This window comes from Rhinolophus sinicus, chromosome 3 (genome assembly GCF_057876585.1).
Source record: "Rhinolophus sinicus isolate RSI-liver-muscle chromosome 3, RSI-T2T, whole genome shotgun sequence".
Classification (NCBI taxonomy): Eukaryota; Metazoa; Chordata; class Mammalia; order Chiroptera; family Rhinolophidae; genus Rhinolophus; species Rhinolophus sinicus.
Genome location: NC_142503.1, coordinates 114,466,449 through 114,538,537, shown reverse-complemented (window position 1 = coordinate 114,538,537; position 72,089 = coordinate 114,466,449).

The window sequence follows — 72,089 nt, the reverse complement described above, 5'->3', positions numbered from 1 at the left end:
GATATTTGAAGTCTTGAAAGACCAAAATATAAAATCTTTATGAAAGCATATGGTGCTGGGTCAAAAGGATGAGAGTATTTCAGCAAATCCTAACACAGTGATGTTTATTAAAGAGAAGGAACAATCACACAAAATACATAGGTATTTCTTTATAAATGCACTAAGAACTGTTGAAAGCTTTGACTATGTTGTTTCAACAGGATTGGCTACTTTAAAATCTCAATTGCTCCTTTCAACATCATTTACACAGCCCCTCCCTGGATTCTAGCTATATTAGCTATTTGATATGGCTTTTCTCCACAAATCCTCACCCTATATATCTGTTAAAACTCCCATCCAATTTTTTGAGACCTCCTGGAAGCCTTAGCTGCTATATTCCTCTCATTACTCGTGGTAGAACTCCATATTTGTTACTTGTATATGCCCCTATTTTAGCAGTGATAATAGCTACTAGTGTATTGCAGACTTACTGTGTGCCAGGTATTGCATTCAGGATTTAATATATTTTCTCATTGTTTCTTGAGATCCCTTTAAGAAAAGCTTGAAGTCAAGGCTAGATCTATCCATTCTGGACAGCTTTAATTTTACAAAGAGCACTGACCTTTTCTTCAGGGTATATAAAGAATACTTGAGCCAAACCTATATATATATAATACTTCTTCAGGTGTAGGAAAACCATTATGGGCATGTAACTTATGTAAATAGTAATAAGGTAGAGTTCTTAAGCATGAAGAATTCACATTCTAGGAAGAGATACAAATAAACAATTGTTAGGTTGAAGCATGAAAATTACCATTTTTGTAGATCAAGACTGATCAAGTACAAAAAATTTCATAAAACTTGACTTTGCATTATATAATGTAATAATTGAAGATGCAAAAACATCTTAATGTTTGCTTTAGGAGTTTAATGAAAATAAGAATAAGAAAAATGCTTCTATAGTTCATAATGCAATAGTCTATTTTACAACTGTATGTGAATTTAGAACGAGCAAAAATTTTATTTTGTATTATGAGAAATACTATTTATTTTAAGGGAGGAATATAAAGCTCTGAAACCACAGTGTTTAGATTATATAAAGGTGGAAAATAAACTGATAGAAGTACTGATTTATATCAAATGTTTGTTACAAAAGACATAGAAGTGGAAATTATCATTTGCTTTCACATTTGTTCCTAATATGCTACCTATTAAATTTTAGTGAATTCCAGAGGAGCAGTCACTTTCAAAGACTATTATTTTACAAACCACACACGTATATATAAATTTTTTTAAAATTTAGGGGAGCAATAACCATAAAGTTGGTTAAACATTCAAAGTAAAATGTTGTGACTAATGTGTTTATAGGCATATTATTTCACTTATCAATTGTAACAGGAGGGAATAAAAAAAGGAACAGGAGTGTCAGATTACATATTTAATTTTATTCATTCCCATGCACATTAATGAATATGATCAGGTTCATGTTAAAGACTGTACATTTTATTAGATGATTAAAAAGTTGGTAAACAGGTCTTTAATCTCTTGTATTTTATGGAATATGCTAAGTAAATAACATTTGCGGGAAAAACAGGCAACATTTTAGGTTTTAATATAGCAGACTAAACAGACTTTTAGGGAGAGGAAGCGATAGAGGTTCTGAAATGAGTGTGGAAAGAATTTGGCTTCACATCATCTTTCTTTTGATTAACTTTGTGACCATCAGCCAGTGGCTTAAAACCTAAACTCTCAACTGCTTACTTACCTTAATCCAAATATTGCAAAGATAAATGTAACATAATTTTATATATTAAATTTACTGTAAGAAGAGTAATTCTTTACCAAATTAGGTGCATGTAAAAGAGTAAAACTCAAAGTTGGTTAAGAATGTACCCAAGCCGTGGTAAATTTACAAGTGTGCATTGTACCAAATTTGTAATAGTCTCCTAGACCAGAAGGTCTCAGTCACAGTGCACTCTGGGAACTCAGTAGCAGGCCTACTGAGAGAAGATAAACAGCAAGAAGGGGAAAGGATTTATCATAATCCAGCTCTGGGGTAGCCCTTCCAGGATTTACTATCAATTAGAACCTCACGGTTAAGGTTGCCGAATTGTACAGGAGCCTTGGTTTTCAACCAGGCTGTTTTCAGTGTCAAAAGCATTAGGCCACAGGACTCCTGACCTAGTGCAGAACTCTGTACCATAATCCCAGAGATTTCCAGCTATTTGTCAAAGCTACAGAAATCATGGAGAGTAAGAGGAGCTGGCAAAATCCAGGTGTAGGGGGTCAGGGACCCAGCTAAATGTGGAGTAAATATTTTTACCTGCCCCACTGATATTGGGTTTGGTCATGTGACCCATGTTGGCCAGTGAAATGTTAGCAGACGTGATGTAGGCAGAGGCTTTAAACGTTCTTGCCCTATTTTGAACTTTACTGATCCTGCATAGGCTCCCCTACAGTATTAGATCATCATCCTGGACCTCAAACTGAACATAGGCAGCACAGATCTGAGCCAGCCCAAAGCCTGGTGCTGAGGCTAGCTGACCAACAGCATGAGCAGAGCTGCCCAGCCCAGGTCGTTGGAACCACAGGTGATCCTCAGACCTACGTGTGTGGAATACATCCCTGTCCCACACTAAGTACTGAATTGCCTTTCTTTGCAGCGTATGATTGCAATACCAAAGTGTGTGTGTATGTAATTTCTCTCAAAATAGTTCACATTATCCTTGAGTATGAATACTTATTAATATGAATTTTTCCAGTAATAGTTTTTCATCATCACTTATTCAGTCTGTGGCTTTATTCATAAGGATTCTCAATCCCAGTTTATCTGGTAGGAACACCAGGGACAAAGGTTTTCATTTAATTCCCCTTTAGCTAGTCCTCTTGCTGTTTCTAAAAGATTTCATCAAAACGTAGATGCAGTATTCACTTATAAATCCCACTTGTGATCCGCTCATGTGCTTGCTTTTTGGAGAAAAGGACCAATTGGCCCACTTGTGTTGGTAAAAGCACCTGAGAAATTTGTTTTCTTCAAGAACATCTGCCAAACAATCTTTCTTCCAAATAATTTATACCCAGAAGATATTTTCACATTTTTATACCACTCTATGAAACCAATTATATTCTATAGGAAAGAGTGGTAACCAAAACTGTTCAGTATGATCTCTAAGGCTTATCTAATATGTGGATCTTTGGTACATAGCTGAACTTAAAAACACTATTTAATATGCTGATGTGTTCTGTTTGTTTGTTTGTTTGTTTGTTTGTTTGTTTTAGCAGTACTGATTCTGAAACAGAAAACTGTAAAACATTAATAATTTCTTCGTGAGGGTGAGGAAAGGTGAATTTTAAATTGAATTGGTGAGTCTGTTTCTGTAAATTAAATGTCTACCCACAGTAGAATTTTAAACTCTAAACTTTAAGGTAGTTAACTGAGCTAGCTTTTTTTATAGTAATGCAATGACCTTTTTTCTAATTCCTAGTATATATTATGACTAAGGTCCATTGTAATTTATGTATTTAATCTTCGCTGTATCTGAAGTTTGTATTTTTCTAAAGAAAATTTTTTTCATTTTAAACTAATATTTGTAATCAAATTCCTCTTTTTCTTTACTACAAAGAAAATACAATTTAATCAGTAAGGTAAAACATTAAATATTCCACAGAAAAAAATGATAAATAATAAAACATTTACTGAGAGCCAATTATGTATTATGTATTCTTGAAGGAGTTTTATATATAGTAACTCAGTTATTTCTCAGAGTACTAGATAGGTACTATTATTATCCCTAACTTATAAATAAGAAAAATAAGGTACAGAACATTTAATTAACTTTCCAATGTTACACACAGAGTAAGTAATAAAAGCAGGATTCCAATCCAGGCAATCAGGCTTTAGAGCCTGGATTCTTAACCATTTTTATTGGTCAATTAATAATGTTATAACTCTAAAGACTGAGCTAATTATGATGCTCTTTGGTCATAATTTCCCTTTTAAGCCACTGTAGCTACTAAAATTCATCTTTAGTAACTGGCAAAAATCATTTTATTGGCATAGTAAAAGGGTAGTATTGGCAGATAATAAACTATTTTACTGAGAGGCAGGGAACCCAAATCTTAAGATGCCTCAGACTTTGAACCTAATTACTTTTTCCAGTACCCTTTGGGAGAGAGTGATCAGAAAAATGGCAAATATTCAATTTTGAATATTTTGGATGAAGTACTTTAAGATGGGGCCCTTTTCTATATTTTAATGATTTTATATCAAGCTACCAAAAGCTTTTCAATTTGATGAATGGTATTTGAAGGAACTGGATGATTAGGTTACAACATCAAAATTAGAAAAATAAATTCTACGAGCAGTGACCATATGTTCTATGTAATTCTGTAACAACATGGAAATAAATATTGCTTGCATACATGGTTGACCAAACATTTGTTTTGGCCTCATGCTGTCAGGATGACATCCAACATAAACCCCTCCATTTCCATGACTGGCTTTGGAAATAGATCTATTTTATCAAATGTGATAGTTAATGACATTTGGAAGTGAATACCTCAATGTGTCAAGTCCTTTATCAGAAAGTCACATTCTCGAAGCATATGCTGTTATAAAAGACTTAAATTCAAGTTGAAATAATGATGGAACTTATTACTTTGTTTCTACTTCAGGACTTCAAAATACAGCAGAGGAAAATAATGGGATCAGAGAAGTCTATTTACAATCAGGGCTTGATTTGAAATAAAATTGGATTTTTGAACAAGGCAGAATTCCATCAGGGGTTAAGCAGAAATACAGTTATCCTTTCTCAGAATATTAGATGCTTTATATTAATTTACAGAAACACACACCGCCAGATGCTTAAGGATAATCAAGAACCTATTAAAAAAGATAAGTGAGCAAGTGAATAGAGTGTTTAATAATAATATGTCTCACTATAGATGACCAACTATCTCAATTTGCTTGGCTTAGAAGGGCTTTCCTGGGATGTGAGACATTCACTGTGTGTTATAATGCATAGCAACCATGAGAATCAGTGAAAAGTTACGTGTATTGTATCACCCCCTGCCCCCAGCCCCCAGCCTTTTTGTTCTTTTTTTTTTTTCCTTCTCTGCTTACTGTATGAAGTTAAGGGAAGAAGTATTATTTTTAATGTGCTTTTTTTATTTGGTGCAGGGCCAAGAGCTAAGGATAAATAACTCCTCACCTTCATGATGTTTATAACCTATATGGTTGAAATTTTAAAAAATAATTCTGAAATAAACCAAATGAAAATGCATAATCCATAAAACTTAGTTAACACTGAATATTAAATTGCACAATTCTGGCTATTGATGTATTTAAATGATATAATTCCCCTTGGCATTTTCTATTGACAACTGTTGAGTAACCAAGTAGATTAATCATTTTTTATTTTGTCTTTACACTTAGTTACCTTATTGTCTCAGTGAATTCATTTCATTGACTTGTAGTGTTTCCAGATCCAGTTTAAGTTTAATGATTTTCTAGCTATTTTGTTTTAATGAATTTTTATTCTGCAAAAAATATTCTGGCAGGCTTTTTACTAACTTATTTTTAGAGTTTTATCCTCTTGAGCATGATGAATGATGTTATGATGAAGGAAATAGTTATATTTTGATAAGATTACCAATACAATGTTAAGTTTGGAGAAAAGCACCCACATACAAGCACAGTAGCAGCTACATGCATGACCTTCAGGATGGGTCATGTGAAAAGCTTTCCGCTGGGAGTGATGGCGTGGTTGACAATGGAGCCTGAACAAAACCCACTGCTCTGAGGCTGGTGTTTTTGTTCGCTTGCTTATTCGCGGAACTCCCACTGCTCTAAGTGCTGCTGGTATAGTTCCACGATTTAATTTTCATGTACAGATTGTATCTTAGAATATAAATCGAAGTGCAGGGTATACTCATCATCGGTTTAAATATACTTGTCTCTTTGCTTTATAAGTGGAGGTAAATTTATTTGTGTTCTTGACCCCAGAAAGGGAGTCATATGTTTTCCTCCCCCATATGTGTTTTCTTGTAATAAACACTTTTAACCAACTGAAACAGGTTGTTTTCCTCCTTTCCTCTTGTCATGAATAAAGTTTGCAATGTTTTGAGAAAATATTTTGGAACTTCCTAAAGATTCCTGGGGCTTTTAAAAGGCAATTAAATGGCTTCATTCTTACTACATGTTAAGTATTGTCCACTGGGGAATTCACAGATATGTAAAAATATTAAAACTATATCTTTTAAAAGCAATTAAAGATCAGGTGGTAATTATGGTGACCAAGATGATGTGGATCATGACAATAATAGCGGTAGTTTATTGAATACTTACTAAATGTCATCCATTGTTTAACGTACTTCATATACATTATCTTATTTCATTGTAACAGCAATTTAAGAGATTACTACCATTATCATTTCCACTTGGCAAATGATGAAACTGAGACTTGCTAAGATTAAATGCTGCTCTCAGGGTTACACATCCAGTGTGGGTCGGCTTAGAAGCCCAGGCGGAGATAAAGGAGCCTCTGCAACCATGTCCTCAAAACAGGGACATGGGTATGAGAGGAACCCTCAGGTGGCGTATCAGTCCAGAGGGTGGAAACAGCATTCACTATAATGTAAGTATTGAGCATGGAACGGACCCTCCAAAGGGCATACAGGAAAGTTTTGAGAGGAGGATCAATGGGAAGTTGAGTCAACAGGGTGGGGAGAGAGCCCAGAGTACTTCATGGATGTGAATATTTGAAGGGATTGCTTGTGTGATGAGTAAGGGTATTAGGAGTCTGAAGCAAGACGTGTTTAGCTGGTCATGAGTTTTCCAAGAGAAATGTGTAGTGGAAATCAATAGGGAACACTCAGAACCTTCCAGGGTTAACTTTAGCCTGATGTCTGCTGCTGGGTCATAAATTCTAAAGTAGTAGTCAGAGGCCTGGGGGGAGGAGGCCCTGATTATGAGGATCCCGGACTCCAGAAGCAGAGTCTTGTAAACCGTCCTTGCAGCATAGGTCTCTGTGTAGTGGTGGGTTCTCATGAGGTCGCGTGGTCCTTGTTGTGTGTTAGGGCTTGTACATTCTAGAGACAGAGTTATCTTCTGTGTAAGGTGAGTCAGTGAAAGCAAGGGAAAGGAAAATCTCACCATTTGAGTAAGGGAAGAGAGGGATGGTTGGGAAAGAAAAGAGCAATCATTTTGATTTGCCACACCTAGTTCCAGCAACTCCACATACATAATTTATTTTAATTTTGGAACAATGTACTAGTTTGATAATATTATTTCCACTGTGTAGCTAACAACAAAACTTGGGGCTTGAATAGATTCAAACATAATAGTCCAAGGTCATATAAGTAGTAGGTAGGTCTGGGATTAAAATCCAGTTTATCTGACATCACATGTTTTACTTTTTACCTAGTAGTATATTGCAAGACATTTTCAGCAGTCGGCTGTCTATTGCCTATGTCTGTTAAGATGAAATATAAATGTATGTTCATTTTTGAATCTTGTCTATTGGTCCAGGCCTTTTTGCCAAGACATTAAGGTAACATCTGTGACCTATGCTGTTTTCCTTTTCCCTAAAGTTTGTCTCAGCATTTTATGAAATCAGAAATTGTACATTTAGAGCCAACTTTCATTCAAGATTTTCCATTATCATTAGTAATAGGTAGATGATAGGAGGGGGCTCAGATAGTGCGATTGAAATGGAAGTTCAGTTACTTTGGGGGAAGATCTTCACTTTTCACAGAGATAGGAAACATTTGCTCGCATGTCATCTTCTCTGATAAAAAGCATTCCTCAGTCCTACCACCCAAGTCATTAACACAGCCTGACCAAACTAAGGCCAAAAGCCAAGCCCCTCAAATTAGAAACAATAAACAAGGAAGATGAAGAAAAAGAAGAAAAAGAGTCTCAAATATTACCCCAGTATACTGAGAGGAATGTTTAAGTTTGTTGTTGCTGCTGCACTGCTATAAAATTTATATACCATGTTTCCCTGAAAATAAGATCGGGTCTTATATTCATTTTTGTTCCAAAGGACACATTAGGATTTATGTTCAGGGGATGTCAACCATGAAAAATCATGCTAGGGCTTATTTTCTGGTTAGGTCTTATTTTCGGGGAAACACGGTATGGATCTAGTATAGCACTTGCCCCACCACATTGTAAATCTGTTTCATCCCCAGTAGAAAACAGGTACCCAAAGCGGGAGAACTGTTTTCATCCTTGTGCGTTCCTGTTATTTTGATGTATATCCAATAAGTCTTTGTTGAACACTCAGAGCTCAAAATGTGAGTAGTTTGCTAGGAAAATTTGAAAGGTCTGCCTGAAGGCTCTTTCATTTGCAGGCACTTGACTCTGATGAGAGATGATAAGTTCCCTAATAGAGGTGCTGAAGCATGGACAGGAAGAGAAGTGGGCCAAGGATATTTTAGGTAACATTGTAGGGCTCCTTTCCCAATCTAGGTTGCTGATTCCAGGTCCAGTTACTCGTCCCACCTCTCTCATTCTCTGTACATTTTCATAAAACTCTTGACCTGACTCTTCGGTTTATTGTTTACTGCATAACCAGGGAACACGTCATAATTTATATTTTGAGAATTCTTTGACTTTTATGAAGTACCACATGAACAATGGATATATTTCTTGAAATAAGTCCAGTCTCTTTAGAAAGGAGTATAGGACTTCAAAACCAAACCTAAATAACTTAAATCATGATGAACAAATTGGAAACAATAGGGACGTTGGAAATCCATTTACTTCAATTTTAATGTCTGATAATATTTTAAAAAATTTTTCATTTCAGTGGTATAACCTTGCTTTGAAATGCTATTAAAAATCTTCACACCCTATAATCACTTGTGCCTCCTGAATTCTAATGAAAATAAACACTGATGTTTCTTTTGAAACATTCATCCCTAAATAAAAGTCCTTAGCTATAAACTAATCATTCAGTTGAATAATAAGATGTCTGTCTTTCTGTGTCCTTGCAGACAATGAACTAGAGAAGAAGAAGAATACAGAGGGGAGGGGAAATGAGGAATGAATGGCATATTCTTCAGTATGATTTTTATTTTTTTATTCCGGTCTCTGCCTGAAATAGCCTCCTTCACTCTGGTCCTGAGCTGAGCTATAGCTCAGACTCTAGATTTAGACCACTTTGGATCCTAAATTGACTTTAATTCCAAGAGTAATCCAAGTGATTTACCTCTCTCTGTGTTAGTACTGTTGGCATAAAGTGGGCATAATAATAGACCTACCTCATAGGGTTGTTGTGAGGATTCTATGAGAAAATACATGTAAGGTGCTTAGAAGAGTGCTGGGCACATCATAGGACATTAATAAAAGTTAGCTATTGTAATTACTATTATTGTTATTAATTTGCAGTTTGGGCTAGAGTTAGTGTAGTAGGACCGCACAACCCATCTGCTACTCATATGTTTTCAGAAATAAAATGGCTCAGAGTTATCATTACTCTTGTTCTGAATGAAAACTCCAAGTCCTGCTAATTCCATTTAAATTGTCTGCCACATGCACTCTGAACTTTTCATCTCCACTGCTCGTGTGCTTAGTTCAGGCCTCCATTGTCACTGAATTAGTCTCTTAATGGGACCTGAAAGTCCTTATTTCTCAAATTCATTTCCCACATTGACATCAAGTCTATGTTTGTGGTTGCAGAACTGACACCTGCTTGAAATCTACTCTGCCACATAGTAAGTATTCAACAAAAATGGTGTTTCCTTCCTATTTCTATTTCCTTTCTAGTGGTGCTGTAAGCTGCATGTGGGTGAGCAGCTCTCCAACACTGATGACATTTAGGCAGCTGCTGAATTAAATGTGTCAGAGATTCCACAGCAGGGGTTTTCATAGTGTTGGAGATGGAACTGGAACGACTAAGTTGCTTTCCAGCTCTGGGGATTTAGTAATTATATGGCACAGACATTGGCTGAGTCTAAGAGAATCATCTATCATTTTGAAAGAGTCACAAAATTTAGACACGTTTGTTAGGTTCTATGTAGATGCCCCTCTTACCCCCCGCCAGTTCTAAAAAATCCATATTAATCCTTCCATTAGTGTAGGAGATTTTCACAAACACACTTTAATGCTTATAGATATTTGCTTATTATATTACATTTATAGTTTTATTATTGATGCTTTAGGAGAATCTTTCATATAATTTAAAAATAGCCTTTTTTCTTCTTTCTGTTTTTGAATGTGCTGAGGAGAAAAGAAAATGAAAAGGGATCATTGCTTAATATTGGTGTTTTTATTATTTTGATGTTGTAAAGAAATAGCACAACTAAAAGCAGATGGTACTTTCAAATCTTAGGTTTTACATTTTCTACATGTGATATGAAGAAATATCATTTGAGAAAGGTGGAACAAATATATTATTATTGAATAATTACTATGCTAATCAAACTGCTGCCTTGCTTGTATCTGTATGTGTATAGTTCCTTTGATATGCATATGTTATTGCATGATTAAGGGATTTTTGCTACATTTTCCAGCCTGGGATTGCAATCAGACCCATCCCTATAGAGTGTAGGCTGAGCCCTACCCTGAGGTCTTCATAAACAGTTGTTCAATTAAGAGAGTCTTGTGTCTCAGACGGAAACTAGAAGGGAATGGGAGAGGGCAGTGCCTGGGTACTAAAGTTAGAATCTCTCTTGAATGGGGGCGGGGTGTTCAGTGATGGAAAGGCTGCTGGGTCCTAGAAGAACCCTCTGTATGAGGCAGCCTGGGATCTTGGAAGAAAGAAATATGGTATGGAGCTTGTGGCTCTGAACTCGCCCTTTGAGGCTGAGATTTGGATTTTCTCTTTTCTCTGGGTCAGGAGGATGGAATGGGTCAGGTTTTAAGAGCAAGCTAGCTAAAGCAGAATTCAACAACAAGAACTTACATTTTTCTAAGCTGAACTGTTTTGTTTCTTTGACTTACTTTTTCTTATTTCCCCCCATTCTTCTCAGCATCAGTTAGGGGTTGAACTGTGCTCCCTCTACCCTCTAAATTCCAATATTGAAGCCCTAACCCCCAGTACTTTGAGTGTGACTGTATTAAAACAAGGCCGTTAGAGTGGGGCCTAATTAATCAAACTGATGTCCTTATAAGAGGAAATTTGGACACACAGAGGGCCACCAGGAACCCAGGGATATGTATGCACAGAGAAAAAGACCATGTGAGGACACAGATTGAAGGCATCCATCTTGCGAGCCAAGGAGTGAGACCTGAGAAGAAACTCAGCCTGCTGACACCTTGATCTTGCACTTCAAACCTCTAGACTATGTTTCAGCTACCTAGTCTGTGGTACTTTGTTATGGCAGTCCTAGGAACTAATAGAGCACCTGGTAGAATATCTCTTAGAAGCATCAACTGGGTTCATCAGTGCTGAAGGGAATCCCATAGAAGGGATCTCTCACCCCCTCTCAGGAAAGGCTTCAGTGTTCTCACAATAATCGATGGGAAAGAATACCAAGGGGCAGGTAAAATGTGTGAACTCTTTGTCTTGTTGCTTTGCTCACTGGGCATGGGGGTTCTGTTTTATTTTTTAATAAAAATGGCAATTCCCCTTAAGTTAGCAATTATAAACCGAACTGTGAAAGGTGGAGGAGTAAAGTGAATTGTATTGACCAAATAATTCTCCCCTTGGGTAGTTTTAAATATAGTTGTTTAAAAATCCATGTGTGATTTTAATAAAAAGCAAAACTGCTTTTGAATTTTGGGAAAATGGTTTCTTACCAACTGTTATAATTCTGAGAAGTCAGCTCTTCCTTTAGCAGATATTTTTAGAAACCAGGAGCTGAAACAAAACAATGGTTCTTACAACAGTGGAGACTCACATAGTTGCTCATATAATCTATAAATCTATGCCCCCTGGCTGAACCTGTAAGGTAAATTAATTAGACTAAGTATTAATAGCCTGAGGATTAGGGGAATTTTAAAAAAGAAACTGTGTTTTTATTTTCTGTTCAGAAAGGTATTACATGAGATGACTCTATATAACTTACAGTTAATAGAAGATAGTTTTACAATCTCTTTATTTTATTGTAGTTTCTACAATATAATTATTTATGGCTTCTCAGTATTCTAATATAATTCTCTTTGACCCTCTGAATTATTAGATCTCTGAATTACTGTAGGCTGAATTATTAAACAATTAAAAAGTTCAAAACATTTGTTTTCATGCTAACCTGGTGTTTCAAATTTTCCAATAGTTTTTTTTGTTTGTGCCAAACAAAGAAAAGAAATACATAATGAAGAAAAATCACATATCTTTTGTGATGTATCACCACCCCCTACCCCCCCAACCCCCACCCCCCGCCTTCAAATCAGGAAATGGACCTGTAGGTTCTTAGAGGGAAATATTTTGCTATGCTTTAAGGAAAAAGTCTGTTATTGGCTTAGTCTGGATAAATATCGGTGGTTAATGTTGGCATTTCTATCCTAACTGTCTTTCCGACTATATTAATTTCCTATTGCTGCTGTAACAAATTACCACAAACTTAGTGGCTTAAAAACAACAAATTTATTCTCTTGAAGTTCTGGAGCTCAGAAGTCTGAAATTGGTACTACTGAGTGAACATGAAGATGTCTCCTGGTCTGCATTCTTTCTAGAGGATCCAGTAGACAGTCTGTTTCCTTGCCTTTTCCAGCTTTCAGAGGTCACCTGCGTTCCTTGATTTGTGGGGCCTTCCTGCAGCTTTAAAGCCAGCAGTGTCACATTTTCAAATCTTTCTTTTTCTCTGATCTCGGCTTCTGTCATCACATTCTCTGACTGACTCTCTTTGATTCCTTTTATAAGGATCATTTTTTATTGCATTGGGTCCATTGGACAATGTAGGAAAACCTTCCATCTCAAGATCTTTTATTAATCACATATGCAAAGTCCCTTTACCATTTAACATAACATAATTACAGGTCCTGGGTATTAGGACATGGACGTTTTTGGGGAGCTATTGTTGTGCCTACCACATCCATGCCATCTGAAGTCCTTCTGATTCTGGAATGGATATTTCAGGGCCCATAAAGGGTGGAATAACTATGTATTGCTGGAATTTAAGGTCAGGGTTATAGAGTATGTACATGCAATTGTAGTCAGATTTACTAAGTATCTCTAATTTAGTGGAGAACTGCTGTTGTGAAAACTGGGCCTGATGAGTAAGGGTTGTCAGGAAATACAGTTCCACAACCTATTACCTAGAACTCTTAAGACCAGCTGTGTTTCAGAGGTTTTGAAAGGTAATGTGGTGTATAACTATATATTACATAATGTTCCCATTGGTTCTGTAACTAGATTAATTGCTATTTCTGCAGTGAAACATGAATACTCATACGACGTGAGATAAAGGCCATAAAAATCCTTCCATCAATTATGTCAGGTTTTTGCCACCTCTTGATTTGCAAAGCATGTTCAGTTTCTAGAGTGTTTTTGATTTGGGAATTGTGTACAGTATCATTGTGTAGGGAAGACCAAAAGCCAGAAAACACACACACACACACACACACACATGCACACACACGTGCACACACACACAGAGACACAAAAGACTTTAATATCATTTGCTGTCAAGAGAAGATTCAGTTGAAAATCATGCATAGAAATAAGCCAGAAAACAGGTAAGGTCAAATATAATCAAAAGTTCAGTAGGTATTCTATGATAGACTCAACTTCTTTTCCTTCTTGAACAAAAGAAGCTGTTTTTATATAGATAGAGAAGACAAATAAAGATGATTAAGCTATGAGAACTTTCCCTTGAAGCAGATCTCTCTTAGTTATACCAACATATATCAGTTAGGACGCTGTCCTGGGAGAAGAGACTTTTTCCAGACTGGAAACCAGCACTTCCGCATATTCCTCGAGCTCTTGGAGGGGATGAGGGACATCCATCAGTATGTTTTAGAGAGGCTCTGAACAAGTCTCAGTATAGGGGAGCACAGTAGAGTCCCTGATGAGGTGACCACAAGCAGAAACAAAGATTGGATCTAGTCCCAACTGGGCTGGTGGGCTAGTCCTGACTCAGTCCAGAATTAGGATGAGGGAGAGCGCTAGGATGAGAGTACTCATAAGTGTGTGAGGTGATGGGTGCTCAAAACCTAGCCTGACTCAGTCCTCTAATTGTTGCCTTGAGCCTAGGAAGAGGCTGAATGTGTGAATGAAAAGAACTGATCTCTTGGGGCACAGGTATCCTAAGGTATGAAATACCCTCAACAGAGATTAATACAGATGAATTGCCCTCTGTATCAGTTAGGGAAGCTAAGCCATTCAGCACTAACAAATAGCCCCCAAGTCTCAAAGCAATAAAATCATTTCCCTCCTTATTCTCGCTATGTGTCTGTCTGCTCCCTGGCATTACTGGTCATCTTGGCAGAGAGCGAGAGAGAAAGATCTGAGGGTGTCACACTGGCAATCAAATACTATTCCCTAAAACTGGTACATATCACTTCTGTTCCCAACCCACTGACCAAAATTAGTCTTGTGGCACCTCCAAACTAGGGAGCAAGAAAACGCAATGCCACCATGTACTCAGAAGGCAGCAGAACCAGAAATGTTTGGCAAACGATGCTATCACTTTCTTCTTTGGAGGACTGATGCATATAGAAATGTTCTCTTATTGGCAAGAAGAGAAGACGTGCGCTCAATCTTTAGGTCACAGAGATTTCAGAGTTCGTTTTACCAGCAAGCGTGGTGCCATCTCTCCATAACCTCTGTGTCTCCGGGAGAAAGATCAGCTCCGGATACTTCTCCCTGGCGTTTACCCCACAGTGGTTCACTTTCACGGTACCACTTCTTCACCAAGCCAGTGGTCTGGAAACAGAAACTTATTCTGATCCCTGACTCAGGGCAACTTTACACAGGGTGGTATAACCCAGAAATCAAGAGTTTTTACTCCAAGGGTCAAATTTTTGAAGACTCTTTTCTGTTGACCAGGGGAGTAGACTGATTGCTCTCCTTTCTGGAGTAGATTGCTTTGCTAAGCAGACGCGCTTCAGAGGTAACCCAAAACACAAGCTTTTGCATTGCCCTGAATTGCATAGAGTACACGAGAATGTTTCCTTTCCCTGTGGCATGCCCATCCCTTCCCTGCCCCCTCCCTCCCCCCTCCCCCCCCCCCCCACATATTGGTACACTCTAGTAAGTTTACAGTACTCAGGGAATCCAGGATGTACTAAGGGGAAGGAGTTGGGGCTGATAGTTACATGGGTGCTGGAGCCTTGCACCCAAGGTTGTGTATGGGGCCTAGGTTTTGTACCTCTGTAAACTTGCACCTCTGTAAACTGTAAAATTACAAAATCAGCAGTTCAGACAAATCTCCCCTCTTCTCAATTACAAATAAGCATTCACATTTGCTTGACTCTCTTGAGTGGTATTAGAATTGCCCATATTTTGTTCTCTCTTTTAACTGCTGAATATTTTAGCCATGGAATTGGCTTGTAACAAGCAATAACAAAATGTAAAGGATTGTAGCTTGCAAATGTATTAACTTAAAACAGTCTATTGCACATGCAAGGGAATATTGTATTTATGAGCTGTGCAGTGCTCCTAGTTTATTTAACAGTAAGAACGTATGTGGTTGGAGTCAAATGTTAAGTGGTTAAATAAAGTATGCATTACTGGCTCACCGTATCCAATTGGTATTGATTAATGCACTGCTACTGAATATTTTCTTCTTACAGATGTTCACGAAATAGCTTCTTTTCTGTTATCACTGTCCTTGTATTATCATCTGCAGGTGAGACATTTTTCTCTTTCCGTAGTACAGTTGTGTAAAATGCTTCATCTCACTCTGGTAAGACGAATGAGGACTTTTTAGAGATGATTGCTATAAATGCCACATTATACTATCTGCCATTTCCATGATTTTGGCATTAAGCAGGATGAATAAATAACTTATTTTTCAGTCACTCATTTCTCTTGCAACTAGTTATCTGGCATGCCACATTTTCAATTTGCTGAATTTTATTCTACAAGTATATTTGTGTTCCAATAATTATTTACTATCAAAGCAGGGATACGAATGGCCCAGGTGGTCAGGAGACTGAGAGTTGAGTTCTTGTTATGTTATTAAGTATTTGCAATACTTGGTGTCACTGAGCCTCTGTGAGCCCTGTTTTTACCTGTAAAATCAATATCTTAAATAATTTTAAGATTCACTTTAGTTTGAAAATGATATGACAATGTATTTATCATCAATTAAAGGTACTGGGTTAGAGGTTATTGTAATTATTTGGAATCTGACTTGTAGTCACTTAAGATTTTTATAATTTTATCATTTATGTCAATGTAATTGAGATTAACATTTCATTTATACAATTTATATACATTTTATGATTATAGATTCTTATATACAACATAATAAAGCATAGTATAAATATATATATATATTTAGTAATATGTAATGTTTATGTGTATATATGTATATAACTTTATTTTTGTTTATATTTTACATATAAACATATACTTTTTACTTCTCCACTATATATACTGATATATAAAAATAGGCTTTAATAGTTTATTGATTTAGTAAAAAGGACAAATTGAAGAGAAGCGTAATTATTCACTGTAGAAAAAAATAATCTAAACATATTTCTTGAAGGGTTATAACCAAAATTAATTTTAGACTCTAATAAAAAATAAAAACATTTATTTGAGTAAAGGGAGCTACAGCCCATGAAATGCATGTTCAAGTAGCAACTTAAATTGTGTTCCACCAAAACAAAGGGGAGGCCATCTTTTATAGAGAAAGTTCCCACCTAAGTTCCTCATTTTATGCAAATTAGGTATCTAAATTGTGCAGTCTCAGTCCATTGCTAAAAAGACAAAACCAAGGTTTCCCTGCAGTGGTTGACTTAGACGGCGTAACAAGCAGGTCATCTTTTGGGAGGTCAAGAGTTCAGTCTAAGATTCTTCCAGTATAGAGTATGTGAGGAGCCCATCAGCAAATGGCCACTAGACTCTTATTATTCATTAAATTTGGGCTCTCAGTTGATCATGGGGAGTGCAACATGATCTGTTTATCTGTTTGCAACAGATAAATTCCTTCTTTGGGTTTATATCAAATGAATCTTTCTACTTGGGGTCCACAGGGTACTGAATTATTTGCCCACAAATCAGTAGCTCTTTAAGGTAGAAGCTTAGAGGGAGGAGAGCCCCACAAAAATTTTACTTTGAAGTGTTGGGAGTCATTCCTCATGAATGACAGATTTGAAGGACAGAGTGAAGATTTATAGCTCCCTCTTCAATTATTGAAAGGATTATTTTATAGAAGTTTATTCTGTATGTCTCTAGAGGAGAGAAAGGGACTAATTGCTGTTTATTTGTTCCTTTTTTCAAAAAGTATGCATTGAGTGTCTTCTCCGTGCAAGGTGCTGTGGTTGTAAGACAACACTCTGCTTTCTAGAGTACTCACTGTACCAGAAAGTTAGGGTAAGGTGATTCTTGTTACAATATGAAGAAGAGTAAGTTTTGCATCCTGGTAGGGCCCTGAGTTCCCTATCACCAGTAGTAGTTTAGAAGAGGATAGATGAACATTCGTTAGGGTATTATAGGAAAGAATTCTTGTCTCATGAAGGAGGGACTAGTTAATCACTGAGTCATCAGATCTGATTTTGTGAAGCTCCTAGGGGAGTATAAGTGGCTTGATTTGATTTACAATTGAAAGAATGCTTTTTCACTGAATACTTCAGGTAGACATCATTTGAGATAAGATGAGATAAATTAAAATACCTTCCTTTTTCTATAAATGTACCCTAAAAGAAAATCATAATGGACCTGTGAAAAAAGGTAAAAACAATCTCAATTGTGGAAACACCACAGGCTTGTTTGGCTTGTAGTAAGTTTTCTGATTACAGTGCCAGTTAAGAATATGAGAATAATGAGACTAGAAATAACAATAACTCTGGGTTTTCTAAGTAGATTAAATGTTTTTTATGCTTTCATGAAATGTCCAAACGTCCTTTTGCTGTTTTACATCACTTTTTTGAAATATTAGAGAAGCATGCTCTATGGGAGAGGATGCACCCTTGATACATTTTTCCGTTAATAACATGAAAGCATTTTGTTATTTACATATTTAATACTTATATTAATTGCAGCTATTATAAAATTCTGCTCAAATATAGTACTAATATAAAGGCTTCATTTATTTTTTCTGATCCTCATCCTATCCCCAGATAGCCATACAAACTGGATAATAATATCCACCCTATTACATTGTCATAAGGAGTAAATTATATGATCATTTATTAATGCACACTGTTACACAGAATGATTTTTTAAAATGGTAATTTATAAATTATTTTGTAAATAGTATTTTAATATTACATTAACCCAAGGTGCCAATTAGCCTACCATTTATAAAAAATTCTTGGAAACACGTTTACATTTATATTTAGAGTTTAGTTATGCCTGTTGGATTGTAGCTTCCTAGCAGAATATTCTATTTTCCAGACACAAATCCACTAATAACATTCATGGTACTTCTGTAACTGCAGAACAAGCTCAAGATGATCCTATCATGTTTAACAAGATACTGAGTTGCTTTTCAGAGATTACAAATCAAAACTGCCAGTCATACAGCCAAAGTATAAGTAGAGGACAGAACTTTGACTTCCAGCTGCACCCAGTACCAAATTCTCATGCTTCCTCCCCACCCCCATCACCCACAGAACCAAAGGATTGGGACATAACTGGAACTTGAACACCAGAAGCCTTTCAGAAGTGAAGGGTCCATTGTCCAGGAAGATCCAGTGCTGATGCCCTTTACAACAATTGGTTAAGTTCAAAGGTCTTCCAATTAAAACTTGCTACACCAGCACTTCTGCACACGTGTTCCTCCTAACTCCTTAAAAACCCTTAACCTTGTCCAGTGAGCAAGATGGATTTGAGGCACCACTAAGTCTCCCATCTTCTCAGTTGGCACCTTCTCGATTAACAAACCGTTCCTTACTCCAAACTCTGATGTTTTGAGTTTTTGGCCTTTGAAATTGTCAAGCACACGAACTTGGGTTCAGTAATACTTCCATAAAAATACTTCCATAAAAAAGGAGGCTACTTATTATAGATGAGAAACAAATAATGTATATATCTGGGTGAACAATAGAGAAATCTTCCATTTTCATTAATAACTGATAATGGAGTGTGAGGTAGGTTAGGGTGGTGGTGAAGAGCTTAGATTATGGAGTAAAGCAGACAGGTTTAAATCCAAACTCTGCCATTTATAAATAATGATGGATATGTTACTTAATTTCTTGAGTTCAGTTCCTCATTGGCAAAATAACAGACAATTTCTTCATGATTTTCTCTAGGAATCAAATGAGGTAATGCTTCTAACTTGCTTGACACACAGTGTCATTGCAAATAACTATAAAATAGTTATAACCACATAACCATAACCACAACTATAAATACTATAGGGCGGGATTCAGAGGTACGGGAAATATAATTTCATTTTTCAAAAACTTACTGAAATCTAGGATTCCCAATCAACTACCTTGAGACTTGTAGGAGGGGCAGAGACTCTGAAAAGCCTGGTCCTAACTTGTGTGTGACAAATTAGGAAGGATATTTTGGCTGTGGAGGTCCCCCAAAGAGCAAAGTGTCCCAGCCCCACACCAGGTTCCCTAGAACAGGGTTCTAGTGCTGGAGAGAGAAGTCCCCATAACTTCTGGCTGTGAAAACTGGCAGAGATTGTGGCTGAGTGAGAAGAGGGTGGCTGTAGTCCCCAGCATCCCTCTTAAAGGGCCCATGCATGGACTTACTCACTGATGGACTCACTCACTCTGAGCTCCATCACTGGGACAATAGCTTAAAAGGTGCCAGGGACATATGGGGAGAAACTGAGTTGTCTGGCTACAAAGTAAAGACTAGAGGGGCAGCTTTCTCCCAGATGGAGGAGCTGGTGGAAGCTATTGTTTCTTTCTTGAGCCCTCCCCTTTTCCATCATGCAGGCACAGGTGGCCACCATATCTGAGTCTCCATCAACCTGGTTGATACCATGCATTCACCCTGCCCTGGTGATTCCCTGAGACCCTGCTCCACCCAGCTTGCAGGTCCATTCAACTGTCTTTCCATGACTATTCCCTACAAATGGCCTGTCTTGGCAATGCTGCACATTTTCCTTAAGTCTCTCAAAGGTTCACAAAACCCAAAGCAGCATCTGGCTTTGGCATGTCCTATATCACTTGCCCAGCAGCTCCAAGCCCAGCACTAGCAGCAACCATCCTTGGCTCATGGCTTGGCTTCTCGAGGACCTCCAAGCCCAGCGTAGGTAGCAGCTATCTGCATTTTGCTTTGTGGCTCATGCCAGGTGGCCTTGGGCAGGGCACAGGCTGTGGGTGAACTTGGTCTGTGGCAGGACCTCTCCCTGGAGACCCCAGGGCTTGCACTCCAGGTGGCCAGCTTTGAAATGAGCAGGAGCCTCACCAGGCTGCCTCCAAGGATGACACACTAAAAGGGCAGACTGGGCAAGCACCAGAGCCCCACTAAAGTGAACCTTATTCTGTAAGGTCAGCCTCTGCACAATAGCTCCTCCACTGTAGTTATCACCCATCCTCAGAACAAATCAGCCGTTGGGTTAAGTCCCTCCCACTAACATGCAAACAGCAACCAAGGCTCAACTACAACCCACACAATGGACTTACTTGGAGCACCCTGCTCATGTGACAAGGGAGACATTGCCACTGGGCCCCACAGTGCACCTACTAGATAAGGCCACTCTAGTAAGACAGGGAGACATAGCAGTCCTACCTAATAGAAACAAACTGAGGGAGGCAGCCAAAATGGGAATGCAGAGAAACATGTCCCAAATGCAAGAATTGAACTCCAAAAAAAGAAATAAACAAAATGGAGACAAGCAATCTACCGGATGCAGACTTCAAAATACTGGTCATAAGGATGCTCAGTGATCTCAGGGAGAACTTCAACAAAGAGACAGAAAACATAAGAAAGAACAAGTCAGAAATAAAGAATTCAGTAACTGAAATGAAGAATACATTAGAACGGATCAACAGTAGATTAGATGAAGCAGAAGATTGAATCAGCGATTTAGAAGATAAGGCTGCAAAAAACACCCAATCAGAACAGCAAAAAGAAAAAAGAATTTAAAAAAATGAGGATAGTTTAAGGGACCTCTGGGACAACATTGAGCATATCAACATTCACATGATGGGGATAGCAGAAGGAGAAGAGAGAGAGCAAGGAATTGAAAACCTATTTGAAGAAATAATAATGAAAAGCTTTCTTAACCTGATGTAGCAAACAGATATACAAGCAAGCCCAGGAAGTGCAGAGAGTCCTAAACAAGATAAACCCAAAGAGGCCAACACCAAGACACAGCATAATTAAAATGCCAAAGGTTAAAGACAAACAAAGAATCTTAAAAGCAGCAAGAGAAAAGCAGTTAGTTACCTACAGGGGAGCTCCCATAAGATTGTCAGATGATTTCTCAACAGAAACTTTGCAGGCCAGAAGTGATGGGCACGAAATATTCAATGTGATGAAAAGTTAGGACCTGCAGCCAAGATTACTCTACCCAGCAAGCCTATCATTTAGACTTGAAGGACAGATAAAGAGCTTCCCAGACAAGAAAAAGCTAAAGGAGTTCATCAACACCAAACTGATTATCACAAGGAATCCTAGAGGAAATTCTTTAAGATGAAGAAAAAAGAAAAAGATAAAAAATATGAATATCAATAATAAAATGGCAATAACTACATATCTATCAGTTACTTTAAATGTAAATAGGTTAAATGCTCCAATCAAAACATAGTGTGGCTGAATGGATAAGGAAACAAGACCCTTCCATATGCTGCCTCCAAGACACTCACTCTGGATCAAAAGACTGAAAATAAAGGGATAGATAAAGATATTTCGTGAAAAAAAAAAAAAAAGTTTAGTAGCAATGCTTATGCCAGACAAAGTAGACTTTATAAAAAGGTTATAACAAGAAACAAACAAGGACCCAGTAATCCCACTTCTGGGTATTTATCCGAAGAAACCCAAAATGCTACTTCGAGGGGATGTGTGTATCCATATGTTTATTGCAACATTGTTTACAGTGGCCAAGATGTGGAGGCAGCCTGGGTGTCTGTGAATGGATGAGTGGATAAAGAAGAGGTGGTACATATACACAGTGGAATATTGCTCAGCCATGGAAGGGAATGGGTTCTTGCCATCAGTGGTGGCATGGATGGACCTGGAGGGTACTGTGCTGAGTGGAGTTTCAGATAGAAAAAGACAGATACAGTGTGACTTTGCTTATATGTGTAACCTAAAGAAAAAAAATAAATAAACAAAATAGAAACAAACTTCTAGATGCAGAGAACATTTAATGGTTGCCAGATGGTAGGAGGCTTGAGGGAGTGGGTGAAACCAGAGGAAGGGATTAAGAAGTATACATTGATAGTAATCGTGGAGATGTAAAGTATAGTGTAAGAAATGTATCCAATAATATTGTAATAACTATGTATGGTGTCAGATGGTACTAGATTTGTTGGGGTGATAGATGGGAGGAGGTTTGGGGCAGGGTGAAAAAGGTGACGGGATTAAGAAGTACAAACTTGTAGTTACAAAATGGTCATGGAGATATAAAGTAAAGCATAGGGAATATAATCAATAACATAGTAAAAAATATACATAGTTGTACAAGGTGGGTACTAGACTAGTCAGGGAGATCACTTCTTAAATTATATAAATGTCTAACCACTATGCTATACATCTGAAATTAATATAAAATAATATTGGATGTCAACTGTAATTGAAAAATTTAAAAATGGAGGAAAAGGTAAGGGGGAATAAGAGGTTCAAATTTCCAGGTTTAAAAGAAATAAGTCATGGGGAATATAGTCAATAATATTGTGATAACATGGTGCCTTGTCAGATAGTTGCTGGACTTATCATGGTGATCACTTCTTTAGGTCTGTAAATGTTGAATAACTACATTGTATCCCTGAGACTAGCGTAATATTGTATGTTAGATATATTTTAGTAAAAATGTTAAAACAAAACAAAACACCAAAATTTAACTTCAGCCCCCTTTCCACTATGGTGGATCTCCCACCCTCGGTTTTCATCCCTTGCTCACTGGTTTCTGCAGGACAACAGCACTGCCAGGTCTGTGGAAAGATGTTTCTTAATCGTAAATTCCCATATCCACCCAGGTTACCCTTACTCTGCTGAGTTTGGTCCTTTGGGTTCAATCATTATCTCTGCAACTTCTGTGTGGATCCTGGGACATAGGACACCATGAGTGTGTCAGTGATTCCATCTGCTTATAATTCATACAGCCATTACTTCTCTTGGTTTGCCCTTGAAGCACCCCTTGGCTGTCTCAGCAAAAGGTGCCTTTTGTGGACCCAGCCTTTCCTGTTCTTATCTCCTTTCCTCCTCCTTTCTCTCTTTGAGAGCTAGGGATGTTACTTCTTTGAGCAGGTAAGGGTTGGGAATGTCTCTCCAATGTTTGTTTTGTACAAACAAAATTTCTGCATACCAGATATATCTGTATTCCAAATTCTTGAAACATTCAATTCCCTGTTTAATGTTTTACGCAAATAAAATCTAGAAAAACTGTCAAGTGGTTTTTCATTTCTTCCTACTTCTTTTAAAGTTAGGAGTGAGGAATTGGGGGCAGGAATATACTGGGGGAAATACCATTAATTGATTATCAAAATTTTTAATTTACACTTGCTCATTTGATATTTATTGGCATTTAACATGCATGTCATTTAGAATTCCATTTTTGGTACAATCTCAACAAATTCCAGTCCTTTATTTACTTAGGCCTCTGCTAATTGTTGTGGGAGGAGTTGTAAAAGCAGATGGTTCTGTTACTGAAGAACTCACAGACTTTGGGGAGAGATAAAATGAACACACACAGGGTAAAAAATCAACATGGAGAGATACGAGGTCTGACAGTTAAGTTGGAGAACTTGCCACCATGCGCTTACATTGGCAGCACTGTACAAACAGCTCAGTAAGGTTTCATAACCTTTGCATATCAGTGTCTCACAGCTGTGTTCATGTCTACATGTGAAGGTGTCTTGCTGAGTGGCATTCATTGTTGTTGCGTGTTTTTGTGTGCCGTCACAAGAATGTCTGAGCTTGAATTAGAGCAACAAACAAACATTACATTTCTTGTTAAACTTGGCAAGAATGGATATGAATGGATATGGAATATTGGTTAAAGAATGGATATGAAGTCAGGGACATGTTAGTCCAAGTTTATGGAGATAATGCCATGAAGAAAACGGCAGTGTACTAATGGATATAATGTGCTTCTGAGGGGAAAGAACATGTCACTGATGAGAAAGGTCAGGGCGACCAGTAAAGAGCAGAACTGATGAAAACATTGCAAAAAGTCATTGAATTGTGCGTCAAAATCATCAGCTGACTGTGAGAAGCATAGCAGATCAAGTAAACATTAATAGAAAAACAGTTAGGAAAATCTTAACTAAAAATCTTGGCATGAGAAAGGTGTGTGCAAAAATGGTCCCAAAGGAGTTCATTGATGAACAAAAGCAAAGGAGAGTTGAAGTTTGCCAGGATTCTTTGGAGAGGCAAGATGATGTTTTGGGCCATGTTATCAATGGTGATGAAACATGGGTGTACCAACACGGCCCTGAAACAAAGTGTCAAAGTGCACAATGGAAGTCAGCCAGTTTTCCACAACCAAAAATTTTCCATCTGTCCAAATCAAGAGTCCAAACGATGTTGCTAACCTTTTTTGATGTCAGAGGGATTATTCATTATGAATTTGTGCCAACTGGACAGTTAACCAAGTTTACTATTTGGAAGTGCTGAAAGGGCTGCATGAAAAAGTTAGATGACGGAACTTTTTGCCAACAATTCATTGCTCTTCCATCACAATGCACCAGCTCACACGGCACTGTCTGTGAGGGAGTTTTTAGCCAGTAAACAAATCACTGTATTGGAACACCCTCCCTACTCACGTGATCTGGCCCCCAATGACTTCTTTCTTTATCCAAAGATAAAGGAAATATCGAAAGGAAGACATTTTGATGACATTCAGGATATAAAGGGTAATACAATGACAGCTCTGATGGCCATTCCAGAAAAAGAGTTCCAAAATTGCTTTGAAGTGTGGACTAGGCACTGATGTAGGTGCATAGCTTCCCAAGGGGAGTACTTCGAAGGTGACAGTAGTGATATTCAGCAATGAGCTATGTAGCACTTTTTCTAGGATTAGTTTGTGAACATGATTGTCAGACCTCTTATGGATTAAAATTCATAAAGTAAACAAGGGGTGCTGTCCCTGGATTTTCCTAATAGGAGGAGAGGAGTGGTCAATATAATTTGAAAAATGTTTCATGGAGATTCTGTTTTGACCTTCTTCATTTTAGAATTAATGCATAAAAAGCTTAGTTGGATTTCACTAAGTACTAATAAAATGATTGATAGTTTGTAAAAATAAGGACTATTTGGAGATATCATTGAGAGCTTCAAACAAAATAATAAAAAAACCCTGATAATTTAGCTAGAGTCACTTGGCAGTAGGGTTCACTTAGGATCTAATGCAAGAGGAAGATACTGGGCTTGGGGAGGAACAAATTACAGACAATTATAAATATGAGGTGATGAAAGATGGACTTGGGAGGTGGGTTGTGACCAAGACTAAAGAGAAGAAACCTAAATGATACTCATCAGAGCCAATGATTCTATACATCTTCTTGTGTGGTAGACACTGTTCTGAGCACTTCCATCATATTCACTCATTGAGTCCTCACAACTCTATGAAGTCAGTACTTTTATCCTCTTTTTATAGACGAAGAAACTGAAATACACAGTAAATCACCGCAGTTACATGGGTAAAAGCAGTGGGGATAGAATTTAAACCTGGATAGTGTAGCTCCATAACTTATGATCTTACCAACTACTTCTTAAACAGTGCCAGGGTAAATAAAGAACCCTGGCAGATACCAAGGGTGGCTCACTGGTTTTAATCCTGCATAACTGAAAGAACTGCAATAATGATACAAAAAAAAAAATGACATGGAAGCAATATTGTTTTAATAGATTATCTCATAGATTTTGCAAAGGTAAATTTTTTTTGTTTTGTATAATTAATTTGCATATAGATTTGGTAAAGCCCCACTTGTTTAGGGATTTCTTCTTTCTCTCACATCCTTTCCCAGCCTCCTGAAATACGTATTTCCTAGTGTCCTTAATCAGGAAGAGAAGTTTTCCTGTAATTTGAGGGAGCGGGAGGTTAATCTTACAAAATGAAATGTAAGTTTCATGTCCTAATATCTTTGTGTTTATTTGTAGCAGTTAGTCTTTGTCCTGCAATGATTTTTTTTTTTTGGGGGGGCTCCTCCTCTAATCATTTTGTTGATGGGGTATTAATTTGAAATGAATAATCTTTAGAAAGTTTTTTTCAAGAATTAATTTTTAAGGGGTACTCCACCCATGTGTCTCAAGGTTGTGAATTTTAAGGTGAATGTGTTTTAGCTCTATTCTCTGTTTCCCTTTTGTTGCTACCATTTTGCTGCACTTTGGATGATTGACGGTGGTATTTAGAGTTTCCGATAGTGGCACTCTAATAATAGCAGAGTTTTGAAATACGTTAATGAAAAAGATTTGAGTGCCTGAAATTGGTTATTTTGATATGTAGGAGAATAGGTGCATGTTCAGTGAGATCCACTTACGGCAGAATTTCCTTTGCTAAAATGACCAATTTTTGCTACTCTCCTGAAATCGATACCACTTTGAAATGTCATTAGGTGGCAACAGACCATTTAAAAAAAGTGCATTATTCAGTGCACATTTAATTGCTTTATAGTGATACAAAAAATACACAGTCGTTCATTAGTATTGCCCAAAGAACAGCTATGCAATTCTCCCCGAGGTTTGAGATCACAATGAGAAGTGCTTTAATATATATGAATGTTTTGAACTGATGCAAAGATGCTTTTGATACCTTAATCTTTTACAGAACTGAGTTTTGTAGCTTTCAAAAGAAGTTTTTTTTTAAATTTAAGCTATAAATTGATAGATTTGGTGAAATGTTGTGGGACTCTAAGCACAATGAAGGCAGAGACAATGTTTGTCCTGCATTCCTGTGTTTCTAGAGCTCAGTTCCTGTGTCTAACTGAGAGAGTTGAGGGTTCAATAAATGTTGAAAGAATGAAGGAAAGACACAGTGCAAGTGAATTTGGAGAAGACTTGTGAATTAAACAAGGAGTCGTACATGAGCCAAAAGCAGACAACAAGCTCTTATAATAACAGAAGCTCACTCCTTAAATCTGGCCTCTAAGTTGTGAATTTTCTTAGGATATGCTACACAGTCAGGGTTTAAGAGATCATAATTTTTGCCACATGGTGGCATCATTGTAGTTATGATAGAGTTTTTCACTACATGCTGAAGAAATTTGTTTTTGACACATTCCATTAAATGCTCATCTTTGATGAAATGCACATGAGGCCTTATGCAATTGGCCTGTAAAAGTATGACAAAATGTTAATTATGCATTTTTATCTGTGAACATTTAAGACTAACCATAAATTTAAGAATAATTCTTGCTTTTGTAATGATGACTCCTTTCTCTTCAACACAAAGCTTCTCCAATCAAATGCAAACAAATAGATAAAAATAAAAGTAGGTTAATAATGACATAGATCAAATAAATTGGTAAAGGCAAGTTAATGCAATATTGTTAAATATTAAGAAGACATTTGATTTCTCATAACCATTAGAGGTTTGTAGGCTTAAGCAGTTTCCTCTGAGCTAGTCTGGGATTCACTTGAGATGAAATAATATACTTTCTCTTTGGAATGAAATTTTCAGGATGTTTCCCTTGTATTTACTTTTGTCCATAGTCATTATGGTGGTTAGATTGAAATTGATTTGATCACCATTGGATTGTTCAGCCTTGTCTCACCACTTCCCTAAAGGATCATAAACAAATAGTGAGATTGTCTCTCATGTTAGACCCTCGCTTGATTTGGAAGAGAAGAAGCTGATTATTTTCATCTAAGAACCCTTCTCTCCTATTTTCCTACTTTGGGCTCAAATTCATTATAACATTACTGTTTAATACAGGAAAAATCTATTATTTAAAATTGTGAAGGAAATGGACATTTCTTAGGAAGACATAAAATGTCTTCTTTGTGCAAGATGCATCTTCTTTCGATAAGGGATTTTGCATTCTGGCTCCCTCCTTGGTTGAAACATTTATATATTTAAAAGTCTCTCTCAGTGAAAAAGTGCAGAATTAAAGAAAATAAAAGCTCTATTGACATTAAATCACAGATATTAGACTACCTAGTCATGTTTGGTCTAAAACATCTATCTTCAGCATTCCCCATCTTCCATGCCTTGCTTGTAAAATACATTATTGTAATTCTCTATTTTATCTCATAGTAATTTATTTAGCCCTGCACTTTGTTTTAAATGTTGAGTATTTTTCAAGAGACTTTCATATAATTCAAATGTAATTCATCTTTCATTTTCCTCCTGTTTACATTTATGACATATTAGAAGACATTAGTTAAATTCTTACAAACCAATAACTCTTGAGATTGATTGTATATTTCAGATTTGCAGTTCAGTTCTTTGGAAGGCATTTGTATTTTATCGAGAAAGTAAGTAAAAAAGGGTAAACATTCATTAAGAAGGCCTGGAGTATCTTAGGTGTAACTTTGGGAGAATTAAATAGATTATGGTACCACTGCTTTTCCTGGGACACCTGTGAAAAATCTTTTAGCCCTATAGAAACAGGATGTGACTTTGTAGGAGGCCACAGTAGATACTTTGTTGTGTAGACACAGAAGAAACCTGGGAATAGAGTAAGAATTCTGTGGTAGGTGGAAAAATAAAGCTCTTAGTTGTTGGCTTCAGTAATTTGCTGGAGGCCAAATATATTACATATTATCTTTATCCCCACAGAGTTTATAAAGGCTAGTTGGTCAGACTTTTAATTATTGTCAAGTTGATCTTCAAATTACAAATGTGTGGCCTGGAGTTGAGAATTCCATTCCTAATGTTGCTGTTGCTCACAAGTTGATGACATATAAAGTCCCATGCTTAAATATGAATTCAAAGGATGTGTGCTTGCAAACCATTGGAATCTAACTTGGAGTTTGGGTAATATTGCATTTAGTGTAAGATTGCAGTAGAAATATGAGTAAACTATTACACTTGACTTTATCACCAAGATGAATTATAAGTATCTTTTATCACCAAGATGAATTATCGTGTTCTCTGGATAAGAGAAGGACATTCTCTAGTTATTGGATTACAATGATTACTCTGATAAACAGCTTTAAAAAAATTCTCTGATTTCTGTCCATAGAACAGTACCATTTTTTACTAACAATGGTTGTACCAATTTTAATTAATCACAGGAGGGAAGTATAGAAAGGAGATAAGCTGAGAGTTATGATGTTCTCCGTAATGTTTTGTGCTTCCATCAAGTAATGATGAGCCTACACGTTTCAACTCTCTCTATTCCAACAGTCACCTAAATTTCAGCTAAAAGCAACCCTAATCTTCATAATAACCTAACAAAATCCTCAAAATATTTCAGAACAGGGAAGAAGACAAAAGAACGAGGGTACAGAACACTCTTCTCTACTAATTTTGGTCCTTTACTTTTCACTGTCTACTCACTAAAATGCAGCTGTTTTATTTTGGTGGACAATGGCATAATGCTAATGTATCAATTCAGTCAAAATTCTATTAAAATAAGTTTATTTGGAGAAAGTGGGTAGTATATTATAATTTCTTTTTTCCTATAGTAAAAGAGCACTTGGGGAAAAAAACCTTAAATGTGTTTCTGAATGTTTGGGGTGGTGTTCAGCGGAAGCAGCACTAAAAGGGACAATGACAAAACAGGCTGGCAGCAGGACACATTGAAACTCTACTCTGCTATGGATTAGTAGAAAATTTACTTATGCTACTAAATTACCAAAGAAGGATATTTTAAAATGGATTTCTTAGTGTCTCTAACACCTCACCATTGTTTATGTATTTATTATTACTCTTTCACTGATGATGGCCTTGGGCCCTCTATTATTTTTACTCAATTGGCTGTAAAAACCAATCATGTGAAGAAATTAAAAAATTGATAAATAGATCTGCTGTATTTCAGGGGTTAGAGACATAGAGTAATAGGAGAAAATAAGGGAGATCAGTTTGAAATAGCAGTTCGGCACCAGGAGAGCAGTAGTGGGAGATATTTGAAATAATCCAGCAGATTTAAAACGATAGCAAATATTTGACAGCCAGTAGGCATATCTATTAGCGCACTGTTTTTGCTGTTGTTGTTTTAGTATAAAGATCCTGATAAAGTCTTCTGATTCTGTACTCAGAGGCTTTTTGGAATCTGAGTCTCCTATAATGACATCTAGCTTAACCTTGTGTTACACACATGATCCTTGAAAACTGATGAATCTTGTTGAGTTTTCAGCTGATAAAATACCCACTGGGACACTCATTCACTTTCCTCAGGTGCTGTGGGGCTGCTTCTGTCATGAGGAAATGCCTGTTTTGTGCTATGCCAGCAGAAATATTAGAAACTAGTTAGTCAAGGTCATTCAATATGCTCAGCGTCATTCAGGTGGACCAGAAGTCTCAGCTCTTCTGGCTTTCTTTCTCTATGCTTTGAAAAAAATATATAGATGATAAAAAGAAGGCTACTAAAGGAAATAATACTCTTTGGTCAGTTCAATCAAGGGCAGTTCTAAAACAGAACTCAAATAGAGAGACACCTCCCTCATCTAGGCGTTGGACCCCCAGCCAGCTGTTCACAAATGGCTTATGCAACCTTGGCACTGAGCTGTGCCAAGTTCATCTTTATGAGATTGCAGCAAAGCCTGATCAAAGACGTTGGTCATTAAAGGCAGGAAGCACAGCAACGTTAGTAAATATCCTAGAAAGAAACACAGTTTTCTTTAGCAAGGTGTTAAGGAGAGAGCTTTTGAAATTTATCTTAATTTAGCCTTCGAAAGAGATGACCTTGTGCCGAAATCTTGCTGTAGAGTTGCCTTTTGATGTACTTACTCTACATACTGAGGGAGATGACTGTGTTACCTTAATTAAGTTTGCATTCTATTGCTTTCTTGGGGAATTCTATTTTAGTAGCTTTATAAATTGACCATAAAAACCCACACTAGACTGAAATTTCAGGAACCTAGAAGAAAACTATTTCTTTTATTTGAAAAGACGTTTACTTATGAGATTCAAGGTCATTTAAATACTAATTTTCTTATTAACTCATAAAATGTATTGTTTTTCTTCAGAGAAAATAGTATTCTCTGTCATTAAAGGAACACAGATCATTAGTTAGACAAGCATGGCCTATTATGTAAGAATCACAAGAATCTGAGTTTAGAAGCTTGGGAGAGCAGTAGTGCCAGGAGAAGCCGAGTAGTATCGCAGCCTGCCAGGAAGTAGGGCTTTCATGAAGCAGGTCGGATATTTGGACACAGTTCTAGTTTAGAGAGTTTTAAGTGAAAATTCTGAAAATGGCTGGGCTAGGAAATGAAGATAATCTGATGAAAAGAAAAAAAACATGTCATCCCAGGTGACTTCCCTTTCTTTAGTTCTTTGAATTTTATTTATTTATTTATTATGTATGTATGTATGTATGTATGTATGTATTTATTTATTTAGCCACTGTCCCAGGGCCTGAGGCTTGTCCTCATTACTGCATTCCCCCAGGCTCTAGGCCTTTCCTCAGTTCAGTCTCACTTCTTCTTTGTGTCCTCTTTACTCTCTCACTCTTTCCTGACATCCACATACTGGACACGTATATTGGCTGCAGTGACAGTTGAATATTACTGTGGCCTGTGGTAGTAGCAGTGACCAAATGAAGATGGGATACATTAGCAGTTCTGGAAGTCCTCTTTTGTGAGTGTCTTTAGTTGTGCTGTTGTGGATGCCTCGATATCCTGAATCATTTTGACTCTGGGGAAGAGCCAGAAGTTGCACAGTGCCCGATCTGGTGAATAAGGTGGATGAGGACACACCGCAATGTTTTTATTTGACAGAAATTCCTGTACCAGAAGCGATGTGTGACATGGAGTATTTTCATGTTGGCAGATGAAGTAAAGACACTCATGAAAGAAGACTTCCAGAACTGCTTCAGAAAGCAGCAAGAACAATGGAATAAGTGTGTTCAAAGAGAGGGGGAGTATTTTGAGGGATATTAATGGCAATGTGTCTTTTACTGTAATAAATTTTTTGTATTTAAACATTCACTGTATTTTTTGATAACATACACATGTACACATATATATAGTCATGAATGAAGTGTTGATGGGAATACAAATGATAAAAGTGTTTTTGGTAAAAACTCAGAAGGAAATGAACACATTATTCTAAACTGTAGCAAAGGTTACTGTTGTTACATAACAGAAAGAAAACTTGGCTGACTTGTGTTCTACAGTCTTATGGAAAATAGAACTTGTAAGTGAAGGACTTTGATACTTAGCTGAGGAGATTTCCAAGCAAAGTGTTGAACGTATGGTCTGGGATTTTTTTTTTTTTTTCATTTTTTTTTTTCTGATTATAGTAAAATGTAACAGGAAAGAGATAAACTGAGGACGGAACTATTAAGGCAAAAGAAACCATCACTTGATCATTTGAGAAATATGCTGCCTATCCAGATTGCAGAAATCAATACTAATGTTAGGAGATACACTGTTAGAAAGCATTCTGGAGAGAAGCCAAGGGCATGACTGCACCACCTTTTGCCGAAGGTAGTGGATATGTGACTGGGATTCACACAACAATGTCTGCAGAAGCCAGGAACAGAGATGGAATTATTTAGGAAACGTCTGTGGGTGGCCCTCTTGTGTGATGACATGAATTCCCTTGACATACACAAAAGACCCACCAGATTTTTGAGAGCATTGTATCAGCAGACACACTGCCAGCCTGGACTGAAAGGAATAGAGGCAGGACAAAACGAAGGAAAGCCATTGGACTTCCGGGAGTCCATAGAAAGGAAGCAGCTAGAGCTGCTTGCCCACAAATATGTGCTACCCTTAAAGAAAAAAGGAGGATGACTCTGTCAACATAAAAAAAAATGTCTAAAACTGTAAATAATTTTTATAAGACTTTATTTGAGCCCAAACTGAATTCCAGGAAACAAGATCTCAAATTCGTTGGAGAATAATAGTTTGCAGTATCTTTTATGCATTTGAGATTAAGAAGGAGCCTAGGGAAGGGTAGATGAAGGTGGGAGAAAGCAAGGCAGGGATCAGATTATAGGATAGTTAAGATTATGTGCTCTCTTGAGAGTGGTCACGAATTAGGAGGGGTCTGAAAGGGGTCGTTTCAAGGTATGTTATCCTGGATGCATGGAAATAATGGACAGGGCTTGTTTAAGGCAAAGATAAGCCTTTTACTAAAGAATAAGTTATGCCTGGGGTGTGACTACCCAAAATGACCTCCCCACTTAAGAATTTATGGTCAGATCACGCGGTGAGGTTACTTTCCATAAAACCCCCTTTTTGTCCACAACTCTAAGGGCAGACCTGTGTTCCCAGAGGCTGGTACCACAGCCCCAGAGGCAGAGGCATAAACTTCAGGTCCAAGGCTTACCATAGAGGCCACAGAGGCCTGCTGAGAAACTGTGGGCCCAAAGGGCCAAGCTGCTCGCCTGAGTGGAGCCCAAGGGATTATTCTCAGGCCTGCTGCATTTCAGACTTTCTTGGGATAAGTGACCCCGTCATTCCTTCCAATTTCTCCCTTTTGTTGGAAATGTCTAAAACTTAATAGGGGCCTTGCCCATAATGAGATTATCAATAATAACCTGTATTGACCTATCTATATGCTTTCTCTATCATTTTATTTTGAGAGCAGGTAACTTGCTTTTAAGTTTCACAGGTCCACATATGGAGAAAGGTCTTGCCCCAGGATGAATCATACTTAGAGTTCACTCAAACCTTTGGAGTTCGCTCAAACATTTTGATGATGAGATTTGGGACTTTTGAGTTCATGATATTGAGATGGAATTTTGTATTTACAGTCGATGCTGTAATGGGTTGACATTTTGGGGATGTTGGGATGGGTTGAATGTGTTTTTCACATGGAGCAGATGATGTTGAGGGGCCAGAGGGTGGACTGTTGTGATTTGAATTCTGGCCTTCAGAAAGATATGTGTGTATCCAAATCCCTGGAACCTGTGAATATAACCTTACTTCGAAAGAGTCTTTGAAGGATCTTGAGATGAAATTATTTTGGATTATCCAGGTGGGCCCTAATTCCAATGACAAGTGTCTTTACAAAAGATAGAAGAGAAGACACACATGGAGGAAAGGCAGTGTGAAGGCAGGAGCTGAGTTTGGAATGATTGTCATGAGTGGGACATGACTATTAAAGTAGTAGTCTCACATGTTTTTGTCTTTCCACAACATCAGACTTTATTAGAATAAAGCCATGGATCTAGTCCTGCTGACTCAGTTTATTATGGGCATTAGCCAAGGCTCTGGCCAGAGGATAGCCTCCAAATTCGAGGTAGAGCAGTTTCACACAAGAAGGTCACATAGGTTTGCAAGCAACAGGGTTAGGCGAGAAGAACAGAGTCTTACAGAAGAGAGGTGAGAGACGGAGTCTGGTGTCCAGCCAGAGTCTTTTAGGCACTGGGGTGCATAGCATCGGGCATCAGGTCAGGCTGGTGAGACCATCAGGAGGCGAGGCGTCAAGCGCTCCATCTGGGACGAGTGCAGATGCGGCTGTCAGCTCGTCAGTTGAGGCCTGAGCAATGAGCTGTCAGAGAGCTCTGATTTTATGCTCAAGACTGGCGCTGCGCACCCATCTGCAGTCTGATAATACCGTCCAGATAGTCACACTCCACCCTGAGTCTGGAGTTATCTGATTAGGGCCTTTCACATGATGCTGTGGCATGACTGTCACTTTGTGACTGACATAGCTATCAGAGTCGTAATTAATGCTCTATACAGTGATCTAACCAGAAGCCAGCATCGACCAGAAGCTGGAAAAGGCAAGGAAGGATTCTCCCTTAGAGTCTACAGAGGGAATGTGGCCCTAGTGACACCTTAGTTTTGGATTTCTCACCTCCAGAATTGTGAGAAAATAAGTTTCTGTTATTTTAAGCCTCCAGGTTTGTGGTAATGTTTTATAAGATCCCTAAGAAACGAATAGTGTGTCACCTTCAACCTGCTTTCTTTCTCTGAGGAACTGAAGCTTTCTTGATCATGGTTCCAATTTACCCCTTTGGGCTATGGTGACAATCAGGCTGACTTGTACTCCCCTCCAAGGCAGCCAACATGTGGTGTTCCCAGAGGAGCTAATTTCCTGTAGGACTAACCTTTCTTTGCCTCTCTAGCTCCTGTCAATTTACAGGTTATTGGAGCTCATCCTTGATACATAGTTTCTACTTCTTTCTTTCTTTCTTTTTTTTTTTAATTCTTCTCAGAAAACACACCAGCTTAGTACAGCAGCCACTGCCACCCTTTATCCTTATTCCTATCACCTGGTCACAAAGACCCTGCTGCCCCTCTCTGCACCCTGCAGCCCATTCCTTTTTGTAATATACCCCTGTAGGAATTCAAATGATATTTGCATTTTAATGGAAATATAATTGACTTCCTCTGAATGTTTAAATAATTAAGACCTCACATTTACATATTAATCCACTTGCTTTGTAGCCCCCTTCCCCCTAACTTTTGGGGTAAGAGATCTTATCTAACAGATAACTTTTGTAGCTGTTGTGCTCTGGGCACCTAGGTACTGTGTTTCCAAGTGCCATGGTAGTCACTTTGCAGATATTGTAGGGGTTCAAATTGAGTCACCCCAAGACGTGCCTTTGTGGTATGCAGGTTGTTTTGAGCTAAAGGCAACTGAGCCCCTGTCGGCTCAGGAGAAGCTTCTGCCCCCCTTAAACTACCTAGAAAATTTTGAATTAGGGGCCTTGCCCATAATGAGATTATCAGAGACAACCTTTATTGACCTACCTTGTTTGCCTGAAAATACGACCTAAACGGAAAATAAGTCCTAGCAGATTTTTCAGGATGAAATCCCCTGAACATAAACTCTAATGTATCTTTTGGAGCAAAAATTAATATAAGACCTGGTCTTATTTTCCTGGAAACACGGTACCTACAGGGGGCAAACTTCTAATTACTGGTCATCTGCTTTTCTTATCATCCTGCAATAGCCCTGCCCCCTCTGAAAAAGGCCCAAGGTGACCCATAGCTCAGAATGTCACATACACCACGTCTTCCCTTTCTGTCTTTGAACCTCTCGTGTATGTGGGGTCTCTGATTTTCTCATGTGTGAGGTTCCCATGCGTGTATATGTATTACATTTGATTACTTTCTCTTGTTCGTGTGTCTCATGTGCATTTAATTATTAGACCAGCTGAAAGAGCACTGAGGGTAGAGGAAAGTTTCTTCATTTCCCACAATATCATAGTATTCAATCCTAACAATTGTCTTTATCCCCAGTTTGCAGACTAGGACCAATGTCATATAGATAATAGGTGACCCAAACAAACTCATATGGTTTAGAGAGCCATACTATAGACTGAGGGACCCAAAATTTTTCCTGTCTTCTCCTTATGCTTTAGATTTTATGTTCTGTACCAGTAAAGCCTGTCACATACAGCATTTTTAAAATATTTTTCTCTCATGTTGGATCATTACAGTGTCAATGGCAGAGATAATAGTAACTCATAGTTGACTTTACTGTATACTTACTACTGTCCAGAGTGCTAGACTTCTGATATTATTTATTATGTAGGATCTTTCTAGTAGCCTTATTAGGTACCTACCAGTTTCCTGATTACAGATGAAGAAACTAAAGCTAAGATTAAATATCTTCTCCAAAATCACACAGCTATTTTGTTGTAGTACATGTATTTCATATGGATATATCTAATTTTGAGAATGAGTTCTTAACTATTTAAGAGTACAATAACTCAAGAACTTCAAAGATAAATACGTCTTATTACTTGTAAGATCCCAAATTATAGCAGGATAGCATGACTTTGTAGTAATAGACTGATAGATTCAATAGATGCTTTATGGTTATACACCATATTAATCATCACTGATCAAAATAAATGTCATGTCAGAATGTGTGTGTGTGTGTGTGTGTATATATATATATATATATATATATATATATATATATATTCTGAAAGGCATTTGAAACAGCTTTCAATGAAAAAAGTAAAAAAAACAACAAAAAAAATGCCCCCCCAAAAAAGAAAAAAAACCAACAAACCAAACTTAAAAAATTAGTAATATGACTAATAAGAAAAAAATTGGTAATATGACTAATAAGAAAAAAATTGGTAAACATTTTAAAGCACAAATGGAAAAGGAGGATATTTCAGTTATGGAGAAGCTTGATTTAGAATCATTACCACTTAGATACGCGCAAATGTGAAGTGTTCTTACTTGAAACTTTCTCAGAACTGTACTTGGCCTTGAATCACCTAATCTTCCTTAAGAAGATAGCTTATGTTTTGCATCATTCCAGTTTAAATATCAGCCGAAGTCTGTGATTTTTTTGTTTGTTTGTTGTTTGTTTTGTAACCAAATCTCAGCCTCTTCCCAATTTATGAGATCAGTCTGAACTCAAACATAGTCTAGATGAATACAAGGGGCAGTTTCTTGAAGGTGTAAATCTGCAAGGGTCAAGCTTACCTTCCCACACTTTGCTTTTCCTCCTAGGCCTGCATTCCCATCCCTGCCCTAGACTGCTGATGTGTGACTGCGTATCGGTGTGGGCAGCCAGGAGACAGGCATACATGGGAGATGAGTAGGAGGTGAGTGTGCTATTCCCTCCATATTGGTCACTGCGCTTGTGTGAAATGGACTATTGATTCTCTGAGTGACCAGTCCATGTCCTGACTCTTAGCTGCAGACTAGTTATCGATCCTCTGAGGGCTCTGCTTGGCTTTGTTGTACACAGTTCTGTAGTAAGCTGTCTTGCTACCAAAGATTAGAAAGATGAGACCTCTGGCTGCTAGGGTCCTCGTGCACTGTTAAGCTCTCATACTGCTTCCTCTTGATTGAAGAGACTCTCATAAACCTTAACCATTCCTGCTCTCAGCTTTGCTTGCTTTCACCTGCATGGTTCCCCTCTCCTGGCAGCTTCCGTGACTCAGCAAATGACTTAGCAAACCAGTAAAAGTGTGACAACTTCGTACATAGTAGTGGGGAACTATGCAAGTACCTCTCCTCTGCCCTTCACTGAGGGAGGGAGTGGAATGATCACGTCTCCATAGCAAGGTGAGTACTAGGGACAGTTAATGATGTGCTGCACTCTGCTAGACCAAATGCAGTGTCCCTTAGGCTATCTCTAGCCCCCTTATATAAAGCGATGGTGGTGTGGAGACTGATATTTAGAATTTGCTGTAATACGTTGCTTTAGCAAGCTCTGAGACAGGATGGTTAGCAACACAGTGGGTGTCTGACATTTTGTTCTCAAATGAAACTATTCCTACAGCAATCCTGGTATATTCTATTTAATTCTTAATCTGAGAGGGCTGTGCTATTAGTTTAGGTCCTGGCTGAACATTAGATTCGCTTGAAAGCATTCAGAAGCGAGCTGCTCTATGTCTACCCCAAATTATGTCAGAATTTGGGAAAGCATAATTTCAGCACAGTATTTTTTAACAAGTGGACTAGAAGGGAATTCTACTGAAGATGAATGATCTTCCTGTTAGTTCATTACAACCTCATAATTTCATAATAGGAAGAAAATATTATTAGAAAACCTAAACTGAAGAAGCTGACATAGTTGGGTAAAGAATCTCAGTTCTTAGCTTTCAGGTAGCCAAGCAAAGAGAGAAACAGATGGTGTAACACAGCGTTCGTTTAGTGTCTAATTAAAGGACACATTGATAGTTTTTCAGATTTAACATTTTTTTCTCTAGATAGAAGGAAGTGATTGCATGAGTCTTAATCTAAGGTGCATTTAAAGATAGAATGGTTCATGTCTTAGATAACACTTTGATAATATAAAAAATGCTTAGATATACAGCTATTGCTTTCATTTATTTAAAATAAGAGCTGAAAAATATTACATTGTGGTGGAAGAGCTGATACTGTGTTTCCTTGAAAATAAGACCTAGCCAGACAATCAGCTCTAATGCGTCTTTTGGAGCAAAAATTAATATAAGACCCAATCTTATAGTAAAATAAGAACGGGTCTAATATAATATAATATAATAATATAATATAATATAATATAATATAATATAATATAATATAATATATATTTTGCTATAATATAAGCCTGGATCTTATATAATATAATTTTACTATAATACAAAACCGGGTTTTATACAATATAAGACCTGGTCTTATATTAATTTTTGCTCCAAAAGATGCACTAGAGCTGATTGTCTGTCTAGGTCTTATTTTCGGAGAAACACGGTAGAGATGTGACACCATTAACCTACCCTGATTCTCCTGTCAGTATGTTGGTCTATAGATGCTGATGATGCTGTTGGGTCATTGTTTGAGCAACCATGTGAAGGACTATGTTGGGAATGCCACCCGTAACCTAGATTGGATTGAACATCCTGAGATGTGTTTACTTGCCTAAATGGGTTACTTTGAAAATCATCGTTGATATATGGATAAATTGACGAGTTTTAGGACTGGAAAAATTAATACCTTTTCCATAATTTACGAGTTGCATGATCTTGGAAAAGTCACTTAATTTCTTTGAGCCTCATTTTCCTCATTTTCAAAATAGTAGTCGATTATCTCTCTTTAAAGGGTTATTGTGAGGATTAGGTGAGAGGGACATACATGTAGAAATCCTGGAATAGTGCCCAGTCCATGGTAGGTATTTCATAAATGTTAGTGGGGATTATTGTTACCATTTAAACTGACTCATTGGGAAAATTATTGATTCCTTGGGGACCTTGAATGTATATATGATACTGAACATTGTACGTTCAGATTCTGAGCCTCTCCACTGAAAGAAATATTAGAATATAGAATGGTGGCCTTAAAAATGAATTCTTTGTACTCTTATTTATTTAGCTGTTGTTGGTTTCTTTTTCTTACTTATATAAAGAGCTTCACTTTCCATAAGAAGAGTGAATCCTCAGTCTATTTGTTTTCCCTAAACACATGAAGCAAAGGCAGGATAAAAATATGTCAAAGATACTTGTTTTTGATTTATAATAGGGATAGTCACTGGAGTATTAAGGATTTGATGCATTATACCACAGACTCTTTCGTTATATGGATTTCTTTGTTAAAAAGTAACATTACTATCTGTTCATGGGTTTTTACCACCATTTTAATCTACCAGACCTGCCACAAACATCACAACATTGTAACCTCAAAAATATTGTCCCCTTATAGGACAATTCATGCTTCTGCACAGTGTGCAGACTGCACCCTTTATGGATTATACTGCTGAGATAGCACATATGTGGCTAAATTTTCCATGGCTCTGCAATACTAATACTAAAATTCTGCCCTTACCTTGACTGGGTTTTGTGTTTAGGGAACTCTGAAGTGTTTGTTTTTGTTTTTGTCTTGTTTTTAAATAGGCATAAGCACAGCAGATATGGATATTTACTTGTTTTTTAGTTAAAAAAAAAAAAAAAAAAGTCAGTATAAGCTCAGTTCAGCCAGGCACATATCAATCGGCAGTGCAGGAATCAGTCTTAATATTTCTCTTTCCCTCTGTCTCTCTTTCTTTAAGAGTATACATTTTTATACACATAAATTTCTATTATTAAAAAAAAAATCAGCCCTCCTCTCTTTTCTTTCTTAGTACTAATAAATTTGGGCAACAGAATTATATGCCTGGTGAAACTTTATATTAAATATAAAAAATGTTAATGAGAAATGTGAAGATGAAAAGTGTCTTAAAATCTATACATTGAAATAGCTGTAACCCAGCACCCATATTATTCTGAGACAACCTATATTTTGTAATCCCCACAAACATATGATAACTGACTACGGGTATAAATCTGATTTCCTAAGATAAAATAAACTTCCAAAGGAAATATCAATTTCATGTCTTTCTTTCCAAAACTTCACTGTATATAAAGCCATTTATAATTGTCACTAGCAAAGTCATCATAATTTGTTTTCTTGGTGCCTGGGGCCGGCTAAACCCCTTTTGCTTTTTAATTTTATATTCACCTTTTCCTGTGTCTTCTGGACAGTGAGCAAGAGGAACTTGTAAAACGCATAATATGAGTCATCCTTCAACAAAAGATTTCTCCTGAGATGGTACTTCGGTGTGTAAATTGCCTTCTTTCTCTTCCATTCAAAATAAGGATTGAGGGTTGTTCATTCTCTCTACTGCTTTGGCTGTTGGGACTTTAATCTCTCTCTCTCTCCCTCTTTCTCTGTTAGTTTAGTGGATGGCAATTATATATTGTCTCTAGGTGCCAATTGTAACTGCCATGTTGCTATCATAGTCGTGGGAGGCAATTGAGTATCCTCTCTTTCTTTTGAGAAGGGTATATATAATCAGTAATTCTATCTATTACAATGACAAGTGGGTGGTATCTATAGCAGACTCTCATTTTTCAAGATAAAATGATATATGTGTTGGATGTCCAATTGTTAAGTGAACTAGAAACTTTAAAAAAGCCAAAAATATGTCAAAAAATCAAATTATATATTGTTTATTTCAAAAGTTTGTTTTTATTGTTGTTTTTGTTGACCATAAAGAGCAATATGCAAAATTTATGGTGAAACTGTGTCAAAAGACAGATGCTCAATTAAAGTGAGATGGGAAAAAAATTATGAAAGTTTACTGTTGGATAAACAAACAGTCCATATTGATTTAAAAAGATATTTAAAAGTGCAGCTTGATCTTACCACTTTTTATTTGTAATTTAACACCACAAAAATAATTTTTTTCTAGGTTTTGTTTTTTTAAGATGTGTTGACGTAGTTCAGGTGTCTCTAATTTTGAGAGCAAAATACCACAGCAAGGGTGCATGATAGTATGTTCCAGACTTGTTCTATATTTAGTCATTCGTTAGTGACTAGAAATAAGTAATCTGAAATAGGAAATTATGAACAATCTAGCTAGTGTGATGAGCAAATCACTTAACCTCTCTGAGGCTGAGTTTTCTAATTTTTAGAATGGGAAAAGAATACTTGCCTCATAGGGCTAATGGGATGATTAAATGTGACCTAGCACATAAAACACTTATCCCAGTTCCTAGGATGTAATCAAAACGTGCTATGGATCTATATCTGTGGTAGTGATAACGATGATGAAATGTGAGAGTTGAAAAGGACTGCAAGGGTCATCTGTCCCGATTCCTTTATTTTACGTGAAGATCAGAGATACAAGGGAATAATCTCAAAGTCACACAGTTGTATGGCAGAGCATTGCCTGCTCTCAGATCACCACCACTCATGGTATTTTGCTATCTTATTCTGCAGTACTTTCTGTAAGTAACTCTGTATCCCATATTTGGTTATCACAGTGCTGGTATTTCGTAATTACTTCATAAATGGCAATAGCCATAGCTGTAGTATTTTTGGTCGTAAGCAGTAAGGCAAACAAATGAGCATTTCAAAGAGCAACTGTATTTGCTGCTCAACTTTCTTTCAGTGAATCCCTGGAATTTGATCTGTGTTGGGCTCAAAGGCCTCCTATGATCAATAGCAACTTTAGGTATTAGGGAGTGGGTCCAGATTTCTTAGCCTGACTACAAAAGTACATTACCTCTCATCTGAGGCAGGTGAAACATGTTTTACTCTTTATATGTCACCTAAATTTTTATGTGCAATATCAATACAGAAGTATTTTTGTTTCCATTTTAAAAAAGGAAAACAATTTTATTATCTCTAGAAATCATTAACTTATTACAACTTTGCATTATTATTTTGTCTCTATAGTCAATAAAATAATAACATTTCAGTACAGTAATATCAGTAATTTGAAGACAAGTTTACTTCTGTCTGGTTTGTCTGGATTGCTTTGGGATAGCTACCAAAATAATTTTGATATAGTGGTCTCATCATTCCACAGTGCTGAGTTTCCTCTATTGAATAAATACTGAGCAGTTTGATTTATAACCTCTCTATCGAAATTATCTTCTACAAAAGTTCACAATGAAGAAATTTGTATTTAGGGTGCATTATTTAGTTAGCATACTTTCTGCTATATGTAACAGAAAAGTTCCAACCCCAACAAATTTAAATGTAAGAGATTTATTTTGTCATGTGGGGTAGGGTTGCTCTAAGATTGGTTAATTAGGGGATATAGCGAAGTCATCAAGGGCCCAGATTTTTCCATCTTGTCTCTCTGCTATTTTTATTATGGTGGCTTTTCCCCATATGGTTACAGGATGGTTGCTATAAGTATCACATGGAGATGCAATGACATCCAGAAAAAGTGAGACCATATTTTCCTTGTCTCTTTTTATGATCATGGAAACTTCTTCCAGAAGACTCCCAGTAGATTTACTCTTCTTTTTCACTGGACAAAATCACAACACATGTCCATGACAACAGGCAATGGAAATACTATGATCGGTTAGATTATTCAGGCTCCACTCCTGGAATAGGGCCAGAATCAAAGTTCTTGAGGAAGGAGGGCAATGGCTGCTGGATAGGTAACTGAGAGTGATATATATATATATATATATATATATATATATATATATATATATATATATATATCATATATATATATGAAACTTGACAATAGGTGATAGTAAAACTATGCAAGAAAGGAAAATAAGGGAGGACTCTGACAATCATAAATAACATTAATGCTTTTCCTTTTAATTTATCTGGAGAAAAAGGAGAAGAAATATAGCTGAATTGGGCCATCTAAATGGTTTCTTCTTCTGGTAAATTGTCCTCCTGCTGTTGATGAAGATAATTATTCCATTTGTGCATTAGAATACTGCTAGCTTAATAGATCCCTAATGAAATTAGCAGAGAGTTTGTGTTTCATTGTGCCACTTTACAGAAAAAAAAAATGTTAAAGCCATCTACAAGTATTTTTAGGCCATGTACTTACTTTACTTTTTGTTGGTAAAGTATATTTGGCTATGGTCCTTTATAAGAATCCATTCATTTAAAGAGTTGCAAAATAAATTGTGTCCTGTGGAATTTTTGTAGCATTTTCTACAATTAATTTGGCATTAGTTTTTGGAATTTTTGTTTTTGTTTTTGTTAGAGTTATCATAGTAGTGAGAACTTAAAGTCAGGCTATTAGTGCTTCCAGAGGATAGTAATTTGGAGTGTGCTTACTATTGTCAAAAAAATAAAAAGTCTGCTCTCTCTATGAAGCCTAAGACATTGGAGACGAAACATAGGCACAGAAGAGTGAGATATAAGCACACCAGTGAATCTTGGATACAAAAGAGTAGAGAGAGATGAGATGGTTTGAGGGTAAACTAGTTAGTATATACTCAATAGACGTTACAGAGGATATGTTCTGTGCTTGGTAACCAGGATACAGGAAGACAGGTTGGAACAGAGATTAGTCAAAAGTCAAGAAAGAAGTGAATGCATTTAATCCTGATAAGATGTGGTCCCATATAGCTCTTTGTCATTAGAATAGAGCAAAAGGAAAAGGACCTAGATACTTATGTTCTTTTCTTTTACATGTTCATTTATTCTGCTATAAACTTTCTCCTTATTACCTACTTATGTTACAAAACTTTGCTTCCCTTGATTCTATTTTATCCTGTGATTTCTTCATCATAAAATTACTATATTCTGTCATAAACAATTGTTGGCTTGTCTGTATACTTCCGTGGACATTGAAATTAGGGATGTGCTTCATTATTCTGTGTCTCCATCATATTGCAGAGTAGTACAAAAGCAGTATATATTGTGTTTCCCCCAAAATAAGACCGGGTCTTATATTAATTTTTGCTCCAAAAGATGCATTAGGACTTATGTTCAGGGGATGTCATCCTGAAAAATCATGCTAGGGCTTATTTTCTGGTTAGGCCTTATTTTGGGGGAAACATGGTAAGTACGATAATAAATGAATTGCTTCGCTGCACAGGTTCTAATTTGAAGAAAATATACTCAAAATATGACATCCTTTTCCTGTTGAGTCCACCTTTTTTTGCAAAAAGGTTTTGGATCTGGAAGATACCTTTCACCTTTTGAGGTGGATTGGTAGCATTTATAGCTCCAATTAATAGCTTCCTTTCAATCTTGTCCTCTGCAATGTGACTTTGCAAACTCCTTCCTTTGAGAGGTAGATTTATTTAATTATCCTTGCATTTGTGCTACCTTAGTAATATTCTTTAGAATGTGTAAGAGAGCCATTGTGCCCGTTTGGATCCTAGGACTCAAAAAATCTTACACTCTTCTATCCTTTTCCGGAACCCTGCATCTGCTTGTGAACAAGTTGGGGCTAGTCTGATGGAGGATGCAATGTCATATGGAGACCTCTTACCATTACTTTTCAACATCATACTAAAAATTCTAGCTAATGCAATAAGACAAGAAAAGAAAATAAAAGATATAGAGATTGGAAAGGAAGAAATAAAATTGCCTTTTTTTTTTTCACAGATAACATGAACCTCTGTGTAGAAAATCTGAAAGAATTGGAAAAAAAAACCCTCCTGGAACTAGTAGGTTGTAGGATATAAGGTTAATACACAAAAGTCAATTACTTTCCTATATACCAGAAATGAACAAGTGGAATTTGAAATTAAAAACACAACACTCTTCACAACAGCACCCCAAAATGAAATATTTAGGTATTAAATCTAACAAAACCTGTACAACATCTATATGAAAAAACAAAAACAAAAAACTACAGAACTCTGATGAATGAAATAAAATAACTAACTAAATGGAGAGGTATTCCATGTTTAAGGATAGAAAGACTTTTAATTAAGTCTTTAATTAAGGATAATAGTGTCACAATATCAGTCCTTCTCAACTTGACCTATAGATTCTATGCAATCTCAATAAAATACCAGCAGATTACTTTGTGGATATTGACAGACTGTTTCTATAGTTTATATGAAGAAGCAAAAGACCCAGAATAACCAACACAATATTGAAGAAGAAGAGCAAAGTCAGAGGACTGACAGTTTCTAATATCAAGCCTTTCTATCATGCTATAGTGATCAAGATAGTGTAGTATTGGTGAAAGAATAGACAAACAGGTCAATGAAACAGAACAGAGAGCCCAGAAATAGACCTCCATGAATATTGTCAGCTGGTCTTTGAGAAGGAGCCAAAGCAATACAATGGAGCAATAATCAATACAAGAGAGCAATGATAATCTTTTCAACAAATGATGGTGGAAGAACTGGACATCCATTAAAAAAAAAATGAATGTAGACACAGTCCTTATAATATTCACAAAAATTAACTCAAAAGGGATCATAGACCTAATGTAAAACACGAAGTGATACAACTCCTAGACAACTTTGAGTATGTTGATGATTTTTTAGGTATAACACCAAGGTCATGATTCATGAAAGAAATAATTGATAAGCTGAACTTCATTAAATTAAAAAAAAATCTGCTCTGCAGAAGACAATGTCAAGAACATGAGAAAACCAGCCAAAGCCTACAAGAAAATATTTGCAGAAGACATATCTGATAAAGGAATGTTATCCAACATGCACAATGAACTCTAGAAACTCAATAATAAGAAAACCAATTTTAAAAATGGTCCAAAAACTTTAACAGACACTTCAGCAAAAGAAAAACATATATAGCTAAATGTATATAGTAAATAAGCCTAAGAAGGATGCTGCATATTATATGTCATCAGGGAAATGCAAGTGAAAACAAAAATGAAATGTTACTATACAGCTATTAAAAGGGCCAAAATGCAGAACACTGGCTACGCCAAATGCTGCTGAGGATGAAAGGAGCTCCTGTTCATTCCTGATGGGGATGCAAAATGGTACAGCCACTTTGAAAGACAGTGTGGTGGTTTCTTACAAAACTAAACACACTGTTATTATAGATTCAGTAGCCATGCTTCTTGGTATTCATGCAAAGGAATTGAAAATATATCCACACAAAACCTGCAAACAGATGTTTATGACATCTTTATTCATAATGGCCAAAATGTGGAATAAACGATGAATGTCCTTCAGTAGGTGAATGGCTAAATAAACCATGCTACATCCAGACAGTGGAATATTATTAGTGGCTGAAAAAAATGATCTATCAAGCCAAGAAAAAACATGGAAGCATCTTAAATGCATATTAGTAAGTGAAGTAACCAATCTGAAAAGACAATATGCTGTATGATCCCAACTAGATGACATTCTGAAAAGGCAAAACTATGGAGAGAGTAAAAAGATCAGTGGTTGCCAAAGGGGCAGGGGGAGATAAATAGGTGGGCACAAAGGATTTTTAGGGCAGTGAAAATATTCGGTGTGATGGTATAATGATGAGTACATGTCACTGTACCTTTGTTCAAACCTGTAGAATGTAAAACACCAACAGTGAACTGTAATGCAAACTGTGGATGTTGGATGACTGTGTCAATTGTAGATTCATCAATTGTAACAAATGTGCCAATGGAAGTTGGTGGAAGTTGATAATGCGAGGGTGGGAGACTGTTCATTGTAGGGGCAGAGGATATATGGAAAATGTCTATCCCTTTCCTCAATTTTGCTGTGAACCAAAAACTTCTCTAAAGCAATAGTCTTAAATTTAAAAAATCATGTGGGAGATAATCCAGTTTCATCTAAGGCCATTCTGGGCCAGACTTAGCTGATCAAACCCCAAAGAGAGAAGAGTGTGTGGTACATTTATAATGTTTGAGAAATGTAAGGTATTATTTTCTGCCTGTAGGTCTTCACACCTAGCATTTTGCTTCTTTGACAAAATTCACTCGTGTGACCAATTTTGGTGATGTGCATCCTTTGAATTATTTTCATAAACATGCCTCCTCCGTGTGGTCATTTATGGGATTTGATTGTCAGCCATCTAGCTTAGTCCATCTACACCTTTTCCTCAGAAAAATGTCGCTACCTTCATGATTTCAATTATGTGAGGTATAAAGATAACTCCATAATTTATAGGTATACCTTCATAGCCACTCCTTCTTTATCTACATATGCAAAGTCTACTCAACAACTTCCAATCTTGCACATCCTCTTAGTAGATCAAAGTCAACACAGATGACACTTCCTATCCTATTTCTTCTTCAGGTAATCCTATTATTGAACCCAATCATCTTATAGTTATTTTTGGCGCTATCCTCCCTTTCTATTGAGACCCCTTTGCTTCTTTCATAATTTTAAGTTTTGTCCCCTTATTTATTTTCAACATATTTCAATAAAAAGCTTTTATGTATTTGCATCACCACCTCCCTGCTTGAAGGCAACTTTTGCCTCCCCTCCACCCCGGTTTTTGTTTCTCATACCTCTAATATATTCTATGGATCACTGCAGTAGCTTTGCTAAATATCAGGGAGAAGAGGAGAAAATTAAGGCGTTAACAGTCTGGAGTCTGGAGGAGACACTGGGCTACATGTTTCATTCATTCAGTCATTCAGAAATATTTTTTCAGTCACTACCAAGGGCAGTCATTGTTCTAGGTACTAGATACAAGGATGTATTGTGTGAAATATGCATAATTTCTGCCTTCACAGAGCTAATAATCTAGTGGATGAGAGGCAGAAAGACAGTGTGCAAGTAAACCCACAAGAAAAGCCCTTCCCCAAAGAAGGCCATTTATAAGATATTGTCTGAGTCCATGTTCAAAACTCTTCTTATACTTAGAAAAGTGAGAGTAACAATATTCTGCGACACTCTCCTAAGTGAGAAGGTGAATTTCCTTGGATCGAATACTGTGAAGCAGCCCATGTGGAGTAACGCAGGTAGGAGACTTCTAAGAAATATAAGGAGGACACCTCAGAAATCTGCTCCATGGAGAACCGACACAACCAAGCTCTGCAGTGAGACACCAAAGCTTAGCACATACTCCAAAAAATTCTGTTGTAGAAAATGAGTTTACAACCCCAATCATCAAACAAATAATGCAGATCTATGATAAAAAGTGCATTACAGTGTCTACAAGTAGACCTTGGGCCTAGGAAAACAATTAAAAGAATGTTCAGTACCTGTATTTGAAATTCAGTGGAAAAATGGACAAGGATTAGAAATTCCATATAGCAAACAATTATAGGAAGAGCTGCTCAAACATATGGTAATTGGAAAAATGCAAATTAAAAAAAATGAAATATCACTTTATACTTATCTAATCAACAAAATATTAGAAAATATGATAAATACCAAATATCATTCAGGACCTGAGACTATGCAGATTGGAATAAGCGTTCTGGAAGGCAATTTTGCAACACTTAGTCAAATTAAATACTCACACTTCCTATGGCCTACAAACTCCTGTACGTTTTTTATATTTTTTTCCCAGAGAAGCAGTTCCACAGAGAATGTGTACAAGTATATTTGTTGCAGGCTTGTAGTGGTAGTGGGCAGCTTGAGGCAACAAATAGATCAAATATGATAGAATAGTATGTAACGCTTAGAAACAATGGCTAGAGGGACACACAGCAACATAGATTCCTAAAATATGAAGCTGAGTAAAAACAGCAAGAAATAGAAGGAAGTATGTAAACAAAGAGCATTTATGTAAATTATACATCCATGCCCAGGAAATGGCACTGCATATTTAAAAGAACACACACAATTAAAGAGATACATATCTAACATTGGAATGATTGTTGGTGGAACAGGGAATAAAGATGACTTGGGGAGGAAAGAGTTAAAAAAAAAAAGATAGCCTACTACAGACTAAAAAATATAATACAATATAAATGGTAAATTTCCTTAAGAGATAAAAGGAAATAATTACTTCCAAGAAATAAGAATAAGAGATAAGGAAAATGAACCAATTAGAGGTTCTGAATGTGAAGATACATCCGATATTGCAAAGTACAATGAAGGAAACAAGTCAGATGCTATTATAGAAAATAGTGGTGTTGATGTGGGAAAAAGACTCTACTGAGAGTGGTCAGAAAAGGGCTCTCCAAGCTGGTGAAGTTTAAGCCAAAATCAGTAGGATGAGAAGCAGCCAACCATGTAAATACTCATGAGAAGAGCCTCCCAGACACAGAAGTTGGCCTGTTCTAGGAATTGAAAGAATGCCAGTACAGCTGGTATGTGGTGAACAGGAGAGAGGTCTAAAAGCAGATACAATCAGAGGCTAAGTCATGTAAAGCCTTTGAATTTCATTCTAGTTATAATGAGATACCCTGCAGGATATCAAGCAGATGTTAAGATTTGGTTTACATTTTTAATTTTTAAGAGTTTACTCTTCTGCTCTGAGTAGACTGGATTAGAAGAGGGCAGCAGAAGGAGCCGGAAACAGGTTAGGAAGTATTCCACGGGAAAGGCTCAACTGTCTCGGACGATAGTGGTGGCCGTGGTCATGGGGAAAAACAGAGACAAGATACAATTTGGAAGTAGTCTTAACAGGAATTACTGATGAACTGGTTTGAGAGGTGAAGGAGAGGAAAGAAAAAAAGATTTTCAGGTTCTTAGCTTACCGTCCACTGAGAGGAAGTGTAGGTAAGGAACATATTTTGAGGTAAAAATGAGAATTCAATGTCAGACAGTCTAAGTGGTCTCTTGTGAGGTATCCAACTGAAAACGTAAAATTTTGGATAAAAGAAGACTGGAATGCAAAGGATAGGTTTAAGCAAGTGATGTCATTGGAGAGAGGCAGCTTTAGATGGACCATATTTAAGCCACAGGATAGATGAAATTAGCTAGACAGAGTATGTGGAGGGAGAAAAGAAGGATATTGGTGTAGTCCCTTGAGGAGCTCTGTCATTTGGTTGTCTGCTATGGGCCAGTCAGAAAGACTGAATAGTGGTGGCCAGTGTTGCAGGAGGAAAACTAGTGTGGTTATCCTCAGGCTAAGGGTGCAGCGTTTCACGAGGGAGGGAGCTACTACATCAAATACTGCTGAGAAATAAAATGAGGACAGAAAGATGGGTCCATTAATTTGGCAACATGGAAGCCATTAGTGACTTTAATCGAAGTAATTCCATGTTGTGTGAGGGCCAGAGGCCAGAGTGGAATGGACTGAAGAGTGAACACAAGATGATAAAATAGAGACAACATCTGTAGACAACACTTTGGAAATCTATCTCTGAATAATTGGGCCAATAGGTACCGTTAAGGAATGCAGGTTTAAAGATACTAGTCAGTTATTTAAGAAACTTTACAAATTAACTAAACTCTAAGTATTTTCGCTATTCCAGCCGTACTTGTTCATTCGTTCTCCCAGGCCAGGTTGAATGGAAGCATTTAGTTTTCTCAGATAAGCTGATTATGGAAACTCCCAGTGCAGGTGAAGAATTTAGTAACCCATTAAAACCAATATTCTTGAAGAATTTGTTCAATATTATTAGGGGTGGAGTCTGTAACAGCAAAGATTTTTGTTTATTTTTACTTTCACTCCAGCAAGGTATTTTCATCTTCAGAGGGAACAGGGTCAATTTGTATGTTATTAATGATTCAAGAAGTTGAGAAGTTAGCATCATATTTATGATTTATTCTGTTGATAATGAAAGGCCTTTTGTAGACCCCAGGGCGTTTCCAAGCTGGCCTATCACTTTGATACAGCTGTCTTGTTGTAGTTCCCTCACTCATAGTAATAATATTCCCACCTGTAAATTCTCGCCTTCCACACTCCCCCATGCCCTTTCTATTTACATAATTCTTCAAAGTCTAAATTTTCTTTCCTGACCCATCTGTGTTAATGTCCCCTTCTTTGGACTCCTGCCCTACTTTTTGTTCATAACACCTGTTTAGCAGTTAATGTTCTTTTTATTTACCTAAATGAGTGAGTTCTCATTTATAATAATGTTTTTGATTGGCTCCTGAGGAATTTGTTGGTTAGTTTATATTTTGGCTCTCCCGGTGACACCTATCTATACACGTATATTTCCTCAGAAAATATACATAGTATGTGACATTAGACATTAGACTGAAAATTTTGTATAATGCCTGCTTTCCCTTTTGTCCCTGACTTACATTAAAATAATTTAAAGACAATTTACCTATTTTCTTCTCATGTCCAAAATGTATCACACTGACCTTTAAGTAAAAACAAAGAGCAAAACTTTGATAAATGTTTGAAAACCTGGCATCATGCAGTCCAGCTTTAGAACCCCACTTCTGTCATTCACAAGCTTTGCAGTGAGAACATGTTTCTTAATCTCTCTGATCTCTGTTTCCTTCTGTCAAGTGAAAATGAAAACCCATTTCTTTGTGATATTTTAATAAGATAATTGTGAAAAGTGCATAATAAGCGTAATTGCCATGAGTTATTAAATTATCATTAAAATAGTAATAAAACAAAGTAAAAATTTTGACTTGGCTGTCCAAGTTGAAATTGGGCCCCCTGGCCTCTTCAGTTTTATGACTTTGATGTAACCTGGGTGACTTATATCAAAGGAATTATTTGACCTATTTTTCAACTTGGTAGGACTTTTTTCTCACTTGGAAACAGCGCTTTTCACCACTTGAAGAAATTCAATAGTTTCTGTTGAACTGAATTTCAAGTGATCACTTAATCTTCAAATGTGTATGCATGACCCTGATTTTAACATTCCTCCTTCCTGTTCTAGCCCCTTCAAAGATGACGTCTCACTAGCATATTCAGAGAGAAAACAAAACAAAACAAAACAAAACAAAAAAACTTGAATACATCATGTCCAGTTCTAAGTTCTATGCTACAAAGGCCTTTCCGTCCTGCACTTTGATCTAACGTAGGCCAAAAACCTGGATTAGTGCTAAAAAATTCAGAATTCCTTTACTTCCTTCTTTCCTCTCATGGTGTTGTTACCACACTAGATCTTACTCAAATGAATGTGGTAAAACCCCTAATATATTTTATCTTTCCTACTTCTGATTTATCATTTACAAAGTCTAGAGAACTAACAGATTTTACTGTGGAATTGATGATATATTTAACAGAAATTACTACCGTGTTTCCCCAAAAATAAGACCTAGCTGGACCATCAGTTCTAATGCGTCTTTTGGAGCAAAAATTAATACAAGACCTGGTATTATTTACTTATAATACTGTAGGATTATAAACCTTATTTTATTATAAGACCAGGTATAATATAATATAATATAATATAATATAATATAATATAATACCAAGTCTTATATTAATTTTTGCTCCAAAAGATGCGTTATTGCTGATTGTCTGGCTAGGTCTTATTTTTGGGAAACATGGTATGTTGGAGACACAAAAATGCATTTTAAATCAAACTCGGAAATACCACGGTGCTCATAAACCATGGCAAGAGAACAAAAAGTTTAAATCTATTTCAGATCTCATAAATATACCTTAGAGCTTTACTCTTCTGCTTTCAGGACCACCTCAAAGTGTTTCATTCTTCAACACTTCTGCATATAAACCCCCAACCCTGTTTAGGAAATCCTACTCCTGTCCTTGCTCCTATTACAGGGCCTAAAATTTCCCAGCGGGCTGTGTGGCTGGGCTCTAGCCCTCAAATTTGATTCTCTCAAAGGATTCTCTCCAGTGAGGTACACCTGTCCCTCTCCATTATTTTTTGGTGTCCAATGGTGTACACACACATGAACAAATACAAATGATTAAACCAAAACCCATGTTTCAAATAGAAATGTTTTCCTCACTGTGATTGTAATCCTGCAGAACTACTTTTCAACAAATGGGAGAAGATGCCTCTTTATGTCATTATGCTGAGCTGTGTTAGGCTTTCTTTCTTTCTCTACCCCTCCCCTCCCACCCCCCCGCCTCTGCACCCCACCCCACTGTGCTTAGATTGTGCTTCAGTCTTTCTAGTACATAAAAATCAAGTCATTATAGCATTGAAAATTAGAGCACTTCTTGGTGGACAACGCTTCTTAACTGCACAAAACCCTCACAGTAACTTAAAGTTTTGGGGATTTTTTATTTCTTATATCAGGTCAAATCTTGGGTTACTATAAATGAAAGAAGACTCTGTGAAGAATTATTATCTCTCTTCCAAGCAACCTCCAAGAAATGGGAAGGATATTTTAAAAGAAAGTAATCAACTAAAATTTTAACAACTGTAGCCAGAAAATATCAAGGAAAAAGATCAGGACTCACACAAATATGTTTCTATAAGAAAGAATCAAGTTGTTACGATAAATATCCATTAATTGTAGGAAATTTCAAAAATTATGTTACTAGACAAATAAAGAAAGGAATAAAAATAATGTGACAGTGAAGACATAAAACTATTATCAACATCTTGGTGACTACTTAGGTCTACTAACCTGTCTATAATTTTTCAATTTACTAATCTGAATAGAATTTTTATCAAGTTGTATTAATTATAATCTAAAAATGTAATAAATGATGATGTTTCTCCCATGTTAGTAAATAATAGTGAGGACTTGATTTTTGAATGTATGAAATCCCATGATAAGTATGTGCTATGATTTATTTAATTAATCATCTATTGCACAATTAGAAAATTTTCAAAGAATGGTTTACTTTATAAAAGTACATTTCATATTTATTTCCAACAATAATAGTTGACTTTTTATCTGAGTTATTTTCTTTTGAAATAGAAAATTGTAATCTAATAGTTTAAAATGTCTTTTATTAGTCACTAGGCCCCTATATGATTTAAAAATTTATATTTATGGGTAAATTCATAGATCTATAACAAACATTTGAAAGCAAATCATAACTCTTAGGAAAATTTATCTTTAAAAGAACAATTTTAACTCATGGTAACTTGTCTCTACTAGTAATTTTCCCCCTTAAGATACTGAAAAAGCAGGACTACTTTAATAATAAACCATTTTAATAATATTTGTGTGTGTGTGTGTGTGTGTGTGTGTGTGTGTGGTTTGAGGCACCTTAAAAATAAATATACTGAGGAATATTTTAGGATTTTGCTTGTTTTTCAATAGGTCAGAAATAATGTAGCATCAACTATCAACTATAATGTCTTTTTGTTAATAAGGTCCTTTTTTTTTTTTTTTTGGTCATAGTGTTGGGCATTTCCAGCAGATGGCGTTATTACATTAAAGAATCAAGCAGTACAACACAGGCATTCTTTCAGTAAATACACATTTTAGAAAGGAAGGGAAGAGGGAAAGGAAATATTCCTTATTGAAGTCTATTAGGTGCTTGTCCTTTTATATGTGAAATTACACTTAATGCTCACAGTGACCTTGTAGGTATGTATTACTGTAAAAATAAATAATCTGAGGCTGAAATAATTTAAGAAATTTAGTGTTCACAAAGCAAATAAGTGACAGACCCAAGTTTATAATCTCAATCTGGCTGATTATAATTTAGGTTTGACAACTGTGTTTAGAATCCATGAAATACATAATGAAAATATTCATTCCATAAAAACTATTTCAAATGAATGAGGTTGATACCTTACAAATTTTTTTCTGGGGGGGAAAAAATAGCTATGAGTTTTTTTTGTTTTTGTTTGTTTTGTTTTTAATTGAAATAGTCTCAACTTTTAAAAAATGCCAAGAGGTATTTCTGGAATGATGGAGTAAAGATGTATGAATGTCTAACCTTCTATAAAAGCAATAGGAACAATGACAACAACAACAAAAAAGTGAAAATCAATGCTTGCAGAACTCTAGGAATAACCAAAGTATACCACAATCTGGGAAGTGTTTCTATAAGAAAAATTACTGAATGATGGTAAGAACAGCAATAGTTGTAGTATTATAAACCTTCTATTCCCATTCCCCTCTCAGCAGCTTGATGGTAGCTTTGAAAACCAGCAGCTTGGTACCAATCTGCGTTCCCACCAACAGAGTATGAGGGTTCCTTTTTCCCCACAGCCTCTCCAACACTTGTTACTATTTGTCTTGTTGATGAAAGACATTCTAACTGGTGTGAGGTGATATCTCATTGTGGTTTTTATTTGCATTTCTCTGATAATTAGTGATGTTGAGCATTTTTTTCATGTCTGTTGGCCATTTGTATGTCCTCTTTGGAGAAATGTCTCTTCAGGTCCTCTGCCCATTTTTAATTAGATTATCTGTTTTTTATGTTGTTGAGTTGTATGAGTTCCTTATATATTTTGGATATTAGCCCCTTATCGGAGGTGTTGTTTACAAAAATCTTCTCCCATTTGGTTGGTTGCCTCTTTATTTTGTCAATGGTTTCTTTTGCTGTGCAGAACTTTTTAGTTTGATATAGTCCCATTCATTTATTTTTAGCTTTTACTTTCCTTGCCTTTGAGGTCAAATTTATAAAATCCTCTTTGAACCCAAGGTCCATAAGTTTAGTATCCTTGTTTTCTTCTATGCAGTTTATTGTTTCAGGTCTTATGCTAGGTCTTTGATCCATTTTAGCCACTGTGGAATGCACTGTGGAGGTTCCTCAAAAAATTAATAATAGAATTACCATATGACCCAGCAATCCCTCTACTGCGTATCTACTGAAAAAATTTGAAAATATTTATCCATAAAGATATATGTGCTCTGATGTTCATTGCAGCTTTATTTGTAGTGGCCAAGACATGGAAACAACCAAAGTCTCCTTCGATAGATTATTGGATAAGAAGATGTGGTATATATACACAATGGAATACTACTCTGCCATAAGAAAAGATGAAATAGTGCCATTTGTGACAACATGGATGGATCTTGAGATAATTATGCTAAGCGAAATAAGTTGCACAGAAAAAATCTAGAACCATATGATTTCACTGATATGTGGTATATAAACCTGAAAACACAGCAGAACAAGACAAACAAATGAAGAAACAGACACAGACAACAGTTCAGTGGTTACCAGAGGGTAAGGGGCAGGGGGTGATAGATGAGAGTAAAAGGGATCAAATATATGATGATGGAAGGAGAATGGACTCTGGGTGGTGAAAACACATTGTGATATATAGATGATGTATTATAAAATTGTACACCTGAAACCTATGTAACTTTACTAACAATTATCACCTCAATAAACTTTAACTTTAAAATAAATAAATAAATAAATAAATAAATAAATAAATAAATAAGTAAGTATAAAGAAAACCAGCAGCTTTGTAATCACAATAGTTGTGTAATCCAGCAGCTTCCAGATCATTAGAAAGGGAAAGAATGTGTTTGAATATCTCCAAAATGCCCCATCCCAAGAGAATTGTCAATATTTGACTTGTCTAGCAGATCCCTAGAAAAGCCTTCACAGGGTTTATCTTTAACCTGACTCAGAGCTCCCTCAAGAGGAGAAGCCTTTTCCACAGGCATCTGACAAAAAGCCATATCAGCATCAATTACTGTAAGTTCTCACTCAGTGCTGTCAATAGGTTCTGCAACTTTGATCAAAATGCATGTATAACGAAACCAGTTTTACCATAGGCTAATTGATATAGACAAGTGTTAAATTCCTACTACACCTCATCGATGTTATAATAAAACCATGTTGCATGAAATGACATTATGGACCTGGTGGATTTGGCATCACAGACACCTGAGAAAATGATACCAGTTGGGGAAAATAAGAGGCTGGACACAAAATTTAATGGAAAGTCAGGGAGATAGTATATACATAGGGACTTTTAGAAGCTTGAATATGTTATACATCTTAAAATCCTCATGCATATACAGTGTTTTGAGCATGCACTGGAGAGATCTGAGAAGACCCTGATTTCTTACCTGTAGCTGAACATAAAGCTCTGTACAGACTGGAAGCGAAGCTAAGGTACAGCTGTAAACTGCCACAGTGTTTTTAAGTTTTGCCCCGATAAATACAGACCCTCAGCAAAGAGCAGGAGATTTACTGGTTCAAGGCATTTAAGGAAATCTCTGTCTAGTCATTAGCTTACCATTAAGGTAACCAAAGAGAGACTTCAGTGGCTGCACATACAAAAATAAAGACTGTAAGGAATTAGTCCTGGAAATTCACAAGCAAACTGTAACTACTACAACAACAAAAACAAAGGATAGTAATGAAAACTAACCCTGGGGGAGGGAGAAATCTCATTTTTAGAGTTGCCATATTATAATATTATAAAACTGGTTTTTGGCAAAATAAAATTGTAAGGCAAGGAGAGAAAAGGAAATATTCACACAAAAAGGGAAAATGAACCAATGAAAACTGTTTCTGAGGAAGCCCAGATGTTGAACTTAGTAGAACTTGAACTTTAAATAAGCTGCGAGGTATGACAATTAAGTTCGTGAACTTGTTGCAAAGATGTTGCTAACCTTTTTGCTATCAGAGGGATTATTCATTATGAATTTTTCACCAACTGGACAAACAGTTAATCAAGTTTTCCATTTGGAAGTGCTAAAAAGGCTGCGTGAAAAAGTTAGACAACCTGAACTTTTCGCCAATAATTCATGGCTCTTGCATCACGACAATGCACCAGCTCACATGGCACTGTCTGTGAGGGAGTTTTTAGCCAGTAAACAAATAACTGTATTAGAACATCCTCCCTACTTATCTGATCTGGCCTGCTGTGACTTTTTTCTTTACCAAAGGTAAAGGAAATATTGAAAGGAAGACATTTTGATGACATTCAGGACATCAAGTGTAATATGAGAGCTCTGATAGCCATTCCAGAAAAAGAGTTCCCAAATTGCTTTGAAGGGTGGAGTAGGTGCTGGCATCAGTGCATAGCTTCCTAAGGAGAGCACTTCGAAGGTGACCATAGTGATATTCAGCAATGAGGCATGTAGCATTTTTTCTAGGATGAGTTTATGAACAATTTGTATACCTCGTATAATGAATAAGTTTGAAAACGAAAGGAAACCATGTCTTAAAAAACATATGACAATGATACCTTGCATATAGACTATCAGTATTGCAATAGAAATTGTAAAAATACCCAAATAGAAATTTTAGTGTTAAAAAATACAATATTGAAATGAACATTCAGTGGAGGTACCCAACAATAGATTTGAAGTGGAATTTAAAATAGGTCAATTAAGAATACCTGGTTTGAGCAACCAAAAAAAAAAAAAAGCTCCCATTGGATACCATTCAGAATACCAATATGTGCACAATGTGAGTCCCAGAGGAAAGGGGCAGAAAGAATATATGAAGAAATAATGGTTGGATGCTTCCCAAATTTGATAAAGAATATGAATCTACAAATTGAAAGAGCTCAGGAAATTCCAATCAAAATTAACACAAAAATAGTCACACCTAGACACATTATAGTGAAACTGTAGAAAGGAAAACAAAGAGAAGAATCTTGAAAGAAGGAAGAAAAAAATGATTTATTATCAACAAGATATTCCTCTATAAGGTTAACAGCTAACAACAAAGAAACAGAAGACTTAAACAACACTGTAAACGACCTAGCTATAAAAGATATAGAAGATGGGAAAGAATTTGGGGGATGGGTGAAAATGGTAAAAGGAATTAAGTACAAATTTCCAGTTATAAAAATAGTCTCAGGGATGTAAAGTACAGCACAGGAAACATAGTCAATAATATTGTAATAACTGTGTGGTACAAGATGGGTACTAGACTTATCAGGTCGATCACTTTATAAGGTATGTAAATGTCTAATCACTATTGTACACCTGAAACTGATATTATATTGTATGTCAACTGTAATTGAAAATTAAATTAAAAAATATAAAAAGATCTATATAAATATATGTATTATAGAAAAAAACATATATTACACACACACAAAAACTAGGCCCATCCATAGTAAGCAGAAAGAAAGAAATAGGGAAATAATACAGGTTAGAAATAAATGAAATGGCAATTGAAAAACTAAAAACAAAATCCAAAAAACTAAAATTTGTTTCTTGAAAAGATCAACAAAATTGATAAATCATTAGCTAGAATAAATAAGCAAAAAAAAAGCTAGACTCATTACAGAATTCAGGAGTGGGAGAGGATATATCACTACTGACATGACATACCTAAAAAGATTTATAACGAAATATGGTAAACAACCCTGCCAACAACTATACAACCTATGTGAAATGAGTAAGTTCCCAGAAAGATGAAAAATACCCAAACTGACTCAAGATGCAATCCATGTTCACACATCAGAAAACATTATTGTGAAGATGGCAATACTTTTCAAATTGAACTGCAGAGTAAATGCAATCCCTATCAAAATCCCACCTACTTTTTTCTATTGTTTTTTTTTTTTTTTTTTTTTTTTGAAACTGGTCCTATAAGTATTTATTATTATTATTATTGCTATTATACAGCATTCACAGAACAATAGCATATTGACTAGGTAGTCTGTCACCACACAGGTTTTATTCGGGAAACGGACAAAGAAAAAGAAGAAGGGCTGTAACCCAGCACCTGCGCTTGCAGACCAGCAAACCACATGCACATTCTGGCTTGTGTGCTAAAATGGAGGACATAGAAGGGAGGGAGACAGGATATTAGAACCATAGAGTTTGACTAGGTGAGCTCAGGAACTTCCATGAGCCCAGCTCCTCCCATAGACCTTCCAGCCTAATTAGTTTCCTTAAAGTCCCAGTTCATCTTTGTCAACAGATAAGGAAATGGTATATTCAAGGTTAACCACTCTCCTTAGGGTCAACATCTAGTAAATTCTGGAGTCTGTCTTTTCTGCAAAGCCTATATACTTCTTATCCTCCATTCTGTGGTTCAGTGAAAAGATGCTTCATTGGAACCAAGTTCTAGCTTGTTATGCTGTACCTCTTTTTTTGCTCTAGAAAGAGTGACATGAAAGTACTAACCACCCCCCTTTTAACTTTGATTATTGGCAAAAACAAGTTGAGAAAATGCCAATGTTCTCCTCTCACACCACTTTATTAATTGCTAATTTCAAAGCTGGCCAGTTTGTGACATGCTTATTTGGTATACTAAGTGGAACTGGGTACTGTGAGGACAGACGCTTCTTGTCTGTAAACTAAAATTTGACTTCAGAGTAAGGAAGATAAAATTATTTTTTGGGGGGTGGTGGGAGGTGGTGAAATTTTCTGTGGTATGAAAATAGGCATTTTCTCTCAAATTGATTAATAATTTAGGACTTCACTTCCACAAAGCAGTTACAAAATATTCTTAGTTGTCAAAATATATGCATTGGTTTTGGAGTTGGTATTATATTAAAGTTGAGTTGGCTTTGAGAAAATTACGTGGGGTTTGGTACCTGTTTTCAGTTGAAACAATCACATATGGAATTCTTTTAAGAGGCAAGCTCCCTTAATACATTGATGATGATTGTTCGTATAAAACATTTGAGGAACACGATACTTATTCTATCTGGGTCTCATTTTCAAAAATGAAGTGCTGCGTTAGTCCCAGAGGTCCTTTTCAGCTCTTTGGTTATATGACACTCAGACTGGTACACAGCAGCACACCTGCAATCCTGCCGAGAGTTCCACAGAATCATTAATGATTATTCATGGCAAGGGAAGCAGAGGTAACATTGCTCTGAAAGCCGATCCTTCTCACTGTAGAAGTGCACTCTTGTGTTACAGTGTTTTTGTATATGCGAAATGCCACCTGCCAGAACTTGAAGGTCTCTGAGCAGGAGGAATTGACTCACTGCCCTTCAGGTTAAAACATCCCCTGCAAACCAGCAGCGTACCTGTGGTGAGAGCATTAGTATGGATGCTCATATTGATGTATTTTCCAGCTTTTGTTACATATATCCCACTTTGTCTCTTCCTGTAAGATTCATGACAAATCTAGGGTGTTTTTTTTTTTTTTTTTTATGGTTGTTTTGCTTTCAAGCAGAATTTTTTGAAGTGCACTAAAATGAATGTCCTCTCTGCTTTACACATATCTTTAGTGGAGTTCCACAGTAAATGAACAGCAGATTATTTGAAAGAAAGAAAAATAGGTGCTAATGCTCTCTCAATTAGAAAGAAAAATGATCAATAATTCACAGTCAACAAAACAGTTTTTATTCTCGATGCCCTTTTTTGTATATTGTACAACATATTCATTTTTAGCAGTCTAAACTAAAAATTGTTCATGAGTTTTCTACTAGCATAATAATTAACAGTCTAAAATTAGGACAATATTTTAAAAAGTTAAATTGGGACAACATTTCAAGGTGAACTTTATTCTTAATTAGAAAGATGAGATTAAAGGTATATTAATACATTATTTTAAAACCAAAGAGAGATTAAAGGTATATTAATACATTATTTTAAAACCAAATTTTAATCTCTCTAGAAAGATGAGATTAAAGATATATTAATACATTATTAATAATGTATATTAATACATTATTTTAAACCGTATTCTTTTATTCTCAATTCCCAGGATAGTTTGACCCAGGCCTGGGAAGAACCAGGGTTGCCATAATGGACAGCCATATATTGGGAAGGGTTGAACAGGGTTTCTAAGGACTGGTCATTTTTGTTGCTAAAAGTACTCTGGGCTATGTTCTAAATAATTCCTACTTATAACTTCAGGAGCTTAGAGAACCAGAAACCAATAGCAGTGAACTAAAGAGACACCATTTTGAACCTTAGTACTCTTTAGAATACACAAAACCATTTTCTCCCTATAATCAGGTCTTACAATTTAATTTTTTTCCTAGTATAAGAGGAATATATGCTCTCTGTAAAAATTATTAAAAATGCAAAATACATGGAGAAGCAGATTTTAAAAATTGTTCTTGTTAATATTTTGGTATGTTTCATTCTAGCTATGATAGGTTTTTTTTTGGCTACGATAATTTTAAAATAAATTTTTATACTATTTGTAAGGAATATAGCTGAAAAAGTAATATAATTCTGGGGGGTTGTATCAAGTGATTCTATATCCTGAGGGAGAAATATTTACAATTGATAAAATTTTGATATCACCTACTTCCTATGTGCTATGGGTCTTATACAGGCTTCTGAGTTGCTTATTTGGGAAAATTACATATAGTCGATGGGCTGTGCTTTACAAGGTAGGCAAATACTTGGCATTATTCTATGGAAAACAGAAACTATTATATTATTGTAGAAATTAGTAAAAGATAAACATAGGCAAGGACGTCTGGAAGGAAAAAAAGGTTTAGGCAAATCTTGAGATGTTGCCCTATGATTAACTTAGAAAGACTGTTTTCAGTGTCTGAACTATGTATCAGACACATCTTTTTCACATTCTCATATTTTTGTGGTCTCATACGTGTGTCACCTTTGGCCCCTTGCTCCAGCTCAGTCACTACTGTGGTGACAAACTCCATGCGTGTTCCATGTAGGTTCAGTAATTCCACTCACTGAAGCCAGTAACCATATACCCAGACTCACTGCCTCAAAGAATTAAATATGCAATTTGATAAGTATTATTTGGAGCCTCAAAGAACACTAGAGGAGACAAAGAAAGCTTTACCGAGACTTCAAAGTTTAATAGGATTTTGTCAGATGAACAAATTAGAGAGGAGGGAGAGCAGACACTGGAGCTCAAATAGGAAGTTGTTGCAATAATCCTGGTTAGAAACAATGAAATAAAAACCTGTCACAGTGGCTTGGGAAATGGAATAGAGAATTACTTGAGGCATAATTATGTAATACTATTGACAATACTTAGGAAATGAAAAAAACATAACAGGAAAGAGGTGAAAGCAGGTAAGAAAAGGAATAGTGAAGAGGCATCCCAGGTCCGTGGTTTAGGCATCTAAGTTGATAATGAAGCTATTGATCATGATAAAGAATTGAGGCAGAGAATTCTTAACATTACAGTAGTCATGAGATCATTTGTTCTGTCTTTGATATTTTACATTCGACATGCCTGTAGCATATTCATGCGGAACTCTGTAATGGGCAGTTAGGCTATAAAGAGGGAAATTAGGAGAAAGACTGGAAGCGAGAGGCTTTGATTTCCACTTACTGGGTTATCTATAGGCATAGAAGAGATAACACAGAGGAAATATAAAATGAGAAGGGACTACAACCAAGAATGGAAACTTAGGCTAACACTAACATTTAGGGATCAGGAATAGGAGGAAATCATAGTAAAAGAAAGTGAAAAGAAGTAAGAAGAGAAAGAAGTTAACAGTAAAATGGCAGGGAACTCATTAAAAAGTGGGACTATCCAAGGAATTCAAGGGCCTGAGTTTCCGTGATAAATTATAAAATTCTAAGCTCATCAGGAATTGTACATCAGGAGTAATTATTCCAAGTTTCTGGAAGAATACTTCAGGATATCTGTTGGTGTTTACGGACGTATATATGCAATATTATGCTAATAATATCAGTTTCTGAGGTTTGACTACTTAGTTGCATAAACTAATTCATTTCCATGAGGCCTTTATACTGTGTTGGTGATTAGAAGCTCTTTGTGTTACACATCCATATCAAATTTGCATTCATTTGACATTAAATGATATTTATGGGATGCCTACCTTATGTTAGCGATGTGATACATTAGTGAACTAATAAGGCAAAAACGTTGCCCTTGCATAGCTAACATTCAAGAGACAAGAATGAGAAATTAACATAAGACATAATTTTATAAAAGGTGATAGTGCCATGGAAAAACTAAAATGGGATAATAGGATCAGGAGTGTTATGGGGAGGAGAGGTTTTGAGGCTGGGTAGGTTGCTGTATTGATTAGTGTGGGACCTCACTGAGAAAGTGAAGTTGATTAAATACTACATTTGAAAGCAGCGAGGGAGTTATCCAAGTGGATACCTGGAGAAAGGACATTCCAGGCACAAGAAACAGTGTAGCAAAAGCTCAAGGTGGGAACATGTCCAGCATGTGTCAAAATCCAGAAGGAGACTCCTGTGGATGCATAATGAGCAAGGAAGAGACAAGTGGGGCTGAAGTCATGTAGGTTATGTAGGGCCTTGTCTGGCTCTTGTGAGCGGTGAGCAGGGAAGTCATTGGCAGGTTTTGATCAAAGGAGTGACCGACCTGGTCCGATTTGTCTTTTAAAGGATTATTTTGACTGCTCTATTGATAATAGATTTTTGTTGTTGTTGTTATTGTTGTTGTTGTTTTGTAGACTTGTTTTGTTACTTCTTTTCTGTGATACACAAGAGTAGAAATAGGATACTAAGGAAAATGTTCTGTATGAGTAAAAGATGATGATGGTTTAGCCCAGCTTGGTATCAGTAAAGTGGTGAGAAATGGATGGATTCTGTATATAGTAGGAATAGAGTCTACAGTATGTCCTTTGTGATAATGCAATTTTGTATAGTAGCTAGCTATACTAAATATTTGGGAAAGGACGTTTCGAAAAAATATTTCACACGGTATTTTAATCTGATGTTAATGTTACAATCAGATTCACCTTCCCCCTAAAATTTATGCTCATCATTATTGCAGTTATTGCTGTGTTTCGGTTACTAGACCCTGTAAATATAATGTACCTGGTGGGTTTCATGGTATGTAAATAATAAAGATAACCTGTGACATGATAGGAATTTTACCTGTGTTTTTCTCAGTGGTTTTGAATGGAATATGCTCTCCAGTTCTTTCTCCCTTCCACAGATTATGTATCTCAAATCCCTCAATATCCAAATAACTATCTTGATATAATTTTCTGGATTATGTTGACCTACTTGGTATATTTTGTATACATGTTGTATACAATAGTCATTTTAAGTCAACACCTTTAAATTCTGAGACATATAGCATTGTATTTTTATTGGCCATTGCCTTTGTGAGATGTCATAATTAATGCAAAATTTGGTTCAGTTATGGAGGCATATTTGGAGGACTCCATAAGTATTGATTGAAGTACAAACTGGTCCATGAAAATTATAATTTCCATGGTTTGAGCAAAGAATGGAATTCTACAACAGTATTGATTTTATTAGTCAAATTTAAGTTCTCCTCAACAGATAGCTCTAGAAATGCTTTTCTGTTTAGTTTAAATATGGGTATCACATTTAATTGTCCAATTATCTTTTAATATCATCTTCACTATATAAGAATCTTATGTTGGACAAAAACAAATATGTGTAATAAGTAAACTTTTATAAAATAGTGTTTTTATTTCATTTTACTAAAATTAGTAAAACTGTAAAACACCTACAGTCTAAATTATTGCAGTAAACAACCAAATAAACCCAATATACATGAACATGTACACATATACACACATAAATGTGTGCATGTGCGTGCTTTCACACACACACACACACACACAATATTTAGCCATATCACCAGCTAGTGGAATTAAGCTCACTATAGCTATTATTTTTATAGCCATTGTATAATATGATTTAAGTAATAATAACTAAATAATGAAATGAATTGGTTTTCTATAGTTAACCTATGGCTTTATTTAGCATTTAACCTGAATATTATGGATATCTGAGTTTGATTAAGGGCATGGCAAATGTACCATTTGTTTTAAGGTTAGAAAGAGTAGAAATTTAAAGTCATTAGTGAATAGGCAGGTCACATTTCTTCTTCTTTAATTGTGGTTTATAATATTATTTGAATAGATTATATTTATTGTTAATACTTCCTGAAACAGATATTGCAATTGTATGGTTGTCTAGGAATGATATTAAAGTTTTAACGTTTTCTTATTACATATATTTTGTTTGGATGACAAAACTTTTTCAGAGCAGAGTAAAAAAACAGCTATTTAAAAAAAACACACAACTGAAGGTCACTACTCTGCCCCTACGGGAGTGGCATGATTTCTCTTCTAAAGTAGATGGACATTTTTTAACAAAACACCTTGAGAGACCTCTTTATGTTGCATAGTAGGAGCCCTCCAGGGTACGGTTTTGAAGGAGACTGATGGCTGGACCGCTCAGCATCAGAAATAAATGGAACTTGAAGGTGGGATTGAACACAGGAGAGAGAAAATGAGGGTCAGAAACACAATAGACAGTGGAGAACAGTAGAAAAATAGGAAGAGTGAGACATTCCTAGGACAGGGATGATTAAAGGACTGTTCATACTCAGTTTTTTGGTTTGCTTACCAGGAGCTGTCACCATCAGCATCTTGCTACATCACACACACCTTCAGCAGTGTGTGTTATATACACAAATTTCTTGATTGAATGGTGTTTTGATAAACAAAAGAAAAAGTTTGTATGCATGAGATGGTGTTGAGCAGAGAGAAGAGAATAAATAGGTTGAGTCAAACACAAATAACAGTGAGAATTTAGCAGGTCAGGAAATCAGAATTACAGGTGACAATATACAACCTTCCAAATTTTGGCAAAATCTGCCCTGAAGAGATTTCCTATGGGCATGAGATAGGGATTAGAGGAAATCATAAAGCAGGGGATGACCTTAGCTGACAGGGATCATAATTGCTGTGGTTCTTTCTTTGAATCTCCCTACAAGATTCACCTATTTTATATTCAAAAAACCTAAACAACAATTTTAAGTATAGAAGGATTTGTTCTGAAGGAAGTTTGGCATTCCCGGGACCCTTAGAGTTTGCGAATATAGTAGGGAATCTCAGAGACAATTCAAACATTTAAAAAATCTAACAAAAATTAAATAGCTTCTCATTCATGATAAAGTGACGTGAACTAACTAATCTGTCAAATATCTCCTCTCTAATGGTATTATATCTACTCACTTGATAATTCTCTAATGCTATCTCATGCCTATCAGAAACTCTGATTAGCAGTTAGGTGTCTTTGATGGAAAAAGAAGGAGAAAACAATTATCACAAATTTCAGTTTCTATTTCTGCTCCTTCCTCCTGGGCTAGATTAGCTTTCTTTCTCATTTCAAGTCACCTGTGTTTCTTGAGCAGACAACGAGCCTGCAGACCTGCAGCCAGGCCCGTTGACTCCTGAAGCCTGACCCCTCCCAGACATTTAGTTCACTGTGAAATGGGCGAAGGTGCTCAGGCATCTTGTAACTATAGGCAGCTTCTCAAGGAAGCCAGTAAAACTCTCAGTAGAGGCATCTACAAATGTATGGTGGTGGCTGCAGGCACAGAGCCCTTGGAGAACTCTCACATCTCCTGTTGTGGTTTGAAGAGAGAAGACTGTGCTTCAGACAGGACCTGGGATGGTCATTGCTCAGTCACCAGAAAAAAAGGTCTGCAGTTGAAACTGAGGATTCAGTCTGTCCTGCAGTACCCTGGAAAAATCTTAGTCTAAACGACAGATTATCAGCCAAACCTCCTGCTGATTTCTATCCCTGGAGAATAGTGTGATATACATGTGAGGTCTGCCAATTAAGTTCGCGAACTTGTTGCACCGATGTTGCTAACCTTTTTATGATATCAGAGGGATTATTCATTATGAATTTGTACCAACTGGACAAACAGTTAACCAAGTTTACTTTTTGGAAGGGCTGAAAAAGCTGCTTGAAAAAGTTAGACGACCTGTACTTTTTGCCAACAATTCATGGTTTTTGCATCATGACATTGCACTAGCTCACACGACACTGTCTGTGAGGGAGTTTTAGCCAGTAAACAAATAATTGGATTGGAACACCCTCCCTTCTCACCTGATATGGCTCCCAATGATTTCTTTCTTTACCCGAAGATAAAAGAAATATTGAAAGGAAGACATTTTGATGACATTTAGGACATCAAGGGTAATATGACAACAGCTCTGATGGCCATTCAAAAAAGAGTTCCAAAATTGCTTTGAAGGGTGGACTAGGTTCTGGCATAGGCACATAGCTTCCCAAGGGGAGTACTTCAAAGTTGACTATAGTGATATTCAGAAATGAGGAATGTACTACTTTTTCTAGGATGAGTTTGCGACCTTAATTGTTCAACCTTGTATATTGTCTCTGTGTCAGCCTGTGGTTTTAAATTATTTTCCACTATTAAAATCTGTAGTCTAGAATCTGACTTCTTGATTTAAAAAAAATATGCAATGTTAACTCAGTCATTTTAAACACCAAGAAAAAGCTAGAAGGGGTGTATTTGGCCTAGGGAAGATACCTGGTTCCAATTTTCATCAACCAACTCTTATTGAACACTTACTATGTGCAGAAGTGCAGGAAGGTACATAGTGAAACTTTGGAGACTATTTTCCCCTCTAAAATGTGACATCCTTGAAAATAAACATCGTCAACTTTTTATCTCCTTGCCTGACATAGAGAAAGTGTTCCATACATGTGAAATACATGAGGAAGTTTTCTTTCATCTCTAAGCACTTTAGGACCTCGAAGGAAGAGGAAAAGAGGCAAGATGTTGGAATGAAGGATTTGGGGAAAGACAAGGCTCTTGGCTGGAACCAACAGCTGAAATCTTGTATCAGAGGAAATATCTTCTCTTTGTGTGTGGCTGATTCATCACCTGAACTGGGACCTTTGTACCAATGCTGAGAACTCCTAGCAATGAATGCAACCAAAATACAGATGTTTTCCAAAATCAGCAGTACAGTGCTAAATGAGTCAGTTATTCTTGTTGTGAGCACCCTAATAAAGAATTATACTTTAATTCTGAGATTTAAAAAAACAAAACTTTCTATGGTAATCTCTTTCAAAACACTCGTGGAGTTCATGGAATCAATGGAGTTCATGAAGAAAACTCATAAAAATGGTACTTGAAATCAGCAAATCTGACTTCATCACTAGTTAGTTAGCAATGTCTGCCCCAACATTCCGCTGGTGTTGTTTTGAGGACCATAATATGTTAAAAGTTCATTGTAAATTATAAGGCGCCATATAAGTTCAGTTCTTGCATGCTATAAAGCACTGGTTGAGGCCCTGGTCCTTGAGGTTAGATCTTGGATTTGAGTCTTGTGTCTAACTTGTATTAATTGTACAGCTTTGGGCATGTCAATTAAGACTTCTAAAGCCCAGTTATTTCATTATCTGGCACCTACTGAGTGCTCAAAAAAAAACAATTTAGAATTACAGTATTGTTTATTGTATTATGTTGCAACTGATTTGAAGGCAAATCTGTTCCATAAAATAATAAACATAACCCTGTACTATCAATCTTTTTTCTTTCTTTCTTTCTTTCTTTCTTTCTTTCTTTCTTTCTTTCTTTCTTTCTTTCTTTCTTCCTTTCGACAGGTATTTAAGGTAACTTTTTTGAGGGAATGTGTTGTAAGGTGATGAATAGCATGATTTATTTACTTTTTTTAAATTTTGAATTGATCTTGTGAAAAAAAGTAGAGAGTCTTCTTAGTGGAAAAAAAAGTTACATTCATTTTTTTCCTGAGGAAGGAGTAAACAAAATTCTACTGTGGTACATAAACTGCTCAAACAATGTGAATTAACATCCTTTTGGCATTCAGGGACCTTAGGAAAGAAAGAGTTTAGAGTAACTCCAAATTATTGTATATTCCCTTAGAGATGAAATATTGAAAACAAGCAAATCAATATAATCAAGAAAATTCTGGAGGGTACTGCCTAAAGTGTACAGAATGGCTCTATTTCTCATATACTGCCGATTGTGGCAGGTAATGGCTGTGGTGTAGGCAGTGGTCTGTGTGCTCGGTAATATTTCAGCTGTTCAGGTTGGTGAAACTGCCCAAGAGCCAGAAAGCCTCTGTGCTTGGGGAATGGTCATGGATATGAGGAAGGTTGGAGCTACGAAGACATATTATTGACAATATTTGAGGGCAATTTTAGGGTTGCCAGGAGAATCCACATAACTGTGTACAAAGGAATAAAGTGAGGCAAATTGAGGAGTCTGGAAGAGTTATGTGAGATAAAGGTATGATGAGCGTTAAAGAAAAGAGTGAAATTATTAATCATCAGCTTTGTCACCTAGAGCAAAGTGTGTACCAGTTCCTGGTAGATTTGGCAAAGTTCTCTGATTTTTATCCACAAATTCTTCCAAATACCAAAAAAGATGAATTTTACTGTGTTTTTAAGAAATTAAACGTGACATATGTTTAACAAGTATGAATGTGGTGACTGATGAGAACTCTAAATTCAATATTATGAGGTCATATTTAAAATAAAAAGTAACTTTTTAAAATAAAAAGTAACCATTTTGTTTCCATAGTTGTCCTCATTTCTGCTTATTTCGTCTTCCTGTGAAAAGTAGATGAGTCCCACTTTTTCTTCTTAGTTCCTCCATCTTCCTCTCCTCCTATTTTTTCTTTTTTCCTCCTAGTAATTGCTTTGGCTTTAAACCTTGACTTATGCTATATATTCAACGCAGCACTGTGTATAAACAATTAAAAAGTTATGCTCTCTGCCCTAGTGTTAGTGTGTTAGAACAGAAAGGTAAGAAAGCTTCTAATAATATAATGTGATAAAGGCTATGTGCTTTGGAAACACAAAAGAGGTAACTTTTGATATTCCATAAAGGAAAGCTACATGAGTGCTGGAGAAGGGGGCATTTCAGGAATGGAAAATGCAAGGTTTCAGGCCTGGGGTGTGAAAATGCATTGTGTCTTGGGAGACCTGTTAGTCATTTTGTGTGTTTGGAATATAGAGAGCATGTTGGCGTGTGCAGCAGACAAGTAGGTAACTAATCATTTTATATTTTATCCTGTGGGTAGTGGAGAGTAATAAGAGTTTTTTAAGTACTCGGTGGGCTTTCTCATTTCTTTTCATGGCTTTACCCAGCATCCCTAAATTAATTAATCCCAGATCCTTACCTGCAGTTCTGACTTTGTTCCTAAGTATCATAATTGTATTTGAAACTGCTGACTTATTATTATCCTGCTGTTACTCAAACAAGTCCAGTTCAAAAGAATTTACTTTGCCCCTTTAAATTATTGCTCCATTTGTGCTCCCTTCCTTGTTTCATGTTGTCATTTCTCCTAAGACACCAACTACCCTGAACACCTTAGTGCCATCGTCAACTTCCCGCCCAATTTCAGTTTCCTTGTAGTCCTTTGTTCACCAATCTTACCAGTTTTGCTCCCAAGCACCTCCCACCCCATTTCCTCATTCCTGTTTCTGCTACCACTTCTATGTAACTTACACTCCCATTCCTTCTCATCTGGACTTTTACAATGGCCTTTTCAGTGACCTAGTTACACTGTCATATAGTAAACATAATGGCACCAGAATTTTCTTCCAAAAATATGAGTCACATCACATAATCCCTATGCTAAAGCATCTTTAATGGTTCCTCACTTATGGAATAAAGTGCAGCTTCTTTAGGGCTACATTCATGATCATCATGTATGTTCTTTCTTCCAAAAAAGAATACAAATACTCCTTCACTTTGCCAGTTTTGGTTTTTTTTTTGCAATCTTCTTCTTAATAAATAGTCCTTGTGAAAAATCATCATTCTTAGTACCACCATAATGCTTTCTTAAAAACTCCTGATTTATCATATCTTATATTAAGTTTAAATTTATTCTTTTAATAGATTATACATTTTTAGAAGACAGAGTGTATTCAGTTACTTATTGCTGTGTAA